Source organism: Neltuma alba, unplaced genomic scaffold (assembly GCF_004799145.2).
Source record: "Neltuma alba isolate B1F8T4 unplaced genomic scaffold, ASM479914v2 tig00013416_pilon, whole genome shotgun sequence".
Taxonomy (NCBI): domain Eukaryota; kingdom Viridiplantae; phylum Streptophyta; class Magnoliopsida; order Fabales; family Fabaceae; genus Neltuma; species Neltuma alba.
The window spans coordinates 1-52,171 of NW_021637669.1; the positions used below are offsets into that span (position 1 = coordinate 1).

The 52,171-nt window shown below is 35.7% G+C and overlaps 9 protein-coding genes and 2 pseudogenes across 10 annotated transcripts; 4 read left to right on the top strand and 7 right to left on the bottom strand.

Annotated features, from left to right (window-relative positions):
• Positions 1 to 20: 20 nt before the first annotated feature.
• On the top strand, positions 21 to 1,558 carry LOC114737210 (protein bfr2-like; annotated as a pseudogene).
• A 256-nt stretch (positions 1,559 to 1,814) lies between these two features.
• Positions 1,815 to 5,497, bottom strand: LOC114737205 (uncharacterized). Its single transcript, XM_028925111.1, has 2 exons — positions 4,879 to 5,497; positions 1,815 to 2,340 (listed from the first exon to the last, which is right to left on the bottom strand). The coding sequence occupies exons 1-2, from the start codon at positions 5,106 to 5,108 to the stop codon at positions 2,283 to 2,285; spliced, it is 288 nt and encodes a 95-aa protein (XP_028780944.1). The 5' UTR covers positions 5,109 to 5,497; the 3' UTR covers positions 1,815 to 2,282.
• A 6,218-nt stretch (positions 5,498 to 11,715) lies between these two features.
• Positions 11,716 to 12,584, bottom strand: LOC114737206 (uncharacterized). Its single transcript, XM_028925112.1, has 2 exons — positions 12,129 to 12,584; positions 11,716 to 12,042 (listed from the first exon to the last, which is right to left on the bottom strand). The coding sequence occupies exons 1-2, from the start codon at positions 12,582 to 12,584 to the stop codon at positions 11,716 to 11,718; spliced, it is 783 nt and encodes a 260-aa protein (XP_028780945.1).
• A 1,304-nt stretch (positions 12,585 to 13,888) lies between these two features.
• LOC114737209 (protein PROTON GRADIENT REGULATION 5, chloroplastic) lies at positions 13,889 to 15,140 on the top strand. Its single transcript, XM_028925115.1, has 2 exons — positions 13,889 to 14,260; positions 14,845 to 15,140. Exons 1-2 carry the CDS (start codon positions 13,991 to 13,993, stop codon positions 14,947 to 14,949), a joined length of 375 nt encoding a protein of 124 aa, XP_028780948.1. The 5' UTR covers positions 13,889 to 13,990; the 3' UTR covers positions 14,950 to 15,140.
• A 601-nt stretch (positions 15,141 to 15,741) lies between these two features.
• LOC114737212 (eukaryotic translation initiation factor-like) lies at positions 15,742 to 18,439 on the bottom strand. The gene is made up of 5 exons (XM_028925117.1): positions 18,200 to 18,439; positions 17,704 to 17,872; positions 17,486 to 17,611; positions 16,084 to 16,149; positions 15,742 to 15,995 (listed from the first exon to the last, which is right to left on the bottom strand). The coding sequence occupies exons 1-5, from the start codon at positions 18,400 to 18,402 to the stop codon at positions 15,948 to 15,950; spliced, it is 612 nt and encodes a 203-aa protein (XP_028780950.1). The 5' UTR covers positions 18,403 to 18,439; the 3' UTR covers positions 15,742 to 15,947.
• Positions 18,440 to 19,273: 834 nt separating this feature from the next.
• Positions 19,274 to 21,300, top strand: LOC114737207 (peroxygenase-like). The gene is made up of 8 exons (XM_028925114.1): positions 19,274 to 19,345; positions 19,617 to 19,761; positions 19,885 to 20,034; positions 20,200 to 20,285; positions 20,554 to 20,648; positions 20,740 to 20,865; positions 21,039 to 21,169; positions 21,260 to 21,300. The coding sequence occupies exons 2-8, from the start codon at positions 19,653 to 19,655 to the stop codon at positions 21,298 to 21,300; spliced, it is 738 nt and encodes a 245-aa protein (XP_028780947.1). The 5' UTR covers positions 19,274 to 19,345; positions 19,617 to 19,652.
• A 274-nt stretch (positions 21,301 to 21,574) lies between these two features.
• LOC114737211 (stem 28 kDa glycoprotein-like) lies at positions 21,575 to 22,735 on the bottom strand. Its single transcript, XM_028925116.1, has 3 exons — positions 22,356 to 22,735; positions 21,903 to 22,112; positions 21,575 to 21,801 (listed from the first exon to the last, which is right to left on the bottom strand). The coding sequence occupies exons 1-3, from the start codon at positions 22,733 to 22,735 to the stop codon at positions 21,624 to 21,626; spliced, it is 768 nt and encodes a 255-aa protein (XP_028780949.1). The 3' UTR covers positions 21,575 to 21,623.
• Positions 22,736 to 27,544: 4,809 nt separating this feature from the next.
• Positions 27,545 to 30,855, bottom strand: LOC114737204 (uncharacterized). Of its 2 annotated transcripts, XM_028925110.1 has the most exons (4): positions 30,655 to 30,855; positions 28,854 to 29,905; positions 28,138 to 28,826; positions 27,545 to 27,827 (listed from the first exon to the last, which is right to left on the bottom strand). In XM_028925110.1, exons 2-4 carry the CDS (start codon positions 29,818 to 29,820, stop codon positions 27,660 to 27,662), a joined length of 1,824 nt encoding a protein of 607 aa, XP_028780943.1. In that variant the 5' UTR covers positions 29,821 to 29,905; positions 30,655 to 30,855; the 3' UTR covers positions 27,545 to 27,659. The 2 variants fall into 2 exon arrangements, with proteins under 2 accessions (XP_028780943.1, XP_028780942.1); XM_028925109.1 differs by having other exon boundaries at positions 28,138 to 29,905.
• A 2,196-nt stretch (positions 30,856 to 33,051) lies between these two features.
• Positions 33,052 to 35,533, bottom strand: LOC114737201 (two-component response regulator-like PRR37). Its single transcript, XM_028925107.1, has 4 exons — positions 34,618 to 35,533; positions 33,873 to 34,058; positions 33,553 to 33,678; positions 33,052 to 33,403 (listed from the first exon to the last, which is right to left on the bottom strand). Exons 1-4 carry the CDS (start codon positions 35,452 to 35,454, stop codon positions 33,296 to 33,298), a joined length of 1,257 nt encoding a protein of 418 aa, XP_028780940.1. The 5' UTR covers positions 35,455 to 35,533; the 3' UTR covers positions 33,052 to 33,295.
• An 8,246-nt stretch (positions 35,534 to 43,779) lies between these two features.
• Positions 43,780 to 47,698, bottom strand: LOC114737202 (oxidation resistance protein 1). Its single transcript, XM_028925108.1, has 8 exons — positions 47,484 to 47,698; positions 46,251 to 46,672; positions 46,084 to 46,156; positions 45,893 to 45,973; positions 45,726 to 45,789; positions 45,338 to 45,425; positions 45,158 to 45,242; positions 43,780 to 44,215 (listed from the first exon to the last, which is right to left on the bottom strand). Exons 1-8 carry the CDS (start codon positions 47,559 to 47,561, stop codon positions 44,171 to 44,173), a joined length of 936 nt encoding a protein of 311 aa, XP_028780941.1. The 5' UTR covers positions 47,562 to 47,698; the 3' UTR covers positions 43,780 to 44,170.
• Positions 47,699 to 50,157: 2,459 nt separating this feature from the next.
• Positions 50,158 to 52,164, top strand: LOC114737208 (plasmodesmata-located protein 2-like; annotated as a pseudogene).
• Positions 52,165 to 52,171: the final 7 nt, after the last annotated feature.

Sequence of the window (52,171 nt, forward strand, 5' to 3'; positions counted from 1 at the left end):
TGCTCCGTCTCTTCTTATAAAACAACCTGCAAATCGTTCGCCTTCCTCCTTCACTTCCGTTAGAGATGGGCTGTTTTCTCGCTTGCTTTGGCCTTTCCAAGAAGAGAAAGCGTCGAAAGACTCTCTACAAGGTTCTTGCTGCTCCCGGTCACCAAGTAAACACATCATTCCTCCTCTTATTCTTGCTATGATCTTTCTTTCCTGGATTATCTTGTTTCCGATTTAAAACCATGTCCTCATTTCAGTTGATCCGTGGCTTAAAAACCAACTGGATTTTCTGTGTTTCGTCATTTTGCAGCACTATGTAGCTCTGGATTCCTCTGTCACCGTAAATCTTGCCACCCCAGACAACTCTATAATCCCGTATTCTAATTTCAGGTCAGCATTCACTTTCTCTTTCCTTTTCTTTATTTCTCTCCGTGCGTGATTCGTTATTTATCGTATTTTTGCTTTGTTAGAGATGAATGTAGGGAGCAGGCCCGACCCAAAAGCAAGAAGAAAGTCAGTTTTAATTTGAATGTACAGATATATGAACCAAAGCCCACTGCTTATCAGATTTTGGAGAGTGATGAGGAGGAAGAAAATAATAAGGATAATGAAAAAATGGAGAAAAGTAGCTCATCTTCTTCCATCTTGGGAGAAAACTCAGCAGCCTTGAACTACCCGTCAAATCACAGATATCACAACTGCTTAGACAGCTACAACGAGGAGGATGAAATAGAAGATGAGGCACCTGACCTGACATTGATGCACATGACGACGAGGATGATGAGTTTGATGACGAAGATGGTTGGGATTATAGTATCAGCGACGATGGCGAAGACCAGGATCGGTCAGAAGTTTGCAATAAAAATCCAGTAGAGAACCAATGCTCAGAGCTAATCAATTCTTCATTGGAAGAAGATAAGGTAAAGAATCACATGCATTCTGTACTGAGACCTGTAGAGAACATCACTCAGTGGAAAGCCATCAAAGCACAGGTTGCATCAAGTAAGCACAGGAGGAAAGAGAATATTCCGCTTGAACAAAAGACAGGCATGACTCTACTTTCAGAACCAGGTTTCAATCTCTTGGAATCAAATGTTTCCAAGCATCTGGTGACAGAAATTGCAGTTGATGCTAGTCTTTCAACCTGGTTAATTCCACCTTACGCGTCTAAGACCACAATTCACTGTCAATGAAGGCCATGACATTCAAGTTGAAAGATTTAAGAGATATTACTTCCATGGACTTGACAGAACAATTCTTTATTCGGTGACCAAGAGGGATCTCACCGCACAGGGCAATAAAATTACTCTACCTTCTTGTGAAGACCATTACTAAAGAAAGGACACTACAAATTTTGGTTCCTGTGCTGCTTAATATTTGGCTTGTCAGTCTGAGCTAATTGGGGTGATTTTTCATTTTTATTTGTGTGTCTGATTCTTTTACTCTTATTTGTTTTGTGAATGATAATGTTGCGATCATTAGATGGTTATCCGTGTCTATTCATGTCTTGGTGTTTGTATGAGACATCTATCAAATGCAGCAATTCAATTACAGAAATTCTCAAATTTTATTTCTGGCCTTGCAGTAATCAGATTGCTGGCACAGGTGCTCCGTGTAAGAAAGAACTAACCAGCTGCAACACACAATGCATCTAAATTTGATTCTAAAACAGCAACACCAAACAGAACAGTGCTTCCCCTAAAATTTTCTATTGTGTTTCCTGATGTGTCAAGCGTCACTTTTTCTAGTGAAAACTCGGCAAACCCAAGTTGCTTCCATTGCAAAAAAGACACTCATGGAGGCACGTTTGTTGATCACATGGCGCCTATGATAAATTATAAATTATATGTCACAAGTGATCATGAAGATTTGTTCCACGTATTGACAATTAGGATAAGGGGAATAATTACAAGGCAGTTGCTCTTCAATAAAATATATAATAATTTACACAACGAAGTGCACAACTCTTGCAGAATCCGTAAATATAACTAAGCATGAAAGAACTCATTTATTTTACATACATTTAAGCCGCACCACTGTCATCATTGTCCAAAATCATCTCGCTGCAAATTAAGTCTGTACTTTGATCTGCATGTGAGAACTCACTCGATCTTCAACCTTGGAAATCATCTCAAACCCAAGTGAGATGAACTGGAACCAAATATTGAGAATGAGAAGCCTCCAATCTTGGTCATTGAACCGGTGGCTGTCACGTGTATTTCAACAATAGAGGCGGCAAGAATGATTTCTTGATTAACCAGCAGAATGTTCGAGGCAGTTTATCCAGAGGATCTCTACATTATTGTACAAATACAAGAATCTGACTCCTCATCCTCTGAGTCGCTATCATCACTGCAGACACAATTAGGAGACCAGATATGAGATAGATTTGAACACATCACAGATTCAGGTCTATTAATTATACTCAATTTTGTTTAGCACGTTGAACCTGTATTATCAAATACTTTAAAGTTGCATCCCAGGTGAGCAAGAAAACTTCATATACTATAATTCCTTTATCCTTTTATTTTTCTGTTTTACTTTTTTTTCTTGGAGAAGTTATTTGAGCACAAGTTACAGTATACAAGAGAACTACAGCTTCAACGCATTTAATTCCACCAGCGTATTTAAGAGCAGCTCCCATAACTTCTGAAACCTGCCTAAAGTGTAAAGACCTTTGTCCGAACTCTTAACTGTACATCATCTACTTCCAATAGTTATGTGATTCAATGAAAAGACGATATAAAGTGGGTCCAACGTTCATACCAAAACTTCTCTCTACAATTACTAACACTTTCTCCTCTAATTTCTACAGAATGTGAGTTTCTGGATGTTGACAGCTGCAGCTTGTAACCCCTTTTTTTCATAAAAAAGCACTAAAGAATGACCAGAACACGGCACCCAAGTGCGTTTTATCCAAATGTCCTCTTCCATGCCTCATTAGGCAGATAAATCAACCCTAAATCCTTTGTGATTTAGGTTTTGGCTATACTTTGGAACCCTATCACGACATAAAGCTTTTCTACCCTATCGTCTCCCTTACAAGTGGGCAGCTAGGGTACAAACATTAAGAGCCCGTTTAAAATAACTTATAAGTAGCTTTTCAATTATGATTTGCAGAATACGAGGTAAAGATATGACAGGAGTTTTTCTGGACTTGAATAAAACGTGCTTATAAGTGCTTTTGAATGCTATTCCAAACAGGTCCTAAACCAATTAACCCTCCGGACCTGTAGTTGTCTGCATATTCTAGTGTACTTGAGCCAATTAGCACATTTCCACGCACTCTTCCATGTCAAGACATGAAACTCACATTTTTGTTTTATTTTAACATAATTTATTTTCTTTGCTTCCTTGATAGCAGGGCCTAAGTAAGAGGATTTCCCTCAATCATGCATTCCTAAAATTAAAGAAAAGTGAGAACAATATATAATTCAGTGATTCATCATGGTGTTGGACTCTTCAGAGAAGAAACACTGAACACGAGGTTTCCTACTATTAGAGCACAGGACTCAGTAGTCATTAAAAAAAAAAAAAAAAAGCGCTTCAGTTAGCTAATGAATCGTCAGATAATTGCTCAATATAAGTGGCCCTACTCATGAACAGCACCATATTTGAGAGCTAAAATACAAGAACAAAGGAGCTTAAAAAGGCCTCCAAAAGCTGAGAACAAAATGGTGCAGGCACCAAGAAATTAATCTGCAGCAAATCCTGTAGGCCTTGGGCTTAAAAGTCCAGGTAACGCCTTACAAGTCTGCATAAAGTCTGAACCAATCCAACTCCGTGTATCTTTTTAACTAGTCTCAAGATCTTAGAAGCAAATGAGAAGCGTTTAAAATTTCTTTTGGCGCACTCATCACACAAATCCCAAAAGAAAGTCGCACTTAACAAATGATAAGGTATCCTCCAAAAAGTACAAGTTTTTTTAGCCTGACCAGAAAGGACAGTGCAAACGTACCACAACGATGCTATGCATATGATAACTATCCTAACCACGCAAATTTGGGGGTTAGAAGTGAGAGGACTCTAGGTTTTCTTGATCAGAATCATTCCTTTTTTCAAGGCAAGGTATGACATGACATAAACGGCAGCTGGTAAGAGGGAAGCTAGTAGTTCTCAAGAGATCTAAACAAACGGTAAGCCATAGCTAAGTTGAGAATCGAGGTAGATACTAAAAAAGGAAAAGAAAACAGATGGTAGTCGTTTATAACTAAATAAGCTAAAGAAAAAAGGAGTGAGGGAAAGAAAAGGCAAGTTCAAAGTAATGTATCACGGAAATTGGCAGCGGGGACAGAAAAAGGGTGGGGGGACAGAAGAAAAGGATAACGGAACTTTTCCTGAGCCAAATTCAGTAGATACAGATCAAAAGCCACCGTGACTCATCTTGTCCAAAATAGATAGCATTAAATCAGGCAATCCATCCCAAATCAGTTTCCTGTTCCTAGTTCAATTTGCCGTTACAGTCTTACAGACACCTACACAAACTAAAAGTGGCAGTAATGCCTCGCACTCTTTTTTTCCAGAGGATAATGCCCTGTACTCTTAAAACTAGAATATTTGAATCCAAATAACTAATGATCATTTTGGAACACACGTTATATTCTAACCAGAACATGTTCCATAGGCACACTTTGCTTCAGCGGCAATGAGCATGGAAATGACAAACAAGTTTCCAGACTTGATCAACTTTTTTGCAGAGAAATGCTTATTCTGTGCAAGAGCTATCAAAATCATCCTACCATGATAAAGAACCGATAAACAACAGATTAACAGACACGTTATGGCTACTGAACTAATAAAATCGGAGATATCAAAATTGAGGGGGTGGCAGCGAAAGAACTGTTGTTACTCTATGACCTGATTTATGGGCATATTAATGGAGAAATTTACCTCGGTATGAATTCCAACACCTCAACAAGTTGGTTTCCATTTCTGTCGTTCCACTGCACTTTCCGTCGGGTTTTATCCGACTTCCTCGAAAGCCCTCCTCTACGTGGCGGCAACAATGAATGCGAATCGCTATCATCTTCTCCATTAGTTCGATCCTCAACCCTTTCAGCATCTACAGAGGCCACAGGCTTATTGACGCAGCCGTTAGAATCCTTGGCATCCGTATCCATTAACAGCTACACTATTCCAGATAGGTCCACCGCGATTAAGGCGGACCAAATCAGCAAATCTTGGGCTTAGAAAGATCCTAATTGCCTAAAAATCACGTCGCTGATCCTGAATCACTAGAAATTCAGAGTTTGGGGGGGTTTAAAGATATCATTTTGTAGAGGTCAACGCCTTCCCCATGATTTAGCTGTATGTTGAAGCAGAGAAGAACTTGGAGAAAACCATCAAAGGGAAAAAGAAAAGAAAAATCCCAGACTGGCTTCAGCTCAGAGAGAAAAACTGAGTGTCAAAAGGAAGTTAAAAGTTTATATTTTTGCGGAGAAAAAGACGGGAAAATATTTTCATGGCATAGTAGCACCCCACCAGAACCGAAATTGAACCATAAACAGCTAATAAAAAAGCAAAATGAACAGAAGCGATCGCCCAGCTGGGAAAAAAGAATTATTCATTTAACAGAAGAAAAAAAAAGAAAAATTACGCTCGTGATGGTTATTGAATAAGAGCATAACAGATAGGGACGGCGGCAATGATGAAAGAATGAAAGAGCTTTAAAGGATTAAGAATTTATTTAATTAATCGGCAGACCTTATTCGAATCGAACGGTGGCAATTCGAAGAGAAGATAAGGTGGTGTGAAAAATCGGAATTGGGGCACGTTCGTTAATCTCGTTAAGCCGCAGATTATTGACACGTCACAGACGCCAGAAGACATGTCCTCGTTGCAACCAAATAAAAATTGACACCTTTGGGCATTTTTTTTTAATAGGAAACTCGCAACCTCTTAACAACACACATGAAGAGAAATCTAAACTGTTCTTCCTTCACCATTCGTCTTTTTCTGAAATCAGAGGTGGCATTGATCACAGAGTCAAAAATTGCTATATAAAGAGTGACAAGATCAAGCTAGATAATTAGCATACAAATAAAATTTCTGATAATTTTTACATACAGGAAGTATTAAATCTATGAAAATTAATGGTAGCCAAATTTAGATCCTTCCAACAAATAAAATTTCTAAATAGGAATTTTCATCGATTTTTTCATATCGTACCTAAATAAATCCTACAATCATGACAATTTGACTTGTGAGAAAGTCTTCAAAAACCTTAAATATTTTCATAAATGTTGAGAGCAATAAAAATATATCATTCATATACATACCAAGGCAGGAGATGAATATATAATAGAAGTATATCCAATCATGTTGAGTACAAATATAGTAAGGTAGCAAAGAGTAGTATAATTAAAGCAAAGTAGTTGGTAATTCATATGATAATTAATTGGTAAAGTTTGATGATTTTTTGTTGGAGGGGCAATAAGTGGGGTCAAGTCGTTTTTGGAGCATTCCAAAAGCAACATTTTCAGAATGCATATGGCGATTCATTAGGGCTTTGGTGTGTGTAAGACAGGCATAGAGGAGAGAACATTCATTAGGCCAAATTTTAAAATTCTAATTAATGATTTTGGTCTTATATTGATATCTTCTTTTTGTCTAAAGAAAAAAAGAGAGTCTGAATTTACAAAAAAAAAAAAAAAGGTCCGCATTTGCATGCAAGTTGAACATTCTTTAAACTTAAATTGAAAAATTTGAAAGTCTCCATCAGAGTTGTTTTTGGATAAGCAATTTGTTCGGTATTTATCTGTTTTTCAACATTTTCAACTTTATCCATTATTTTTCTAACTTAATTTCCTAAAAGTTTGTAAAGATCGAAAAATAAATGTGAAAAAATTACTTGAGTAAAGATAATTCCAATTGAGGCTTCCAACATCCTCCACTTGTTGCACTGTAGGCAATCATGGAGGAAGAGAAAATGATATTGGATCTAGATCCCAAAACTTTGAAATGTTGATTAAAGATTTGGTCTTTTACGTGTACAAAAAAAAAGATTTGGCCTTTTATTTATAATTTTTTTAAAATATATCAATAAATTATTGGAGCCACTTTAAGTTGAGGGTTTTTGTATATTTATTTTTTTTAACATTTTCCGCTTCATAAATTACTTTTTACAGCTTTTCTAGAATTTTTTAAATTGAGAAATAAATTTGAAAAAAAAACTTAATGATTAGTAAATGAGGCTCCAAACATCTCCAACTCGGTCGCCAGAATCTTCAACTTGTTGGGTGATGAGCAACATTTTCACTACCAGGCCTTTACTAAGTGTAAGTTAAAAAAAAAAAAAAACTAGAATTCTTAAAAAAAATTATTTCTCGAAATCAAAGTGTATGTTAGATAACTAATGAGTTGTTGATTGACATGATAAGCAATATCAATTTCGTAAGGATGAATACAAAAATTTGAATCCCGAAAAGTACATTTGTTAGGGAGATTTTAAACTTAACGCTCTCAACTTTATAGAGATTAATCTCAGGACTAAAATAATTTAAGGAGACTCTGAATTTACATAAAAAATATATGATACGTAAACATTTTTATTAGCTTAAAGATTTAATTTCTATCTACTCAACTATCAATTGATCTCTAAATCATAGTTTTAACATTTTATTTTGATCAAAATGTCTCTTTTTATGCTAATTATTATTTTAACAATCATTTAATTGTTTATCTCTGCCAGAAATAATTTTAATATATGTTTTCAAATTTTCTGTTATATTATTAAATTTTGATCCTATTATAAAGTCATACATCTTGCAAATATATATATATATATATATACATATTCAATTATGCTATAAGATTATAAAAATGATATAATTTTGAGTACATTAATTTAATATGTGACTTTTATAATAAATATTGAAATAGTATTTAAAAGATAAATTAGAGATTTCATACGATGAGGTTAGATTAATAAGTAAGATTTTTTTTTGGAAAGAAAGAAATAAAATAATGTCGATAGTCTAAACAGAAACATATGCTTTTAAAATAAGAAATATCTCCATAATTAAGATATAATAACATAATTAAAATATTGCACTTGGCCGCCAATCTCACTTCTTTTTTTGGCCTGAACCAATCTCCCTTCGGACAACGGCGGGTATTGATGTGATTGTTGCCCTCCCATTTAGGTCGCTCGCCTATCAATTATATTATTCGTACATTAACTAATTACTCCTCCGGTCCTTTTATAATACCCCAATTTGACTTTTTATTTGGTCCTAATTATAAGACCCAATCCATTTTCTCTCTTATATTTATGCATTTTTTTCCAAGATAATCCTTCTAATAATGATAGTTTTAACCAATATACTTAATTAGCAAGGATATTTTAGGAATAACAACACTTATTTATTATAAATAACCACCTTAATTTACTTCCTTAATCTCCTTAAATAAGTCAATTGGGTCTTATAATTAGGACCGGAGGAGTACGATTTAATTTGTGCTTCAAGTCAAAATTTTAGGACCCGTTAGGGGTAAAAATTCTCTATAAATATGTTTTACGTAAATCGAAATAAAACTTTTTTAACGTATTTATCTCGTATTTCGTAAATTATTATTAAAAAATAACTTATAAATTACTTATAAATTGTTTCAAACGGACCCTTAGTCATCTAACACTCAAGTAACTTATATAAAATTAGATTTTCCTTCAGCCATTTTTTTAATTCTGTTAGCTAATATTAATTAATTGCAACCAGGAATTTACAAGACTATTGATTATATTGAGGATCTCATTTTTTTTTCTTAAAAGATATTTTAAATTTAAAATAGTTTCAGATGTGTCAACAATGTATTTTTTAAACACTGGAATCATTGGCAACACTAATACCCCGTGAGAACGGCATTTTTTCAAAAAAAAAAAAAAGAATGTAATTTAATGATTGATTAATTATTTTTAATTATTTAATATAATTATATTTTTTTTATTTTTATGATCTACTATAATAATTATTGATAATTGACGCAGACGGACAAAAATTGATGTTTGTGTGTGTGCGCGCGTGCAATGGATGTGAATGTTTAAATTAAAGGGAAAAAGATAGGGGGAAAAAAAAGCGAATGAATATTATTTTTTTCCACAAAAACAAAAGACTTTGTCTTTACTTGAGAGGAGAGAATCCACTGAGCCCAAACCCAATCCACTGAATGTGGACGCCAACGCCCCATTGCAGACAGATTCAGTGCACTCTGCATTCTCCCTCATCAATGCATTCCGTAATTATTCCTTCTCTATAGTCATTAAAGTTAGTAAATTTTTGGGAAAATCATCATATGCTATTGTGAAAGAAGTGTAACTAAAAAAAATATCCTCCAACATGTAAATAATAAGTTCATCTTGCTTAATTGTTATTAAAATTTAATGATTTTTTTATTTAAGGTGTAAATTTGTCATGGAAATTTTCACTCATAAACATTGGGTATTCAAAAGTTTTTTTGGGTGCAAGTTTGTCTTAAAAATTTAAAATTATGACTATTATTAAAAATGTTAACAATTAACATTAGTCTTTTAACTGTGAGGGTAATATTGTCACAATTTTAAACTTATTTACATAAAAAAAAAACTTCAGATTCCTAGCAATTTTAAGTAAAAACCTTCAAGACAAATTTATATGGTGACCCTTCTTCCTTTAGGATTTCATAATGAATTTTTTCCTAAATTTTTTATACGGTAAAAGAATCAGATTAATGATTAATGATTTTTTTCTCTCTGATTAATTATACTTCCCAGTCATTCCCCAAAAAAATAACTGGCTTTGAGGCTCAACTTCATTATCAGATTCTGTGACTCAACAATTAAAGTACGTAATAATCATCGGGAAAATTACTATAAATTTTTAAAAATTTAATTACTAAAAAGTTTTAACGACAAGTGAATGTTATTTCCTACACTAAAACCTATTATTACAAACTCTATGGTTGTTCACAGATTTTTGTGTGATTAAATCTTTTTCTTGGCATCTAATAATAGTTCCCCGTAATAATTTATGACACACCAAAGGGGAGGCTAATAATCAGTAGCGTTGGCTGCAAAATGGGTTTCAGATTCTCCCCTCATCCTTTTTCTCCTTTTCTTTCTCCGCGTCCTAATATAAAGTGAACAAGCAGAGAGCTAAAGGAGACAAAATTAATAGGATAACTATTAATGAGAATCATATACTCAACCTAATTCAAATGGCTTGGCAATTAATCCACACCAACTTCCACCATTTAACTAGAAACTGCATTACCTGCCTCATAAACTGTTCAATCGGCGCATGAACAGTACCATTGATAGGCACATCCTATGTTAATGTTGTCATAATGAAGTTTCAAACAGGATCTGTTCCACTGGACAGTGAGGGCTAAGACACCCAAAGATAAATGAATTTCATACAAACAAATGAGCATAAATTCCTCTGGCTTGATGAGAGCATCGAAGCGGAACAAGTAGCCTCTTCAATTTCGTCCACTGTCAATGAATCTGCATAAATTGCTCAACATAACTTCACTATGGAGAAAGACAACAAGCAAAGCCCCTGATAATATCCCGCTTAAATTCTCCAGATATTTCAAAACATGCAACAACCTACAGCTACAGAAGGCAAAAGCTTTCTCCATGCCTCGTGTATTTGCAAGGGAGAAAAGCAGTAACATTAATATGTTCACCTTGTAGAAACTTTAATATACTTTCCCAGTGCAGACGAAGCTTGCACCTTTTGGTACGTTACAGCCATTGCCATCTTAAGATCGCTAAGCATGCCTTTTTCAATCAAGCTGCAATACCAGAATATCCACATAAAGAATGATGCCGTTCAATTTAAACATATGAGCCATAACACCATGCCAGCAAGAGAAAATGTTATGGCCAGTCTAAATTCATGTGTTACCAGCTCCTATGACTAACAATAAAATATTGTTAGTGCTGTCATTTGATATCAAAAGACAAAAACTACACCTATTAGTTCTGCTTCTATTGAGGCAAGGGAGTGCCTCTTAGCTTGATAGCACCGATACAAGAAAATGTGCATATGCATTAATGATTGTTTCTTTCCAATTTCGATTTTACCAAGCTCTTTTTAATAAAAAATTCAGCAGAGGTTCTTAGGCAGATAACATAAACACATAACTTAAATGCATAGTACGCTCAATGGATAAAGGCATAAAACTGAGATACAACCATTACTTGCATCCTTGTAACAATTATAGAACATAGCTTCCTCTGCCAACGAGCTCAAATTTTTTTGAGAAACATCACAATTGCATGTCAACGATGATCATGTAAAAACTCATCCTAACTTATAGTTCTGGTTTGTCTGTGAAGTACAAGAGAGCTATTGATGCATGTGCTTCGCACCAAACCAGCAAGGCATTTATTTCAGAACAGAGAAATAGGTAGAAACAATCTCGATCAACAAAAGCAGAAGGCATTATAAGGTCATCTTATGTTCAGGGACGTATCGAATTCTTGTCTTGGATTTCTTGAATGGAACTTCCTCAACTGTGAACCATAGCCATAAACTACTCAGTGTGCAAGATACAGGTAAAGATAAACCCGCTAAATATACTACAAATTTTATAACATTCAAGAATGTTAAATATCTATCAAACTGTATTGCTTTGAAAACCTGCTATTTGCCAACAACAGACTTGTAACCAATTGCCTACTAGTCAGGAAAGTAAATAGAGTCAAACTGCACAGTTTTTTCCTTATAAAAAAAATGACAAATTTTATTCCATCTCCTGGCCAGGAAGAGCATGCATAAGCATTTGTGGCGATTCAAGCTCAGTTAGCAACGGTCCCCTTGCCTCCACACATCTCAATTTTCGGTTACTTGCTAGCAACCCAAATAGTCCAAGACTCAAAACCAGCACCACAGTGGCATGCACAGTGAAGATGAAATGCATCAATGTGATACCCCTCAGACTATCCTCATCAAGATCACAATGAACATCGACATTCTCGAGAGATGGTGAAGAAAGTGAAATCTTTTTACACCCCTTCAACATAAAAGCATCAGTGTACAAAGAAAATCCAGCTTGCAGCAGCCATGTACCCTTAAAAATCAATCCCGAAGAGAGCAAAAAATCGGCAAAAAGGCAGTTGGCTTAACTGACAAGTACAGGCAAGCACCTACGCAAACGAGAGTTAATGCACCCAAGAATCCGTAGACGACTCCACCAAGACCCCCAATTCCTTTACCGAACACTGAATACTCCACGAGAAAGCAAATGGATCCGAAAATGAAAACAAAACTCTCATTCACCAGAGATGAGCCCAAATACTCCTGAGCTAAAATGAGAAGGATCAGGACCCAGAATATCAAAAGTGCAATGGATTGCAGGGAAAACGCAAATCGGTAGGTGGGGTGACCGGAAAAAGATAAGAAGATGACAAACTCAGAGAAGGAAGCGATAGGGAGGGCTACAAGAAGGAAATAGAGATCAATGTTCTTCCATGCGGGGTGAGAGAAATACCATAGTTTGGATCGGAAATTGGACGGGCTTTTCAGGTAAACGGAGGAAGAAAATAGCAAGCGGCGTATACCAACGGGGAATAAGAAGAGGAAACCTGAGAAATGGGTCGCCACCGATGCCATCAGTTAGGCTTGCCAGCCTTCGTCTCTGTTCCGTTCTGCTTCACGTTGACATTTGCTTGTGGCCGTCTGGAATCAGAGGAAAAGGAAAACTCGGCGTCGACCACACAGAATACCGTGGCTGACTGACACGTCGGCGTCAGAATGAAGTTTGAGAATTACAAAAAAAACAAAATAAGTTTCAGAAATTATTATTTTTTTATTTTAAAACTTGTTTGGATTGTTATTGAGATTTTTTAATAATTATTTTTTTATTAAAATCTCATCGTAATTCTCCTCTTATATTTATATATCAAATAAATATCCTCAAACTTACTCCAATACATTAAAAAAAGCATGCTTAGTTACACCTAACACTTGGAACTTTACAAATTAATAAAGATATTAATAATAATAAAGTTCGTGAAGCCATATTTTTAATAATACAAGTCTGTGTTTTCCGAAGTGCTATTACGTCTAAACGCTGAACTGGTTTATTGAGCTTGTGCACGTAAACAGATACCACAATGTGCAAGAATAAAAAACACAAGAATGTGGCATAGAAAGCATTACGCGTGCGGAATGTTAGCAATCTCCCATCTACTATTTTTAATCATAATTATAAGACGTTATTTATAGTTTTTAGTACAAGTCTTATAACTAGTACCAGGGTAGGATATAATTATGATCTACAAGACAAAAGGACCAAAGAAAGAACATAGCCGAGGTTGACAAATGAGACTGCAACGCCGACATGTTGGACTGCTGGTGGTCGGAAGAAGCACGTGCACACCAAATTTAAGGTTGCTAATGCCTCGCGGAATGGTGATACATGCTTGCCTGGATAAGAAAAAAAGGGTTGCTACACTGCCCACCGTCCCTTAACCATCACCACCTGTGCTTGGGTTCGCTCCAATGTATTCGGACTAGAAAGAAGTCCACATATTTAACCCCAAATTCAAAGACATTGAATTTGATGGTTATTTTTCTCTCCGTAATTTTCATCCTTCAAAGCGAGGGTCGGAATTATGCCAGATGGATTCATCCAACGGTGGTGGTGGTGATGAAGTTGGGCCCACGAGCGACAGACTACCCATTAGAACTCGAGATCAAGATATTCTGAGAGTAAGCCACAGGGACCACACTCACAAAATTGGGTTGAATCCAATGCATTCATGAGTTGCTCTAGAATCTTGGACTAACAAAAACCATAGCTAAAAATCAAAGCCACCAGATTGTGTGGTTCCTAACGTTTCCTTCTTCTCCACCACACTACCCTCCAAGATATGAACCACTGGCACAAAAATTTACACCCAAAACCCCCATCTTTCACACAAAGCTAATAAAACCCATCACCAAGCGCCCATCTATCTCCACCTCTAAAATCAACAACAACTAGCATCTTCACCGAGAGAGGTTTGGTTTCCGAAATGGCTTCTGCAATTCCTGCGATTGGGTCTTCCTTCTATGGAAGTTGGGGAGCTTCTTCAATGGCGGGTGAGGATTACAGCGTGTTGGTGAAATCGGTGCCTTCACAAGTTCGATTTGGGGGCGGGAAGGCAGTGAGGTGCCAGCCCATGATGAAGAACGTCAATGAAGGGAAGGGTCTGTTTGCCCCTGTTGTGGTCCTCACCCGCAATATCATTGGCAAGAAGCGATTCAACCAGCTTCGAGGCAAAGCCATTGCTTTGCACTCTCAGGTATGCCTCAATTCTTTCACATGTTGCTGCTTAGTTGCTCGGTCTCTAAATTTTAAGGATATATTTTGAAATTTGGGAGAAAAGAAGCTGGTGGAATATGTTTTGTATTGATTTGTGTTCATATCATATGCATATTGAGAGTACGTTTGATTTGGACTGACTGGAAACTACAATTTTCAAGTTTCATTTGAACCTTTATTGCTTTTGTTTGGAAAATTGAGCATGAGATAGACAAAGCTTTTAGAAGGGAAATGTTCAGCTAATTAGTTCTGAAGTCTGAGGGGAATTCTGTGTCCATGATTAGACGAAGACAAGTGAACTAATTAAAATTGCATGCAAACTCAGGTACCACTGCGTTAGAAAGTGTAAAAAGCCCCCCAACTTCAAAGAATCCTTTCATGGCTGCACTATAGTGTGATTTTGAGCACGTAACAATGTGGTTTTTCAACAATTTTGTTTGAAGCAGCTAGTGTTTTTAAAATCTGGTCATGCTGAATTTTAGGCAGAGAAGGTGGCAAAAACTGTGAGTGGTAGGGAGGAGACGAGATGCAGAATTTGCTAATATGGTTTGAATTGTGTGTCAGGTAATAACGGAGTTCTGCAAATCAATAGGAGCAGATGCAAAACAGAGACAAGGACTGATTAGGTTGGCCAAGAAGAATGGAGAAAGGCTTGGATTCCTTGCATAAAGGATTTAGCAAATTGTAATCATCATCTTCATGGGGTGAAGAGTTGAAGTTTGAACTTCATAAATGTCACCTTTTCACATGAGAATGTAAACTAGGAACTCATCTCCACTCATGCAACCTTCATTCTTCAATTATACTTGTCTTATTCTGTTCTTTATATACAAAAGATCAAATTAATAAGGCCCTTCATCTATTGCCATCCAATAAATGGCATACACTTTATTTGACCTTTATCCCTCTGATATTTATTCATCGTCTCATTGAATTGACATAAAATTACAAGCAATAAAAGAAATAACTCCACTCCTTAATATAAGAGTTTGTTTAATATTTATTTTAATCCTAAATGTAAAACCTCAATCCATTTTGTTTCTTATATTTATTAATTTTTTTTCAAGATAATTCTTATAATAATGATACTTTTAACAAATATACTTCATTAATAAAAATACTTTAAGAAAACAACACTTATTTATCACAAATAATTAATTTAATTAATTTTTTTAATTTATTCAAATTAATCAACTAATTTTTATATTAAAAATCAGAACTAGTACATATATAACGGTTTTTCTGACTCATCAGGTTGACTTGATTGCTAACGCTAAAATAACCAAAAACCATAGTTCAATATGAAACCAAACACACCATGCATCTAGAATTTGGCCTCAAAATGAACTCCCGTTCTGTTTCCCTTCACCGATGTACTCATTTGCATCAGTTCAGAAGGAGCTTGAGTGATTCTTCAAACTTTGGGGGGGGGGGGGGGGGATGAACAAGAAAAACTGCACAGAATCAGTACAAATCGCGGTCCATGTTGATGCAAAACATTCTATAGTGCTACAAAAATCAATATTCTTTTGGTAATACATCCAGAAGAGAGCAAGGGAAAAAAAACAAAGGAAACTAATGTTTGAACCAAAAATCTATGCTCTAATACACATGGCACAAATAGGTTAAAAGACTGGCATAAAAGCAAGGAACGATCCACTAAGAGATCACACACTGTATCGACTCTTTGCTGATCTATCCCTCTTCGAATCATCCTACACCATGTAGAGAAAATTAAATTACGGATAATATTATTTGATAGTCAATCTGGAAAAAAAAAAAAAGAGTAGAGCAGAAATATACATGAGCGCTGTAATGGATCTTATCATTGACGTCAATGATCTCCTTCCATTTCCTCCCAATGCTCATCTGCACACATTTCAAAACCGTAAAAATCTCACATCAAAAGTGACGTGATGAGTTTTGGTAAACTAACTTCACAATCGGATGAACAAAACATATCACTGACTTTGGCAAAGAAGAGATGTAACTAGTCAGAACAGAATCAATACAATTCTGGAACTCGTTGAATCCGCAGGGACACTACGTTATCAATTGATATTAAAAGACACATAAACAAATATAAACAGGCCGTTCAATCATAAATGCACTGTAGAGTTATTGATAAAATTTGGAATACGACATCGGACACATACACCCTTGAGAAGACAACCTGACAGTATAGGGAAGAGTAAGAGCTGTAACAAATAATTCACTCTTGAATTTAGATTCTTTCAAGAACAAGTAAAATTTGCTAGGCAGGAGAAAGGGATGGAACAAAAATCAGGGACCCACTCCTAAACTAGACATACTTCGAGTCCTAATACATACATAATTCACGTCCATTTATCTCATATTCAATTTAAACAAGCACGCTATATCCATACCCTTAAACTTGTCTCCTGGTGAAAGATTGAAAGAAGGATGCTAAGAGCCTAAGACATGAGAAATTCACAAATCTAATCAAGATAGACCGAGTCTACCCAAGACTCTCAATCTTTCCCATTCAGTTGCATGTCTTTCCCGGAGTTAAAAGATTGCTGCCTATAAAACTAATGCATCATTAACCAAATCAAATTCCAGTTATAGCAAAATCATCGTTGGCATATAGTGAGCTCCTTTCCAGTTTCCAAAATCACAAATCTTCCATTTTCTTTAATGGAGATCCCAAATGATTTTGAAATAGTACCAGCTCCATATTCAAAGGTTTTGACTCTCTCTCAATTTATGCAATTACATTAGACCATGAGGACATCATGGTTAAGCCCAAATCATTAGTAATAACAAGTCAACTACATGAAGAAGACAGGATGGCTTTTACATGCCAGCATATAGTCGTAGACGGATCTGAGGAGATGCTCCCCTCTCCCCCACCCCCACCCAGAAAAATAAAATAAAATAAAATAAAAACAACTTCCCCACCAACATGCAAAGATGAATAAAAATGGCAGAAGAGTGTGCTCCCCAACCCCCAGGGGCGATGTTGAACTTATATAAAACAATTATGTAATTTCTAACACGGGGCAGTGCTTGGGAAAGCGGCAAAATCATTTACTTTTCCTATGAGATGACTATAGGTATCGTCCATTCTGAGAAGTTCAACATAAACTCAACTATCGATGGATTTTACAACATAAAAGGATGCTATACTATAAACAAATTACTTTAAGTGACGTTGCAAGTATTAGTTAGAAAGAAACCAGACCTGCGCAGCCTCGTTTGCTGCTGTCTTTGTCCATAATGAAATTTTGTCCTGCCTCTGGCGCACACTGGCAACCACACCACATATGTCCTCACCCTCATCAAATTGCTCCCCAATCAAAGCCATTAACTATAGAACAAGAATCAAATAATTAAAAAAAACTGTATATAAGATTCTCATGTATTTTGCCAAAAGAACAGAATGGCCAGCAATATCATTACAGTTTCAAGCCACATGGTATCCAAGATAGCCTTTCTGCTGCAGGCCGCAGTCCACTTTCCTCCACTAGCGCACTCAGGATCTTCCCATTTCGGTTCAATTCCAGTTTTGAACAGGTGGAAATCCGCATTGCCAGGCAGTTTGCTGGGCTTAAATATCTGGTCATACAAACTACAGGAGGATATTACGTTACAAATGTCTTGTTATTAGCAAATCTGATGCAAAAGAGTAACAACAGAAATCTCTTAAAACCCCATAGCATCATTTGATCCCATGCTTTGTATATGAAAAACTTTTCTAAACAAAACATACAGAAACTTCGAGACGGTGGATCAACAGAGCCTCTCCCAACAAAACAACCTCAGGAGATCTATGATCTCATCAAACTTTCGTCTAGCGGCCCTTGAAATTCTCCGAATCCATAACGACCAGCTAAATCTCCCGCAAAAAATATCAAAAAGAAATGAAAAAAAAAAATCACGCGATAGGAAAACGTACCACCAGAACTCCTCGACGGTGTCAAAGGTGTAAACCTTGCGAAGCGAGGTTCCCCAAGCAGCACCTTGCTTAGACTTTGTTTGATTATCGAACCAAAAAGTCCACTTTCTATCCAGTGTATGCTTGGAACCTGTCTCCGGCGCCACCGCCTCCGTCGACGCGGCCACAGCTTCAGCACTTTCAACTACTGCTTCGCTCGCCATCCCTTCCGCGGAGAACAAAGGCTGACAAATCTGAGGTTTAATGACCAGATATTATTGTTCTTCCCCCGCTTTTGGGCTCTTTATGGGTCTAAGACTAAACCCTCATATTGGGCATATGACTATATAGCCCAAAGATGTTAAGGAATATCATCAAGAAAGATTCATGTCCCAGCACTAATTGTAATATTGGTACTAGGATTGAGTCTAGTAAAAAAAACTAGTCCTTCACAACGTAATGAACCTAGATTTGAATTCCAGCTGAAAGAGATGTCTATATTTAGTGCCAGATAATGCCTCGAATATGATTGCTTTCAATAGGAAGATGTCTATACTTTAGCAACAAAAAAAAAAAATATTGGTTGTCATGACTTGAGTTTTGATCCTTAGCTCATTACAAGTGTAGAGAGATACTATGCTTAAGGCTGCTATATCACCTGTAATTTTAGTTGCCTTAGTATTATTTTGAGTTAAAGGGATACTTTTAATAACTATTATAATGAAAAAAGTTATTCTAATCGAGAGGCCTTTTTTAATTGAATTTCGATGGTTCTAAAAGTAAAATTAGATTCAGTGAAGTGCTGGTCAAAAAAAATAAAAATTAGATTTAGTGAAGAAATACAATTGATCTTTATATGTATAAAAATATCACTGTTTATTATTTTCTGAAATTATGTGTTTCTTGACTCTTGTCCAATATATTCCCAGTTTTACTTTTCAACAGTTGCTAATGATTTCGTAAAATGCACAAACTCTTACTCCAAGAAGTGAAAGGATAATTTGCTAACTTAATAATTTAAAATATAGAATTAATCAATCTAACAATTTCTTTCATAGAAAGAAGTATTAATCTGGGAAAGTTATTCCTTTTGTAGGCCTAATAATAATGCTTAAACATGAACCAGTGACACCAAGCTGTCCTCCAAAAACGTCAGTTTCATGCTAGGTATGTGAAAAGGATGGGAATGCAGAATTCAGAGCATAAGCAGCAAAGACAGCATGTACATGCATGAACACTGTACAAGATTCAACAAATATGCATCATAAAATTACGCATGCAAGCCACGTAAATCTGTGGAGCTTTGCTGTCTCTTGCCTTTTGTGTACATCTAGATGAACCTTCTCTTCTCTGCTTCTCAACCCCATTATCTGCAACTAAAATGAACGTTCATGTTCTTCAATAAGTATCGCATATATACTAACCCTGAGTATTGTAGCCAAAGAAAGCTTGAGGAAGAAGAGTTTCAAACATAATGGAAGGAGAGATAGAGAGGGAATCACTCATAACTGAGGCTTACAATGCACCCGTTACTGCACAGAGAAGGGTCAGAGATGACTTGGAAACTTTTCTTCCCAAGCCATGTAAGTAGTTTCATTTCATTGCTCATCTTTCTCGTAGACCTTTTTGTGTTTTTTAATGTTATGGAGAAAGAAACAGAGTGCCTTCACTAACACTTCGTTTTTCATGGGTCCATCTGTTGGCAGACATGCCCAGAGCATTGACAGCTCCCGACACAAGACACCCACATGGTACTCCACAACATAGGCACCACAACTTGACTGTTCTTCAGCAGCACTGTGCCTTTTTTGATCGAGATGACAATGGAATTGTTTACCCTTGGGAAACTTACATGGGTAAGATTTAAGAGCTGTTGTTGTTTGCTGATAGCCATTATGATCTTTCAACTGTCCTAAACTTACAAGGGTAGCGCAGGGTCGTCCTCCCCCCCCCCCAAAAAAAAAGGTCATGCTCAACTTGTTAAAAATAGATTCTCAAAAATCTGTTTTTGACATGTTCAGGCCTGCGAGCAGTTGGATTTAACATCTTTGCCTCTTTCCTTATGGCAGTTTGCGTCAATTTGTCTATGAGCTATCCTACTCAGCCTGTAAGTCGCTCATCCAACTCATCTTAGAAAACAAGAAGGGGAAAAAAAAAAAAAACAGAGAAATGTGATCTAAAATTTGATCTACTTCTGAAAGTTCCCTTGGTGATTTAGTTCCTCATGCCTACATTGTTCCATTGTTCCTTCAATTGTAATCATGTTTAAGAGTAATATATGCATTTACTATACAATTTAAGTTTGAACTTCGAAGCGCACAAATAGCTATAAGCCTATGGAATATATAAACACTAAGAAAAATGCAATTTTGCAGAGTTGGATACCTTCTCTTTTGTTTCCGATATATATACACAACATTCACAGAATAAAGCATGGGAGTGACGCCGGAGTTTATGATACGGAAGGACGGTAGGCAATTATGAGCAGCTATTTGGCGCAATATGTCAAGCATGCAATTTGATTACCGAGCGTTTGACAATATGGCTTAATGAAACTGCAGCTACGTACCAGCAAATCTAGAGCACATGTTTAGTAAGTATGCTCGCACAGTGCCTGACAAGCTCACACTTGGAGAGCTCTGGGAAATGACCGAGGGAAATCGAAATGCATTTGATCCCTTTGGCTGGTAAATATGTATACCTTTTTTTCAATTGCTTTGTCATATGGTATTCTGTTAATAGTTGATTTACTTTATATAAATGGCAATATGGAACTAAAATGACAGCATTCCTCACATGAAAGCTTCTTGGCCCTTGAAAGTTCTCAAGTCTGAAACATACTAATGGAATGTGTTTTTAGGGTTGTATCTAAAATGGAATGGGGGTATCTGTACCTTCTTGCTAGAGACAGTGAAGGTTTACTTTCTAAAGAAGCAGTAAGGCGCTGCTATGATGGGAGTTTATTTGAATATTGTGCCAAAATGCGGGCAGGTAACTTGGGTCGAAGCAATTAGGAGTATATGGTAGACTCTGCTGTTTGGTTTGATTGGTCTGATTAGCGATTGATGCTGTAAATGAAAGGTGAACTCATGTCATCTGATGTGAAAATCTTGGAACATTAGCTTTGAGATCTACTCATCCATGAGCTCTGATAGTTCAATACCATCACTTCACAGTCCTGTATTACCACTCGTTGTAATTTGTAACTGGTTCATGTAATGTAGTTTTTTTCATATCAGTGAAATGCCACTACAATGTTAAACTTACCTACTTTATTCAGTTTCTGCAAATTTGAGACAACAAATTCTACAATGAAGAGGCATAAAGAAAACCCAGCTGGCTGGCTTCTGTTTCCTTTAAATGGGAACTTATTTCTCACATCAAATGCTGCTTTTATGAGATTCAGAAAAGGGTAGAAAAGAATACTATTACGTTACGTAGCATATTAGGCAACATAGTACATTGGATTTGGTAGTTTAAATGTCCTTCCAGCGCTTGGAAGCCCTTCAATGCTGCTGTATTGGTCCCCAACAATGCCCCAAATGCGATAGCCCTCACTGATTAGTTTTTTCCTCGCATCAGACTTGTATTTCTGTACTGATACCAATTCATCAGCATAATCTCTGCAAAAATTCAAACACCAGCCAGAAAATGAAATCAAAGAGGGTAAGAACATATACAGTAGCAATGAGATATACTAAAGGAAGGACAGGGATGTACTGACCTCAATACAAGACCAGCCCAGCCATGATAACCAACCCGGACAAGGTTGTCAATGGTGGCTGCTCTGAGATGCTCTCTCCTTGCAGAAACCAAAATGATCTGAACTCCTCTGGACTTCAGTTCATTGAAAAGCTTCAAGGAGTGATCAAGAGCGGGAGCCTTGGCTTTGCTCATCCATTCCTCTAGGGATGTCAAGTTCAATTTATTTCCTCTGTTTTTAATCAAGAAAGCCCATCATTCACAGTGCTTGACTAAGAACTCAAGGAACCGTCTGTTATGAGAATGCCATCACATTGGCATTTTATAAGTAAAATGGGGTGTAATACCATAGTTTATGCTATTGTCTATGCCTTTCTGTTTGAAACCAAGGATATTAGAGTGAAAATGACAAACAAAGAGCACTTAATGTAATGTGGCCAAGAAAAACTAGTAGATGAGATTGAATCAAAGTTACCCGTATAAATTTTCTTTGTAGTAAGGAACTGTTGAAAGCAGAGTATCATCTATGTCAAAAATCCAAGCGTCCCTGGAGTCTTTCTTCAGATTGCAGCTGGTGCTAAGATAAACCAAGCATTCCTCAGTGGCAATTTCTGAATCGACTCTGTACTGAGTGGATCTGACATATTTCCCAATGTAGTATGTGCATTCTTCAGGCACAACTTCAAAGTCTCTAGTGTTGTGCAGTTCAACATTCATTCGCCAACTCACACAATAATTCTTCAAGCTGATCTTCAACCCATTACGGGTCCTCTGGTTCAATATATTCCAATCTGCAGCAGCAAGAGGAATCAAAAGGCACAAGAAACCCAAACAATACCCAAGAATTTTACCCATTTTTAGAAAATAACACAGTTTGAGGAACTAAATGGATTGGAGACTGAAAGCCTTATTTATGTCTGCCATGGATTCAGCATAAGACATGACCTCACATGGGTTTGCTGGAAACTTGACTTGCCGCGCCGCCTTCACATGCTGCCATCGCTGGCAAAGGCCTTGATGAATTTAGATTGATTATAATCAGGCAATCATGTCTTAAAAACAAAGTTTTATTTTTCATTTTTATATTTTTCCTAATGCAGAAGGATTTAAACCGTCTGAGATGTCTGAAAGTCACAGGCTACGAACTGACAGGAATACTGTACGCCTCCATTTGTCTCATAAATCCTGCGATTGGGAAATTGGAATCACGTTCTGGTTTTGTTTGTAGTTTCAAGTACATAGCAAGGAACGACAGCAAAGATGGTCCACTTTTTCATGATCTCCACTAAGAAAATGACTAATTATTGAAACCATTGCAATATTCACAAGGATGTGTTCACTTGCTTCATGGAGCATCTCTGTCGACATGGCCATCACGACTCCACTTCATTGATGCCAACTAACATCCAGGTGTTGTCTCCTGAATTCATAGGACAAATATCCACATGTTAAGTTTTTTTTTCATTGATTTGATATTGTTTATTAAATATATTTCATAATTTTGATTCACATTTTTTGGTTAATTGTTTTGATCCTTAATGTCAATTCAATTCTTAGTCTATAATTATAATACTTCTAATTTAAATCATATCATCACGGGCAAGAATACTAGTTTGTTAAACTTTTTATAAAACATTTAATTGATGTAATTGATGGAATCAGCTATATAGTTTTTCGCAAAACGTATTCAAGTCACCTCAATTACGACTTCACATGTCAAGCACGTCAGATAAATACAGACTATTTTGCGGTGTATTATTCAATGTGATCGTGGCTCACAGCCAAAGAATGAACAAGTTAAAAGCTAAACATAGTTAGGATTTAGAAAATTTTGACAGAGGAGTCATACATCGTCAAATGAACCAATTCAAGACTTATTGGGTTGAAACCTTCGAACAAGGTAAAATCCTGGCTGCTCCAATTGAAGGGGACATGGAATAGAAAAACGAGTAGGAAGTAATACAGATACTCGTGAATGCTTCGAATCCTTTGGTAGCGTGCTGAAATCACTTGAACCTTGAAAGGAATTATTATAATTTAGACAAATCAAATGTAACTCAACGTTAATTTCGGTTGAACTTACGATGTGATGGGTAGTAAAGTTCATGATTCACTTTTAAAAGTTATAAATTAAAGTGAAATCAAATAATTTCAAGTCATATTTAATATTTCTTTGCTAATGGATAAATCAGCAAGTAGAATATTTCACATCATTCAATCCCAAACTCTGTAGTCGGAATCAAAAGTCGAAGACAGCTGTGTTGCCTTAACCGTCATATGGAAAATTATGATATTGAAAAAAAATAGTTGAAAAGTCAACAAGATCCATTTGATAAATGGCAATCTTCCTAGCTATTCTGAGCTCTAACATAATGATTACACTGACTGCAGCAATCCCGGGCCTTCAATTGGTCGGGTTATGGCTGTACCTGTAGCTGAAGAAAAAGATAATCAGTTTGAATCAAATGAAGAGCAGGGGAATCATGTTACATATCATGAGCCAATTGAAATTAGGTAGGTAAGCTAACAAGTATTAGAATTCTCTTTGTAAACATTTTAACTAGCCCCAACAGATAATTGGATTTGTGATATTCCTCAATAATTTGAGTATTTTAACCCCCCCCCCATTTGATAAAACCAAAACAATGATCTAACAGAAACTTGAGAAGTAATGACTATTTTAAATATAATCAATGACCAAAGAAGAATAACGTCTTGTAAATATTGTAGAGCCCCAGTGGAGCAGATGTCAGCACTAAAAAGGCCAGCACATCTGTAACGATGGACTCTGTTAATTTTCCAGACTTGTAACTGTATCAACCATTGTGCGTTATGGGAGATACATGACTTAAGTCTGGGGAAAGCAATGTTTTTCAGGGTACCAGAAATGAAGGACTTAAACATTCAGAAGGCACATGATATTCATTTTTATAATAAATTTATTTAATCAAATCTTTCTAAAGCAACAATTATATCACATCGGGCATTCCACATCTTAAAAGAAATCAAACTAATAACAACAGCCAAGAAACAAAAAAAGATAAAGCAAAAGGCATGTTTCAATATTGACAAAGTACAGTAGTTGATAGGAAGTAAGGCTGGGATCATGGGAATAATGATATATCAACCATTGAAAATAAAAACAGGACAAGGAGCAAACAGAAGATGTATCGAACAGCGAAAAGTTGGATCCCATTTAAGAGACATCCAACTAGATATATCCGATAACATTTATGTAGCTGGCTCTAGAAGCATCCATCATTATATGCACATCAATATGCACAAATCAGGACACTGTTTAGAGTTGAACCAGCGATATTTATACATTCTTTATGCCCCCTAACTCACAAAGAAAATCATTGCTTGAAAAAGTTGTCTAATTGCCTCTACATAAGCACTGCAAGTCTGTCACAGATTCACCCAAACCAAACAGAAGATATAGTCACCAGAAGTTCAAGCATCCATTCAAATATGAGCTTTTTGGGGAAAACAGCCATAAGACACTTCTAAAATGACGGATTATCAAATTTCAGATTGCCATCCCGCTCCTCAATAGACGTCTCGCAACATCTGTTAAAAGCAAGACAGGATAATAGATGCGACGACACCAACCCAATGAAATTTACTGTGCATGTGACCTCTGAAATACATGGAGATACAATCCTTCACCACATTGCAAGGTCTCACAGTCAAAGAGGGCAAAACATTCTTCCTGAGATCAGGGGCCCCCTTTCTTAATAGCATCCCTAATAGTGCCACCAAGTCAAGTAAATGGCAATCTACTCAGGCGACCTTTGATACCCATCAGCTTCACCAATATAATGCAGATATTTTATGCTGGTGATTTCAACAAAGATTAGGGACATCCTGATCTTGTTACCAGCAGTATCTGCAGATCCTAAAAAGCAGATAATACAAAAGGTTTTATTGTTTTCTTCGACCCATAATTTACAAAGCGAGAGATCTTACCCTTAACTATGGATTCGGACAGTACCATAACAAAATATTCTTCAATAACCACATACGTTTAACCAAATCCTGCAAGGGTCGGGTCTGACTGGTCGCAAACAGGAACGCATGGCGCCTTTCCTACCATGTCATGGGCTCGATACCTGCGAGTGCACCTGGGATTAGTCTGACCGATTGTGCTGGGATACCTGAGGCAGCAATACCATCCTACTCAAAAAAAAAATATTACTTTCAAAATGAGCATGAGCCATTTCATTTGATGTCAAATATTCAGGCTTGCTAGAAAACATACTTAGGTTTTCCAAGAAATACATTTTCTAAGCAATACATTATTTATACACATGCATAACCAAAATGAAATAACAAAAACGAAGCAAGTCCTCGCGAACTGACCTCGCTTCGCAATCTTCTGTCGGTGCTAGCGAGGCCAAAGGGCTTACTGGATGACATTTATAAGGAGCCTTATATTAGGGAAGTCCGGGTTAGAATTCTAGGTGGCCTTTTCAATTAGGGTTTAAGGATTCGAGTCAGGCATTATTGCCATGCAGGCTTGCCTCATTGGTTTTTTTTTTTTTTTTTACAATTGTTGAAGTTTTGTTCTTGTAAGGGTCTAACGCCAACTTCCTCCAATTTGTAGCCCACAACAAGATACTACTTCTTTCCATTCAATGGGCTAGGCCCTCCCATGAGCTCTTATTTATTGTCCATGAAATAGTTTAGGCCTCTTTGGAACCCATGACCATGTTTCCAGCTTGAGCTTCTCTGATTCGTTGTCCATGAATCAGCCATGATTTGACTCTTGAGAGCTTCTTCGTGATTCACTGAATACTTTCTTATTATAAAATGATGGAGAAAAAATAGATAGAGAGGTAAATCTCATATTGCGACGAACAAAAATCTCATTTTTATAGAACTTACAGTGGACATATAAAAAATATCCTTCTCACACCCAAAAAAAAACATTTATTTCAGGAATTCAGGTTGGCTTCTTGGTGAAGAAGTTTAGGAGTTGGAAATCAGTTTTTATTTTCTCTAAACCAGAAAAAAGCATAACCAAAAAAAAAAAAAAGACACCATGGACTTCCTTGGGACAATTGCGGACCAGTTATTAACAAGAAACCAGTGAAATTTGTCAGAAAAATCCAAGATAAGTTAAATCCTTAAAAATGTTATCTTTTTTAATTGATTTGTCGACTTTCGTCTTATTGACATTTCTTCTCAACATTATTTTTGCCCAAACAAGTAAGATTTGGCACTGCCCTACAGGCCGCAAAGAAGCAATGCCATTAAGCAACAAGGGTAAATACAGTACAGAGGTTCCCATCAGAAAAGTGGCAACCACTGTTTTGTGCCAAGAAGCCAAAAAACAAATGCAGAAACTCCAATATGCCACAAATCTGAGCTTAATGACCCATTATAGTAGTATGTATAACCATCTTCAAAAACCTCTCATATAGAGGGGTAACTCAAGCTACCTTAGGATAACAACCTTGTACAAACCCAAAACTCAATGCCAATATTTTCCAAATATTCTTCATCAAAAGATTTTACATTCTTTCCCTTTGAAAAAAGAACGAGGGTAAAGGATGGTTACAAATCATTCTAGTCTAGGAATTGAAAATGGGAAAACAAGCATAGCTAGTTCTCCCAAATTAGTTAACCTCTACCAGTATGAATAAATAAAAGCCATAAACAAAGGAGTAAAAGCCTGATTCTTGTATAAACTCCTAAATCTTCTCAGTAATTTCTATTATAATACAATTAAAAGAATTATGACTGACTAAATAACTTCAATTCCTGACTTTAGTTATCACAGATCCTGTCCACTGGCTGGCCGAAGAGTAGGACTCTGTGAATGAACTATTGCCACGGCGATGGACAAAGATTGCAGTGGCGACAAGAGTGGTTGAAAATGAATATAATACAAATCATCATGAACTTTCTCCATCCTCAAAGTGGAGCTGACCTCGCCTGATCCCTGAAAATTTGAAGGACGGCAACAACAAACTCATACAAAGACTTTATATGTACAGCAAATGTGGAAAGCATAATGCAGTAATACATATGGAACTATTAAAAATTAGACCTTGGTGGCCATTGGATCAATCAATGAACAATGGTCATTATCATATCTATTCATAATTGCAAAAAAAAATTTTCTTAAAAAAGAAGAAGGTAATCACAATATCATTTACCCCAATTCTATTTAGTTATATTGATATTAGGTGTAATGTCAGTATGAACTACAGCAAAAAAACATCAAACATAATATGAGAATATTAACAGACCTGCTTAACTAAATCAACTGACTTGCACTCTCCTTGCATATCTACTTGAGGGAGAAAATCTCTTTCAAACGATCTCCTCTGGAGTACTGTCAGAGGGCAACCCTCATCCCAGCCACCACAGTCACAACAGCCCCCAGATCTCCATCGATCTATCAGGCTAGACGGGCCGCCTTTTCTTGTTCTTGGGCCACCATGTTGGCCTGCTGGTATTAGAATGTTCATGCCAGGCAAGCAATCACTGGTTTTTTGACTACTTTCAGAAGGCAATGTAGTTTGCTTGACTCCAGATTTGTTGAGAAAATTTAAACCCCAACCTCCTACCTTGCCAGGCCTGCCATAAGGAAGAAGATCTTTCACAACAATAGCAGCCAACTCAAAATTTGGTGGAACATTAGTTTCTATTACATCATTCTCACGTAGCGCATATGACTTCAAAGGACAACTTTCCACTATGGCACCAGATCCGCCAAAGTTTGAGAGAGCTCTGCGTTTTGATGATGGACTAGTTCTGAATACTTGTGACACCTTTGACAACCCCTTGTTCTTCCTTTGAGTATGACTTGAAGCATATATCTCTCTGTCATGATTTTCATTGTTACCAAATACCACAAATGCAGTTTCTAAAACTTTATAATTGTTTGGGCCAAGTGTAGAAGTTGTTGATACATTCATCTTGCCAACGAGTTGCAAATCATTGTCAGGGATCTGACAGCCCTTTTGGCCACCCCTTTTCCTATAGAACAAGTATACATAGTCCAAAGCCTTAACATCTGCTGGATCTACCTTTCTCAATATGGCCATATAGACCTCCTTTTGATCATCTGTAGAAAATACAAAATGAGGAATTCCTTTCCTCCATTTGCATCGAAGCATTGCATGAGAAGGAATAGGAAAAGTAGATGATAGCTGGTCAGAACAAGTAGAGCCTGAGCTGGAAGTAGAGGCCATATTTCTATTAGCAGAAGCAGAGCAAAACTTGTGGCTTTTCATCATCGGTGCTTCCTTTTCTAGTTTATGTGAGGAGATACTCAAACCACTAGGAGAGTCCGTGAAATCATAGCATAGAAACCCTTTATCATCAGTTAAATTCATCCTGCTGAACCTGTTATTGCTATCTGAATGCTGAAACTGGTGAAACAGAGGATTACTCAATATATTTATCATACTCTTACTCCCCATCACTGTACCTATAGTCCAGTGTTCTGAAGCTTGATCATTTATACCTCCATTCCTAGTCCCAGCTGCTTCAGGACATTCAAAGAATAGCTCACCTGAATCACAAGCATCCCCACGAATCAAGTCAGCATAGCTTTCTGACAAAATTCCCGTGTTTGTGTATCCTAAATTCACGGGTGTATTGCAGTGACCTGCTTTCAATGCACTCATGTGTATATATTCTAGGCAGCGGCGAAGATATTTCTCATCTACACTCACCACATGCCTTGGTATCCTGTGGTTGAATCCATGAACACGTCGGAAGAATATATCCTTCAAGAAAGCTTTGTTAGCTTGCGACTGGATAACATCTATAACTACGGTCCTTTGTGAGTTCGCTCTTTTGATCAACTTCTTTGGTTGTGAATCAGAAAATTTTGAAGAGTTATCATCTGATAATTCCCTATCTTTGCACAAGCTATTCATTAAACCCTTTTTCCCAGGAAGGCATATGATTTTATTTTCCATTTCACACCTGCAACTAACTATTATGCATTAATGGCAGGCCGTTTCTTTCAAAATCCTCTGCTTTCAACTGAATGTTCAAAGATTCCTGAAAAACAACAGAAATTGTTACGAACCTGGTAAAAGATAACTTGAAATATCAACAAATCAGAACTTCAAAGTGGCATTTTGCTTTAGAGGGTTGACCTATAAGATTTTTCGATACATTGAGAGGCATCTAAACTATGGTACTCTTTTACATATACCATGACATGCAACTTTGGAATGTAAATCAATTAAAAAAAAATCGAAAATAAACATGAAAGAGACCATTATAGCACTACAAAGAAATCTGGAAACCATATACATTCTCAATAGAAAATGGAGAATTAATTGACTAAAATGCTCTTAAGTTCAGCAATGTGTATGCATGATTCCAGGATTTACGGAAGCTCAATGAAGATACAATTCCACGAATTAACCACTACTAGACCCACTTACTCAAAATCAACACTTTATTCACCACTGTCTAGGGAGGGTGGGAGGGTCTTTTGAAGAAGTGAGGAAGAAGAAAAGAGCAAGGAAGTCCAGACTTCTAGCAATTTGCAACCTTAAACCTCACAAAGGAGGGTCAGTCAATCGATGATTCAACTAACAAACTAAAGTTCGTTATATAGGGTCAGTCAATCAATGATTCAACAAACAAACTAAGGTTGTTATATCCAAATCTATAGAAACAGAAGTGCGGAAAGTACTCCATTAACCCCAAAAAAAAAAAACAAAAAAGCTATAAAAAGGAAGCAGAAAGCATGAGCGACATAGTAATTACTACTATTACAAAGAACAACTTTCTATTACCAGAGAAACTCGATCCAAGAAGAGTCGATTCCACCTTAGTCAAATGAACACATATAGCCGAAGAGAAAAGGCTGGTTCTTCGAACACCAAGACTCATTTATCCTCAAAATTGGAGCTTTTCATCCCCGACACCAAGTTCAGAGGACACGCCAGAGAACCCAATTACCCCAAACAGAGTGAAATGAACAGTAAGAGGTCGAAAAACCCAACTTAGCAGCACATGGGAAGCAAGGATCAGCAGAGACACAGCGACAGCCACCAGACGTAATTATAATACTAAGTTCCAAAACTCGTTTTTAATAATAATCTTTGGAAAAAGAGAAAAATTGTATAATATTTAACACCACAAGAGAGAGAGAGAGTAGAAACCAGACGACCTAAACGAAGGAAAGAGGGCGAAGTGGTGTCATAAAAATGGGGTTCGTGAGCCATGATTGTAGGATGAAAATTCTCCCACTACCCCAGATTGCCCAAAAATCAGGGTTGGCTGGTAGGACCCAAGTTCTCAATCTCGCATCTGGCGAAGTAAGCCGAGTGCCCCAATGTCCTGTGTACCAAAAGCTCTTCAACATGGATAAAGGAAATGGGGGTGGTGAGCGACAAAGAAAGATGTCAGATTTTGATGAGCTGGTGCGCATGATAGGGAAGTGAGTCCACTAGAGCCCGAGGAATTTCTGCATGCCACTTGCAACGCTGAGAGGAAAAATACATGGAGGAGATCTAAGAAAAGAAAACAATCAATTTCTTGAACTCGGAATTTGTGGGGCCAATGCAAAAGAAATTGTTGTTGTTCTTGATGCAGACACTGAGACACATGCATTGATTAAACTTTACATTTGCGTGGGCCATGTGATGGGGGGAGAGAGAGAGCGTGATGTGAACTGGTCATGTGGTGGTCAAGTACATATATTCCTCCCTCATTGACCAACAATTTAATACCTTCCTCGCCCACATTCTCTTACACTTCATTAATGAGGCATCTTTATCTTTAATAAGATATGCATCATCATAGGATAAAATAAAGATACCAGTTTATGTAAATTATGTAAAGATAAAAATATTCTTCGTGCCTTCATTTTTTTATAAACTCAGATTATTCCCAAATTTTAAACGATTAATCTCTATTAAACCTGAAACCTAAAGGTTAAATCTTTTTGACAAGTATATTTTTGGGAATTTAAATTTACGTTTTTTAATAAGGTGAGATCGTGTATCATGACATCGGGTTGGAGTATCTTTGGTCTCATCCGTATATAATGTCAAACTAGTTTTAAAATTATTCAATTTTTATCGTGTTCAGATATGTTTAATTTTATCCATACAGTATTACGAAATAAAGACGAATGATAATGGAAGATAAAAAAAGCTTTTTGTTTGTTCCAAAACCGCCAAAGTTATGATTCATGAGGGGGGAATTAGATGCAAATGCGAAAGCTTCCTCCACTCGTGCCAGAGCATGACATTGATAGTTTCCTTCTTGGGTGAGAATCTTCGACATGATTATTCTCTATTCAGGGATGAGAACTGCATTTTTCTTCCAAACATATAAAACGACAAAGACAAAGAAACCATTCACCCACAAACAGTATTCATATTATGACCAGTTAAATCTCACTTCTCAAATTTAAGAGTTCGTGTGAATATTAAAGACGTTTTTGCAAAGTTAATCCCATATGGGTTTGGGTTTGACAAGCCTCAAAACTCATCCAGCAATACACAGATTCCTTGTGAAAAGAAGGAGAAAAGAAGAAATCATACAGCCAGGCGATTGAGAGAATATCACTCCTTAAACATGATAATTTTCTCTTGTTAGGGGGTGTGTTTGTGGTAATAAATCATTTTCTAGCCCTTTTATTCTGTCAGACTTTATTTAGAAAGCCATGCTCTTTTTCAATCAGGGTTAAAGACCAAGTCGGTGCTTTCAAGAGACATCGTTATATTAATTAAAGCTACTTGAAAATACTCATCTTGAAAAGAAAAAGAAAGGGACCTCTGCCGCCCCACAAAAGAATTTTTCCTCTCTTATAATTTTCTGCAATCTGACAACGCATGCATCTAATTAGTATAAAGACGGCATCATTTTTTGATCAAGCAAACTGAATTAATATTGGAGTTTCTGCATCAGGCTTATTATTTATATACAACATATGTTTACAGATATAGAAATTCCTTTGTTACAGGGCATCCTGAGATAGCAAAAGCATCTAAACCAGAAATTTTCTGATGGTTTTAGCTTCATTTTCAAACGCCTTGCAGTAGCTTAGAGAAACATATTTGAAGCCTGTGGTGATGAAATCGCTTTAAGGCTAGTTCCTAAAGATCATGTATAAAGCACTACATCCATGACCTGGGAGATTTTTGTCATGCGTTAATAGAAACATGGGACACTTCTGTAGGTGCAAGTAATTAACGATGTCAATGTAATATGTGCAAAAATGTATACATCAATTTTCTTCGTTTCTATATAGATATATATTTGTGGGTGTGAGTATATATATTATATATATTCTCCTGACTCTTATTGGGATAATATGAGGACCCCCATTATTTACTTTCCTTAAACCATCAAACCAGGATGGAACAGGGCCCTGCAAATTTTCTAAGCTAAATCTATATAGGTGTTTGTAATGAGACTGTTTGGTCAGATCCAGGACTGGATGGAATAGTTGCATTTGAAGGAGTTCACTCCACTGATATGAGCAAAAATATCTGAGGAATCAACCATATCATCTTCTTCCTTCACAACTACCTGCATGTACCACCAAAAGAAGGAATATAATTGGATGAGGGAATTTTGCCAAAACACAAATAATTGATGGAAAGGACGTAAAAAGGTGATGGGGTTTTTCTTTTACACATAGGCAAGTTGAACCAAAAACGTGTTCAAGGGAATCTTACGTCTTCTTCATCATCTTCTTCATGATTGCTACTAGCAGGTCTATGAGTATCTCCAAAATCATCATTCTTTGCAAACCTTCCTCTAACCCGTGGCCGGCTATCTGCTAGAGTTTTCCGACAAGCATACTGCATGTAGATTTGCTTCAACCATTAGTTTTAAAGCTTCAAATTATACGGAACAAGAAATCACACGTCGTAAAGCATGAAATATTTGACGTGACTAAAAACAGTTTTTTTTTTTATCTGTTATTAACTATTTTTTATTAAAAATATTATACAACTTTTATTTGTGTGTGGGGAGGAGAGTGGGATGAGAGTACCTTGATTTTCTTGCTGAAGTTTCTCTCATTCCTTTTCTTCATGTATCTATGAATCTTTTCTTTCCTCTGTTCAACAGAAAGTTTTCCAACCTTGAAGGTAGAATCCTCCAAGTTTGATATTTCCGGTGTCAAAGTGGCAGAACTCCCAGCCCCAGCTACCAGTTGCTGACTCTCAGCGCTAAGTGCCTGATCAAATTACAAATAAAAGTTAATTATTGATCAGCCTAAAGTTAAGTATCGAATTTAACTTTAAACCGATGCTGCAGAAAGTGATAGACAATAGAGGTGGCCGTAAAGTGGGTCTTCTCTGCCAATAATATCGGACTAGTGTTTATACATAATTCATTTTTTTGTTGAAAGTTATGATTTCTTCCTGTTAGCCCAACTTTATGCCACTTTTTAATGCAGGTGACATTCTAAAGAGACTAATAGAGTGAATGTAGCCCCAGTTCGATAGTTTTGAGCATCTAGGGGACTCCTTAAGCTTCTTGGAGATAGGTGGACCACGATCTTTCCCTAAATGTCCACCTCTGATGAATTAAACCAACTATTGGTGACGAACTTTACAGCTACAACCATTCAGACTAGCAAATAGAAAGCTCTTCTTTTTCCCTTGCTTTTTGAATGTATTTTATTGAACTGAACCTTCTTAACTTGGGTTTTCACTGAGAAAAGGAATCAATCAACCAGAATTTGATAAATACTGAACTAAAGATTATTTTCTTAAGAAGAAAATTGCCAATACCTGGAGGTCTGGAGGGTTGAAAACCCTTTGAATTGAATCTGGACAATAAATTCCACCATTTTCTCCCTGGTAATCCAGTTCTTGTGCCTGCAGTTCAGAACCCAGAAGAATGCTCCCACCAAATATCCCAGAACTATCAGCAGATAAGGCAGTATTAAGGGGACCAAGAGGCATGTATGGTCCTATGCCAGGGTTAAGATAAGAGCAAGAAGGAGATGAAGGGTTCAAAGGCACATAAGAAGGGACAGAAGATAAGCAATCCTCTTCAAAAACGGTAGTTAATGGAGCCCCCATAAGAGGTGCAACAGCAGAGTCAGTGGGGTATTGTGCAAGGCCTTCCACAACTGAACTTGCTGCAAGTGTGACCTGAGGCTGCAGTGAAGAGAAATCAAATTGCTGATCCTGTTGAGTTGTGACTGGGAGATATGGAGGGACAGGAAAAGCAGGAGATGTAGAGAAGTCTATGGAGGCAGAAATGTCATTGTCAATTTCATCTTGTGAGTCAAAGATAATGGACAGATTGCTGCTGTTGGTTGTATTGTTGTTGGTGGTAGTGTTGGCAGTAGGCGCAGCCGGGGCGGTGCTGGTCGTGTTTGCGCTGGTTTGGGTGGTGATTGTATTGCTATTGCTGAACTTATTGTCTACATCTAACGCTAGAGATATATTTGGGGTATAGGAGGAGTTCTCTTCATAGCAACAGTTTGAGCTGGAGGTAACCTCAGAATTCTGCAGGGTCTCCGGGAACAATTCAGGGTCACAAAGCTCGAAAATTCGAGCACTAATTGGGCTTGAGATTTCATCCTGCACCAGATGATTTAAAAGCATTGTGAACAACATGACTTCCAAAATCTACCAAACATATAACTCAGAATGGTTTTCAGGATAGACGCTATTTAAAACAAGCTTGAAGAAGCGTGATTCTCTATAATTTTTTTCATTGTAGACCTGAATCCAATTCCTCTACTTGTTGATAGACACGAGCCTGATTTGGTCATTTAAAACAGAAAAGAGGACTCACTGTTTGAACACTGAAAAGCTAATATTCCCTAATCAATTTTAGCTTTGTATTGCAATTGTCTTCATCAAATAGTGGGCATTCCGTAGTGAGTTAAAAACTGTCAATTAATCACAGTATCTGCCACAATACTACTCCCAGTCTTTGTCTAGTAAGAAAATGAAATAATTCAACGTACATAACCCTTATAACACATTCTAAATGTATTGGTTGCATGGTCCAGTCAGTTTTGTCTATATTTAGTCACAATCAGATACAAAATTCTCCGAAAGGTTGGCTTTTTTTTACTTGGGTTATAGAAGAAAAGGACGTGCATCTATCCCTCCATGTGACCTGTAGGAGCCAGTGCATTTAATATTTGTATGAAAACCAATTTGTGAAAACGAAGAAGGAACCTCATGGAATTTTATTTTTTGTTCAATATATAGAAATATCCCTACAATGGGAAATACGAAACACTCTTAAAGAACTCCACCATGTGAACTGTTTTCATCAAGTCCTCTCTTCTATCTAACTGAATAAAAGAATCAAATTTTGCAAAGCGTGCACAGAAAGGGCAAAAACGATATATATTCCACAACGAATGAAAGCTAAGTTCAAAAGACATCTTGGAGCTAAAAGTCGTTTAAAAGATTATCACGCAAATGCAGAAATTATGATGTGGTTTCCAATGTTGCCCCTTAGAAAATGACAGTTTGATGGCATAACATCTTTTGATTGGACATATTCAGAAAAGGGAAAAGCCTCATTCTTACGGAGTCTTGATTCGTTCTTATTCCCCAGTCAATAAACACATTGCTTTCCAACCGTATAAGTATATATAGGAAAGAAAACTTTCATGTCCTGCAAATTTAAGGTGGTTTCTGCTTTTCTCTGAAATATACACCCACACATACGTGCGTGTCAATATATTTTAGCTCTGGAGGAATATTTCAATGAGCATAATAACTACACATCGATATGGACAAAATATCAAACAGGACATAAACATAACATTTCTGCGTGCATGGAATGTAACAGCGAAGATCATCAGATAATAATGAATGAACACATAAGAGATGACATGATTTCAAGGGAAAACGAATGAGCGTAAAAGAAAACGTAACCTACTTCTCAGGTTCATTGTAATCACACAACATACCAAAAAGCCCATCATGATAACGCATATGTGCATTAAACAATATCATGATTGAGACTTGAGGTCATTACAATATTGGCAAGTTGCTCCGCCTGGGATGGAGGTGGCGGTTGCGGTGGCGCGTGGATGACATCCTGCAACATCCTGTAAATTCTACCCCTTTTTCACGCCAACAAGAGATGAAAATAACCACGTAATCCTGTATATATAAATAGTGTGCGTGCGTGTGTATATATAACAACCTTGTTATAAAGCAGAGCGAAACAACGGGATATTATGATGAGCATGTCCCAGAAAACTCTTCATGGCTACGAGTTGCGAGAACAATGCAGAAGAAGACTAAAACAAGCAGAGAAACAGAAAACAGCGAGCAGAGGGGGAGGAGAGAGTTGTAAAAAGAGAGAGAGAAAGTGATATAAACGAGTAGTTAGCTAAGAAGAAGGAGAGTATGAGGGTGTCAAAAGGCTCAAGAATTATATATAGAGGCATGGGGTGTACGTATAGCCGTCAGCCTCTTACTGGCGAGGCGTCAACGCGGGGCTCACGGCCAACCACGCATTGCCTATCGGGGTCGGGTCGTGCCTCTGACCCGCGCGAACTCGGGAGACACAGCAGAAACTGGGTTGACCAAGCCTTTCATGCATAATTATTTTATACTCCTCCGGTCCTTATTATAAGACCCAATTTGACTTTTTATTTGGTCCTAATTATAAGACCCTAATCCATTTTGTCTCTTATATTTATGCATTTTTTCCAAGATAATCCTTCTAATAATGATAGTTTTAGCCAATATACTTAATTAGTAAGGATATTTCAAGAATGACAACACTTATTTATTATGAATAACCAATTTAATTTACTTCCTTAATCTTCCCAAATAAGTCAATTGGATCTTATAATTAGGACCGGAGGAGTATGTGTATTATACGGATCTATTATGCTACGCTTAACTCACTTTTTAATTAGCTTCTTTCAATGTACTACCTCCAATCCTAATTATAAGAGCCAGTTGACTAATTTGAGAAAATTAAAAAAGTAAGTTGAGTTAGTTATTTGTCTTTTTCCTAAAATATCCTTACTAATCAAGTGTATTGACTAAAACTATATTATTAGAAGGATTATCTTGAAAAAAATTGAGTAAATATGAGAGACAAAATGAATTGGGCTATTATATTTAGGATCAAAATAAAAGTCAAACAGGGTCTTATATTAAGGACTGGAGGTAGTAATACTTTTCCGATGCTTATCAAAAAAATATAATACTTTTCCAGTCATTAATATAAGACCTAATTGTTGAGTCAATTTTGATCCTAAATATAAGATCTATTTCTCATTTTTAACAATTTTTCCTGAATTATCCCTATAGATACTCCCTCAACCATAATCAAGTAAAAGAGGGAGAAAGAATATTAAAGAAGATGATTATGGTGTTTTAGAAAAAACATGTCATATTTCTTATAATTAACTAACTTACCTAACTTTTTGATTTAATTAAATTAGTTAAATATATCTTATATTAAGGACAAGAGAAGTAATATTGACATGCTATTTTTAAGGTTTTCCTCATCCAATCAAGTGCTTTGCATTGGAGTGTATAGTGTGATCTGAAAACGTTATTTTTCTTCTCCATGAGCTGTGTTATGGAGGACAACTGGATTTTTAACATGCTAATTATACCCAGTTTAACACTCTAAAATAGCTTAAACTGGATTAGAAAATTACTAAGAATGCATGCATACGTGATTTTCCAATACTGATTTGGAAAATTAGTTAAATTCAGAAACGTTATTTTGGTCTTGATGCTACTTTAATTACTCCTATGTGAATTTTAAGTAAAGCAATACGAAAAGGTCTTATCTCAATATCTTTAACGCATATATTAAAAAACGGCAAAGAGCGAGTAGTTAATAAAATTGAAATAAATTAAATTAATCGCACTTTTGAACAGGAAATTAAAGATGGATGTGTCCTTGCTTGCTTGTACCACTATGACCTTTTTTAATTAATTGTCATTTGTAATAGTTTCTCACATATTAAGAAAATCATTAAATACATAAAATCTTTCATTTTTATCTTTATTAAATAGTTAATATATTTTTTCTCACTCACGCTCTTTCTCTTCACCTTTACATTTGTCTCCCTTGATTAATAGGAGTAGAATTGAAAATGAAACATTAAAAAAGGGTACAAGTAACAAATAAAAATGACCAAAATCCCCTCTTACAATTGACAATTAAAACGGAACAAAGTGGTATAGATTTATTAGATTGCGCTCATATATTTGCAATGTGGTTAATAATAATGATCATGAATCCATCAAATAATCTCAAAAAGATTTGATGAAATGAAATAACTCAAGTGTAATTTCATATTCACCGTAAACAATGCGTAAAGATAAAATTCCCTCAAGATGCTTGCGATCACTGTCAATTGTCTTGTAAATTACTAGTCCGTGGTAAATATTAATGCAAACACCATTTTTCCATCCCTTTTTAAATTTAAGGGGAATTGTAAATATTTTTTAATTTAGTTAAATCTATACATAGGTTTATCTTTTATTTTTAAACTATACGCGCAGATATATCAATTTTCAAACACAAATTCATCTTTTATATATTTTAGTTTAATTTTAATTATTTTATCAAATACTCTCTGCTTAACAACTAACAATCTACATCATTTGAAACCCCTGAAAATCAATACCATTACTGTTTAATTTTTCAAGCCGCCCATGCACATATATCCAAGTGTAATACACACAGACACACACATATATAATATTCTAAAGTGATGTGCATAATATCAGCATCCCAGTCAAGCAGCAAAAGAAAACCCCTTGTTCATAAAGATTTTGACATATCCCACCACAGAAGAATAGCACCTGTATTATTCATCACAGAAGAATCATCTTTGATATGTTTTCCGCACAAAGCTCGATAGAAAGTTGGTCAGAGACCATATACGAAGCTTCTCTCTCTGCAATATGAACCCTAGGTTCTGGTAAAAAAGAACAGGCCGACCATACATGATTAATCACCATCGTCCCATCTCAGACAGAAAAATAAAGAAACAACAAACAAAAACCTATGATGGACATAGACAGGTACAGCTTACTTTGCATCATATATATATTGTCTCTCTGTCCTCTCCGAGCAGAGATGGCATCATTCCTTTTCAACTTGATCTTCGTTTTAATAAGAGCGTTTAAATTTGCGTGTGAGTGATGAGAGTGTGTTTAGTGTTTATCAGTATCTTACATCTCAGTAAACTCTTATCCAGAGATCGACACGTCAAGTGACTTTATTCAACTATGCGTTGCGCATAAATGTGCCTGGTAAAAAGATGGGTTACACAATAGATTGTGCTGTGACTGATGACAGAGATGAATATATCAGTCAATTCTGGTGTGGGTGTGTAAATTCGATTCTAGAGAGATCGATGCAGCTTCAGGGTTAGCTCCTTTGTGGGAAAAAGTTTAGGGCAGGCAGCTAATGGTTCCATAGCAGAAGGAAAATTCCTAAGAGAGTGAACATATATGCTTTGGTTTTGGATTCTCACTCGGTTGCGTTTCACTCTATATATCATCCCTTTACATCCACAGCCCATCAGTACGTATATAAGAATATTGATAATATTAACATAGATTCTGTAACGAGCCCCACGTCGAGAGCCTCATATGTAAAGTGTGATTCATAAGTTTAAAAGCTTCTCTCACCCAATAGACTAATCTTTTGAGATAAGTTTTTTTTTCTTTGGGCTTGTTGCTTATAATAATGATGCTTTAAGGCCGCCTATGGATGGTTCTAACTTAAGTGAAATGTACTTTGACTAGTATTTTGGAATGGAAGCTCTTTCTTTAAATTTATGCTGGTAATAGATTCCAGGCATTGAGGCGACCAAAAATCCTTCTTGTACTTTTGTGAACCGTTCTTAAACACTGTTTCTCGTACGTGCCTGGCATTTGTGCCTAGGTTCTTGACTAGAAAGCAGCATCCGAAAATACATGTCTGCGAGGGTGCGTGCGTGCTAGCTCCTTGGTCACTCATGGGATCCACTTTAGATGTTTTGTTTTTTCCTCCCTCTCTCTGGTTAGCTTGACCTGCAAGAAGCATTGGTATATGTGTCTCTCTTTCACTTGTTACCATGTGCTTTTAACTTTAAGTGTCTTAGGCTTGCCTCCCCCTTTTTCCCATGAGTTTTTTTTTTTTGACCAGGCCTTTTTCCCATGAGTTGACCTATCAGTGATTATATGTATACATAGATTTCTTGGTTATTACAGGATTTTTAATAATTAGGATTTTGAAAACTGTTTAGTAGCTTTTGGCGTCCTGCATATGCAAAAAAAAGAGGCATTCAGTGTCTCGTAGCCTCATGCTCTTCATCCCTTCGAATACTGAGTTTGATTTTAAGTACAAATATTTATACCCATGCTGTTGTCACTTTATCATTAAAGTGATTTTTTTTCAGTACAGAATTATACTGTCATATCATTTGTCCAGCTAATAACGTGATCCCACATTACTTTTCCTCTACTTACGACACGTAAGTCCATTAAAAGGACCACCTTTTTATCTGATGAAGAACTCCACTTTTAGGAGTGTTTGGCAACATTTAATATTTTTTTTTTAAAACGAAGCAAACTCCTTCACATATTTATTTCGTAAATTACAAAAGCACTTCTAAAACCATGGTTTGGTTTCTATCCAAACACCCCCTTAAACTAGCTAATGGCTAACCTTTTGTGTGTACACACACATATATATGTTTTTCCGATCCTAAATATAAAACTCTTATATATAAAGATTTTATATTTAGAATTAAAAAAGTGTATATATATTTCGCCTGGATGGCTAGCCTTATGCTTCGATTCATTTTGAAGTGGGAAATTTAATTAAAAATAATTATTCGAAAATTGTATTGGTCTCAAAGACCTAATGCAACTGTTTTTTAATTATCTATTCAATCTATCATCAACTACATGCAAATGTTTTTAAAATGAAAGTTACTTGTATATAACTAAAACTAAGTTATATATAATTGAAGAAGAGTCGCATATGTTGAAAATGTATTTTATTCGCTCAAATTTAAGTTTTTTTAACCAATAAGATATTCCGACAGTTTTTTAAATCAATTTTTGCCACAAAATTTTGATATATATATATATATATAAAATGATTCAAGTCATTTAATTATATATTTTTAATTATAAGAGAGACTTTTTTTAACCACTTTTTCCCATCTACAGAAATAAATTAAATAAATAAAACTTTGATATATCGATGGTTTAATTCAGTTTAATTCAGTTTTTTTTTTGGAAGATCTTATGATGATTTCCAAGTTTTTGAGGAAAGTGATATAGTGTGGCATTGCTAGCTTTTTGTGCCATTTTTATGCTTTCTTATGCTTGTTAATTAGTAAAAGAATCACTCGATATGAAGCATCGCATTTATATGGCGTAAGAGAACTTGGCTTTTGAACCAAATGGCAAAGGTGCCAACATGTGCCTCTGATCTGCTGTGCGTTTCGTGTTCTGAATCTGCTCTCTTTTGTTGACACGAAACACACTTATGTGTAATTTCCTTATTTCACCCATGCTTTCCAGATATACATAGCATCCTATTATTATATAACCATTATATGTTGCTTTGTTGTAAAATTGAACTTGACTCCATTCTTTTTTTTTCTTTTTAACAATATAGAAGTTTCTCAAACAAATACTACCTCTGGTTCTATTTATAAGAGTTAGTTGACTAATTTGAGGAGATTAAAAAAAGAAGTTAAATTAGTTACTTGTAATAAATATGTACTATTTTTTCTAAAATATCTTTACTAATCAAGTGTATTGGCTATAACTATTATTGTTAGAAGAATTATCTGTGAAAAAATGCATAATATGAGAGACAAAATGGATTGGGGCCTTATATTTAGGATCAAAATAAAAATCAAATAATATCTTATATTAAGAACCGGAAGTAATATTAAGGATGACTATTTCAATTGTGAATCTTAAACATTTGGCCGCTATTTGATGACTATTACAACTCCCACGTTTAGGAACTAAAGGAGTATAAAATTCATGAAATGAAATTTATTTCTTTCATATACATATATACATATATATATATATATATATGAAAGTACGAATTAGTTACTAGAAGCTTAACTATTTTGGTAATTTTAATTTTCGAGATGACCCATTGGTCATGAGTTTTTCATTCTTAATTATTCCATGAATAGTATATATCTCGGGGCTGTGGGTGACGGCGTGAAATATGATTCGTAATATAACTACATAATATTTATTTATATAGTTAAGAACATATACGAAAATTTTCTCCAAGCAACTCATTAATCAAATATCATATGACCATAAGATTTTTGGTCTGAGCTTTTAAAAAGGGAGCTACATATTTATCTAATTTTGACATTATGTACAAGCATATAATATATGCTTGTTCTGCTCAAATGGGTGAGGTATCTGATACATCTTTTTTCTAAAATAAAAGTATTCAGAATGTAGAATAAAGTATAAGCAAATTATTCATAATTTCTGCTTTCTTTTTCCACATTCTTCAGTTTTACTCCAAGCTTCCTTTTATGGGGAATTTATACACAATCGGCTAAACGATATGTTTCTTCAAAACAGGGATAGTGGGTATCTCTTTTATTTCTTTTCAATTAACTTGTCTTTCTATCTCTGGATATACATACAAATACACACACATAATTTAGTCAAAAATAATAAATAATACATTCCTGATTCCCATCAATAATTATTGTGCATTTCTATTTTTAATTTTTTCATCTGTATGCTAATTATGGATCTAAATGACATGATCAAAGAGCATCAAAGCCATACTTTGGGACCCAGAAAAAAAAAATTGCATCAATGCATAAATATAAAAGTTGTGAAAACGGTATCGTTTTTAACCCATGAATAGAAAGACTCACATCAAATCTAACCACACTGCCAAACAACCCTGCTGGGAATAAAAATCTGTCATCATCATAATTAATAATGCTGCCACAAGATAAATATAATCCTCCCCTTCATGTTTCATAACTTATGTGCTGACTTTTTCTTTAGGGTCTCTAGTGAGGGCCGGCTGGCACATGTTGACCGATCCAAGGATCAGTATGGCCCAGTAGGCCCAAGCAAACCGGCCCAACACAACAATGATCGGGCTCAAAATAACCCAACCGCTCCGGATCATGGATCGGGCAAAAGATCATACGGCTTTAAATAACAAAACCTCCTACTGCATAATTCCAAGCATGGAATCTATTTGACTAAAACCTGCATCTGGTAAGTTATTTAATAGAAGTGAAGGATGGAATAGAAGGCCAGCAAGCAAACGCAAGCGGGGAGACGCTACTTTGCTGATATCCACACACACGAATCAGCCTTGCGCAAGGTAAGGGGAAGCATGAGTAAAGCCCCAGAACTGCACAAGAAAATTATAATTGAATAATACTGCAAAGAATATAAAATACTACCTCCAGTCCTTAACATAAAAACTAGTTTAGGATTAGATTTAATTCTAAATATAAAACTTTGTTCCACTTTGTCTTCCAAATTTATAACTTTTCTCCTCAAAATATCCCTATTGATTGTATATATTAAGAGAGTTCCTATTAGAAGATAATTTTAATACATATGATTAAAGAAGATAGTTTAAGAAAACCGGCGCACATTTGTTATAAATAACCAACTTTACTAATTTTTTTTTAATATCTGCAAATTAGTTATCTAACTCATATATTAAAAACTGTGGGTAGAGCAGCAGCAGCAATGCACAGTAAAGTTCACCTATTCGTGTTGACAACATACTACTTCCGATCCTTAATACTACCTTTGGTTTTTAATTTAAGAGTTCGTTTGACTTTTATTTTGGTTCTAAATATAAAATCCCAATCTACTTTGTCTTTTATATTTATTCATTTTTTTTTCTAGGAAGTCCTTGTAATAATGGTATTTCTAGCCAATATACCTGATTAGTAAGGATATTTTAGGAAAGACAACACCTATTTATTGCAAATAACTAACTTAATTAATTTCCTTAATATATTCAAATTAGTCAATTAACTCTTAGTTTAAAGACCGAAAGTAGCATAAGATCTAGTATATGTTCTTAATATAAGATTTAGTTTGTAGTTAAAAGGTAATACAACATTTTAGAACTCCCTGGTACATTGTCTTGTTTTCCCCTTTCGTTGGAATAGTTAAAATTTCCACCATGTGACTCAGATTTCATGACTAAAATGCTACTGATTGATCATATCTTAACATCTAATGGGATCCACAGTTAAAAAAAGCATCAAGATTTTCACTTCACAAAAAGCATCATGAATAATGTAATAACTGATGTCAAATTTAAGAACATTACCTCAACATTCCTTAACTCAAACTCTGGACTATGAGCCAGGCATGAGCTTCCAAATGTGTCGCAAGGTCCACTAGTTCCATTCAACCTTTCCATCACATTCAAGAGAAGAGATACCATGAGTAGGGTGTACAAAGCCAAACATGTTAAGAGAAACAGAGAAGCAATGACAAAAAAGCTTACAGATCTCCATCCAAGCATAAAGCAAAATTACCACCTCCACCAAGTGCAAGTAAGTCATTCAAACACGTGTAGTAGTACCGATTTGCACCTATATATATGAACACATAAAATCAAAATATTCATCTAAAAAAATATCACGAAAGAAAAGACGACAAAAAAGTTGACATTTAGTGCCAGTTGTCTTCAATATCTTGCTTTAGAAATTATCTTCAGTAATTGCCACGTGTGTGTGTGTGTATAAAAATCCAGGATCTCAAGAAATTAACATTGAAAAATTGATTAAAAAAAAATGAGCAACAAAATTTAGTCAAACAGCTGCATTTGCCCAGATAACAACATCTACCTATAAAGAACAAGAATTTGCAGACGAAAAGATGATAATACTTACCAGTGGGCCGAAACAACCTTGGTTCACCATATACTGTCGTAAAAACAAAAGATTGGTGTGTTCCCTATCATGTATCACCAGAGAAAACAAAATCACATTTCAAAATGTAGAAGTGCACGCAAAAAAATATTATGAGCAAGCATCATCAAGAAAACATGTTCACATACTTGATACTTTCGCTTTGCTGTAGGTTTTAAAGGACACTCTAGCAACCCACCAAAAACAGCACCTTGCTTATCTCCGACAATCTAAAAGTTGTGCCAAATAGTTAATACCTGTCAGCTTGATTTACTACTAGTAAATTCCAGATAAACACCATATTCAGAAACATGTATTGAGCTCTGGAAAACTGACATACTAGCAATCCAGGACCAGGAAGTTCGGCGCTCTTGCGAATTAGCGTACGAAGTGATATTCCGTGTTTCAAAGTACTGCCCTTCATTTGAAAGAACCAATACTTAATATTTCAATGCAACAGAACAGTAATGCTTGATGCACATACTACAAACTAGAGGGAAAAGTTACCTATAAAGTAAGACCCATTGACACCCTTTAACTATATTAGGGAGGCAGGACTCAAAAAATTCATACAACTCAGGTGAAATAAAAATAGACTCATCAGTCAGATTGACCCGGGGCTTCTTCGAAGAATTAGGAGTTTGCGGCCCATTTGCTTCTTCAAAAACTTCCGAACTGCAACTAGTCCTTCTGGAGACCTGATCTTCATGTTTATTTTTATCTTTCAAAAAATCCATGCTTTTACACACTGGACTAAAATCAACATATTCATCTGGATCATCTTGAGACTCTAGATTATCATATGCAACTTGAATTGGTTTAAGATCATATTGCTGGTTGCTTGTCCTGGATCCACTGAAGCTGACAGAAGGAACGGCGTAGGAAAAATATGAAGACCATGATCTACCCTCTTTAGAGTAGGAGCTGCCCTACATAAATGAAAACCTCATGTCAAATTTCATAGAAAAAAATAATTGTTACCCCACAGAGAGAGAGAGAGAGAGAGAGTAATCCCACACGGCAATAGACAGTAGATTAAGTCTATTTTGAATGAGTCTTCAGTTTATTACATGAGGAGCATCTTTCATCAGGTCAACTTTTAATGACGTTATATTTGAACTAAAGAGTAAGAGGCCAATTAATCAAACTCGTTACGGTCCTGAATCAAGATGAAGTGAGTTTCCTTTTGTCATTAGTGCCTCTCACCTAAACACTCAAGATGAAAAAGACTTGTGAATAAAAAAAAATTCCAGGTTTCACCAGATATAACGAAGTTGCACTTGTGATCCTGATCATAATTTCTCTCCATCACAATAAAATAAAATATGCAAGACAGAGAAACAACCAAGAGGAATATGTAGATTATGCCTAGGACTAACCTTCTCGGCTTAAAGAAACCAAGCATCATCTCAAAAATGAAAACCATCACTGAGACCCACATTCCCTACTTAGTGCGAATTAGACTCTACATCATTGAAATCAAATCACACAATTGCTCTCCTTTACTTCGATCTTTTTGTGCATGTAATCCGTGTAATTCAATCCACACATTCAACCCCCGATTCAGATTTTGGACAGAGCGGATCGAACTTCCGAGCAAAGGTGATTTAAGCTAGACTTTAATTGTTCAAAACAGAAATAAATAACAAAACCCAATGCAGATCAGAGCGACAAGATGAAACCGTTTCATGTCATTCGAATTTTATTTTAACGAGAGAAAAAGAAAGAAAGAAGCAAAACCTGATGAGGGGTAGTCTGCGGAGAATCGGCGAAGAGGCGAGATAGCTTGTCTGTGACTTTTTCCTTAAAAGTCTGCATCTTGAAAGAGCAGAACTTAGCTATCCCATTAATGATTATGGGTTCGAAGTAAGAGATATGAGAAGAGTTACGAGATCGGATTTTTTTTTTTGGGACAAAAGACTTAAAAAAAGAGATCGGAAGTTGAAGGAAGCCGAGTCGGTGATAAAGGGGAGAGAGAGCGGAGTAGAGACAGCTATCAACGGAAATTGGGAAAAGTAAGGTTTGGTCATAGGCCTGATTGGTCGGTGAGACACAGATTTCCTGATGTCATTTCTTCATGAACCGTGGAATCTCATATGCACATCTTTAAAAATATTATTATATCATTTTTTAAAAAGAAATTATAATCAATCCTATAAAAAAATAAACTACTAAAACATTTAATAACAACCTGAGCATAATAATAAGTTTTAAAATAAAGAATAACAACATTTAATACTTGTTTTGTAATTTTTTTTTTGTATAGGACCTTATTGTAATTCTTTCATTTTTAAAGTTTGGAATAATTTCAATATTTTTTTTGTTTTGTGCAAAATACGAGTAATCACTGATCAGGTCAAAAAAAAAAAGTGTGCTACTGAACCATCACGATGGCAAGAAGAAAAAACAAAACACCGCCGAACTATCACATCTCAAAGGAATATTATAATCTTCTTTGAAAAAAAAAAATAACAAGAGAGAGAATCTTATGACAACAATTCAGCTATCCAAATTAAAAAAACTAGATTTATTAATTGTCAACATGCTACTTATTTTTGGTTTAAAAAACGTGCTACTTATTTTAATCAATAATCTCGTGTACAAGCATTTGGATTACGGCCTCAAAACTAAATATCCCCTCCAATATTTTCTTCGAGATATTATATTTCCCTTCAACTTTTAATATAAGAATTTGTTGACAGTTAGATTTGATGATAAAATATAAAATATAAAATATCAATATATTTTGTTATATATATCTTTTTTAAAATTAATTTACTTAGCCTATTAATATATATAATATAATATTTATAGTGTTATTTTATGGAGACCACTTTAGATTTATTATAATTAACTAAATTATTTAATTTTTAATATACTTAAATTAATTCAGTAATTTTATATAGCATTAAAAATTAAATGGAGGAACACAAAGAAGTGGTTTTCCTTTTTTTTTTTTTTGGGGTGGGGGGGGAGGAACCTAAGTCACATCAGCGGATTTACTTGTTCACTCTTTACGAAAAGAAGCGCGTAATTTGCGTCCAAAAAAAAGGCGCGTAACATGTTCGCTCCATTCTCCAACATCTCCTCAAGCCCAACATGCGACTTGAGGACCCAGCTCTCACTTCTTTTGTTTTTTTTTAAAAAAATTAATTACAGGATTTTGGGTTAAAATACAAAAATAAAAGAATGAGTTCAGGCCCATTAAATGCCTGAACATAACTGTTATTGTTCTCAATACTTTCGTCTTGGCAAGGGGTAAGGATCAGATTCTTGTTGAAAGGAATATTTATATTTAATACTCTTCTTGTCTTTAATAGAAAATTTATTTAACTAATTGATTAGATTAAAAAAATTAGATAAGTTAGTTAATTATAAAAAAAACATGACATGTTTTTTTAAAAAACACCATAATCATCTTTTTTAATATTCTCTTTTTTTTCTATTTGATTATGGTTGAAGGAGTATAGTATTCATAGGAGTAATTTAGAAAAAACTGATAAATATGAAAAATAGATCTTATATTTAAGAATCAGATTCAACTTAACAATTAGATCCTATATAAAAAACTGGAGGAGTAATTGATAATATCTTAAATAAGGTCACCTTCGATCAAAAGAGTATATCAATAGAGTTTATTTTATGGCGACTAACAAAGAAAAGCTAAATTAATTATCTAGTTATTAATAACAATTATATGTTGATTTTCACAAATTGTTGCTTCCAATTATCTACATTATAGCCACTGATTCATTAAAAAATTTTCCTTGTATGCAATCAATAACAATGCTTTAAAACAAAATTACAAAATAGAGGGGAAAAAAAGCGACTAAAAGTCATGGAGAGATTCCAAGAAGCTATTGCATGATAAGATAACCACCACTCTAATCTAACAGCGAAAAAATGTTTAAAATATAAAAGGAGCGTACATTCAAATATATACATACACAGGATTCATTGCAACAAGTTGGAAGTGAACAACTCATGAACAAATATAAAAGGGGAAATAATTGGAATGCAAAGGAACAAGACACATGTCCTGCTGGATCTTGGCTATCAAGTCATTATCTGCGGCGTACAGAAAAGCAAGATTGCAGAAAAGCCATTATCTTTATTCATTTTCACAACATTCATCACACTGTTTGGTTTCATTTAATAGTTTATCCAATTCATTAGCATCATGATTCATGATGCCCCTCAGACACATTTCAATTTCTGTGTTCACATCTTTTGCCACATGCTGTGTGATGTGAATCGATCTATATATACACATCAAACCCTGTATTTAGCAGTATTTATTTATTTAAAGATCTTGTATTATACTCAGATCAAATGATTGATTTTTTTTTTTTAAAGACAATATCAAATGAATTGATTCGACGTACCCTCATTAGCTACGAGACAAACGGAAGGGATGCGGAAAGCAGACCTTCTCAAACCAGTACTGTGCTAATGACTTTGTCTACTCTTTTGTGTCAGTCTAATTAGCAATTACTATCCTCTGCTGCCTTCACCATTAATATTGTCCTCTCCCCTCCTATACTATTATTATACTTTCATATTATGATAGGAATTTATTTAAAAATAAAAGTATATTTTAAAATTATTTATTATTTATTATTAATTTTAACTAATTTTTTATTATATGCAGATTAGTCATTTAAAACTTATAAAAAGATGAGTATAGTACTCCATCCAGTCTTATATATAAGTTTCAAATAACTGAATTACGATTAACGAATTAGCAATTAAAATTAGTTAAAAATAATAAATAAGTCAGAAATATATCTTTTTTTTTCTCCAATTTGCTCTTACTTATTAATAGAGTACACGAGAGATATAATAAATAAGAAAAACGATGAAAAAGAATATATAAGGATAATATTAATGAGATAGAGAAAGTATTAAATATAGTCAACTAAGAACAAAATAGGAAAAAATAATAATAAATGTTTAGATAAATTAAAATAAAACTTATATTTTGAATCAGATTTTTTTTTCTAAATGAAATTTATATACAAGACCGAAGACAGTGACACAGAGAGCTTAAGAGGCTCACGCAGCTGTTGAGAATTGAGATGTGATTTCATGGGAGGAAGGAGCAAGCATTAATAATAGTATCCTAATTCTAATGAAGATGTAAGGGTCCACGGCGTTAAAAGCAGTATGTCTTTCTGATTTTGCCTTAATGCCTTCATGAAATTCTTAAACTAGAGAATAGACCAGGATTCCGACCAATTAAATGCAACAAGTCATCAAGAGGTCAAATGTGATTGTGAGGCCTTCGTAGTTGGATGAAATTCAAATTCCTGGGCCAAGCATTCCGATAATTTACTCCTTTGCAGTCAAACGTCTTCTTGTTCTTTTCGACACACTCAGATTCCTTCCCTTCTCATTGCCCTCCAAAAACCTTCTCGTACGCCGGCGAATATTTTCCCCGCCTATTAATTCACCCCTCCTTGTTTTTCATTCTCTTCAACTAACCATTCCCAAAAATTACTACTTCTTAATTCCCGCCTTCTGTTTTTACATTTCTATCCAGATGAAAATGATGGATCTTCCCAGAAGTTTAGAGGGTGGAGTTGGGATATTAGGCCATCCAAAGGAAACTGAATCCCAAGGACCACAGCTCCAGAACATACACTTACTCTCTCTCTCTCTCTCTCTCACACACACACACACAAGAGAGGAGAGAGCGCATACCCAAATCCTTCCTTTTTTTCATTCTTTGGGTGTATCCTCATTCGGTAAAAAGAAAGAGGAACATCGATTCTTTCTTCCCCTTTATCAGAGGCTCAGGAATCACAAGACCTCTCCGAATTTGCCATGATTTGATCCCTCCATTTCCCATTCTTACCCAAAGGGTTTTCCTAGAAAAGGACTCTTTTCCCTTATTTCCTCCTGGTTTGCTTCCAATCCCATCTCCAGAAGTCCAGAGCTTCTTCCGATTACACGACCTTAGTCTACAAAGGTTGTTCCAAGGAAACATTCACAGATCCAAATGGGGTTTACTCTCAGGGCCCTTTCCTCCCTATTCGGCTCTCTGTCTCCCAATCGACCAAAACCAAGTTCTACAAAACCACCTCTGGTTCCGGCCAAAACGCATTAACCGGCCTCTTCAATGCCGTGGAGATCTCACCAACTCCGACTGCTACAACTGCGTCAGCAGACTCCCCGTGTTGGCCGACAAACTATGCGGCAAGACCATCGCCCTCCAGAGTTCAACTTCTAGGTTGCTACATGCTCTACCAGGTTGCCGGCTTCGCTGAAATCTCGGGAAGCAAATGCTGTACAAGACTTGTGGGAGACGAATGTTGTGCCGGGGGTGGGTTCGAAGAGAGAAGGGACACGGCATTCTCGATGATGGAAAAGGGTTGTGAGCAGCCATGGGTTTTATACGACGAGCTACCAATCTGTGTATGTGTTGG

Bases quoted from the DNA above. Each gene is read 5' to 3' on its own strand.
- LOC114737202 (XM_028925108.1), bottom strand. From the start codon at position 47,561: ATGCAGACTTTTAAGGAAAAAGTCACAGACAAGCTATCTCGCCTCTTC. The intron at 46,673-47,483 runs GTTTTGCTTCTT...TCATTTATGTAG, and splicing joins CGCAGACTACCCCTCATCAG to GGCAGCTCCTACTCTAAAGA. The intron at 46,157-46,250 runs GTAACTTTTCCC...AATGAAGGGCAG, and splicing joins CAATGGGTCTTACTTTATAG to TACTTTGAAACACGGAATAT.
- LOC114737201 (XM_028925107.1), bottom strand. From the start codon at position 35,454: ATGTTGTTCACAATGCTTTTAAATCATCTGGTGCAGGATGAAATCTCA. The intron at 33,679-33,872 runs GTACTCTCATCC...ATCTACATGCAG, and splicing joins ACTTCAGCAAGAAAATCAAG to TATGCTTGTCGGAAAACTCT. The intron at 33,404-33,552 runs GTAAGATTCCCT...TGGTACATGCAG, and splicing joins AAGAAGATGATGAAGAAGAC to GTAGTTGTGAAGGAAGAAGA.
- LOC114737206 (XM_028925112.1), bottom strand. From the start codon at position 12,584: ATGGCATCGGTGGCGACCCATTTCTCAGGTTTCCTCTTCTTATTCCCC. The intron at 12,043-12,128 runs GTTTGCGTAGGT...TTGATTTTTAAG, and splicing joins TCTTGGGTGCATTAACTCTC to GGTACATGGCTGCTGCAAGC.
- LOC114737211 (XM_028925116.1), bottom strand. From the start codon at position 22,735: ATGGGTAAAATTCTTGGGTATTGTTTGGGTTTCTTGTGCCTTTTGATT. The intron at 22,113-22,355 runs GTAACTTTGATT...GATTAAAAACAG, and splicing joins TACAAAGAAAATTTATACGG to AGGAAATAAATTGAACTTGA. The intron at 21,802-21,902 runs GTCAGTACATCC...GAATTTTTGCAG, and splicing joins TGGGCTGGTCTTGTATTGAG to AGATTATGCTGATGAATTGG.
- LOC114737204 (XM_028925109.1), bottom strand. From the start codon at position 29,820: ATGGAAAATAAAATCATATGCCTTCCTGGGAAAAAGGGTTTAATGAAT. The intron at 27,828-28,137 runs GTCTGTTAATAT...TCAAATTTTCAG, and splicing joins CAGTTGATTTAGTTAAGCAG to GGATCAGGCGAGGTCAGCTC.
- LOC114737209 (XM_028925115.1), top strand. From the start codon at position 13,991: ATGGCTTCTGCAATTCCTGCGATTGGGTCTTCCTTCTATGGAAGTTGG. The intron at 14,261-14,844 runs GTATGCCTCAAT...ATTGTGTGTCAG, and splicing joins CCATTGCTTTGCACTCTCAG to GTAATAACGGAGTTCTGCAA.
- LOC114737205 (XM_028925111.1), bottom strand. From the start codon at position 5,108: ATGGATACGGATGCCAAGGATTCTAACGGCTGCGTCAATAAGCCTGTG. The intron at 2,341-4,878 runs GTAAATTTCTCC...TTGTGTCTGCAG, and splicing joins GTGTTGGAATTCATACCGAG to TGATGATAGCGACTCAGAGG.
- LOC114737212 (XM_028925117.1), bottom strand. From the start codon at position 18,402: ATGGCGAGCGAAGCAGTAGTTGAAAGTGCTGAAGCTGTGGCCGCGTCG. The intron at 17,612-17,703 runs GTAATGATATTG...CTTGTTCTATAG, and splicing joins ATACCATGTGGCTTGAAACT to TTAATGGCTTTGATTGGGGA. The intron at 16,150-17,485 runs GTCTGGTTTCTT...AAATGTGTGCAG, and splicing joins CAGCAAACGAGGCTGCGCAG to ATGAGCATTGGGAGGAAATG.
- LOC114737207 (XM_028925114.1), top strand. From the start codon at position 19,653: ATGGAAGGAGAGATAGAGAGGGAATCACTCATAACTGAGGCTTACAAT. The intron at 19,762-19,884 runs GTAAGTAGTTTC...ATCTGTTGGCAG, and splicing joins AACTTTTCTTCCCAAGCCAT to ACATGCCCAGAGCATTGACA. The intron at 20,649-20,739 runs GTAGGCAATTAT...ATGAAACTGCAG, and splicing joins GTTTATGATACGGAAGGACG to CTACGTACCAGCAAATCTAG.